The sequence below is a fragment of the Helianthus annuus genome, chromosome 5, assembly GCF_002127325.2.
Source record: "Helianthus annuus cultivar XRQ/B chromosome 5, HanXRQr2.0-SUNRISE, whole genome shotgun sequence".
In the NCBI taxonomy this organism is placed as follows: Eukaryota; Viridiplantae; Streptophyta; class Magnoliopsida; order Asterales; family Asteraceae; genus Helianthus; species Helianthus annuus.
The window spans coordinates 160,698,227-160,770,315 of NC_035437.2; the positions used below are offsets into that span (position 1 = coordinate 160,698,227).

A 72,089-nucleotide genomic window follows, 5' to 3' on the forward strand; every position below is an offset into this window, starting at 1 on the left:
TTTTCAAAAATTTTCATTTTTTTTACTTGTCTAAAGTTTAAGTTGGAATTCTAAGATTAACAAGGTTATATTTTTACAAATTTACAACCGATAGCGTCGTGATAAAAAGAACCAACATAAGAAAATTATGAAACGGCATGACAAGCCTAGTTAAAATTCGATTATATATACTTGATCACATAAAAAAAAAACCCATTCCCACAAAAAGTGAGTTTTGAGCCTTTATTGAGCATACAAATATACATCTTTACGCTAAATGCCCATTTTTCGTTTCTTGTGTGAATAGCCGCTTGGTTCTTACGACTCTAGAACTTGCCACGACAATTCATTCCCGGTCCTTACCAACTTAAACCCAAGTAAGTATATGATGGAGGCATTAGGACTAACCTTTTTTCTTTCAAAACCATTATTTTTATTTTTCTTTTCACTTACCCAAAAAAATCCCCCTAGTTAACCCCTTTGAGCCTAAACCTTTTCATTTCTTAACCCAAAACCCTTTTTACCCACCAAAAACCCTTTTTATTTTTACCCTTTATTTTAGTAACTAGCTCGGTTTTCGTGTGACAAAAAAAGAGAGAATTTTACAATGAAGTTAGAAATAAACAAACAAAGCTCATAAAACAAAAGCTTGTTTGAAGAAATACTTCATTAAGAATAAAAAAGTCACTAAAACAAAATGTTTTACGAAAACCGACGCTTTTTACGCTTTTCGCCCTTTTCTACTAACCACTAACCCAACTACCCACCTTTAGCCCAAGCCTTCACCCAAAAAAGTCCTCTTGATATTTACAAAGGTATAAAGTTAAAAAGGAGGAGGATTGATTGCTTGGCAAGCCTATGGTATGAATAAGTTCCATGCCGCTCTCGAGTGATTCACTAAAAAATACACCTTCGGCTGAGTGTGAGTGATTTCTCCTATGAGGTATGTGAACTTGTATATAAATGGAATTTTAAAAAAGGCATGTTATGCCCAAATAAGTAATTTCTCTTATGAAACGTTCTAAATAAATCATAACGAATAGGATTGTAAATAAATAAAAATAAAACCCAATAAAGATCTTGGATTCCCGACACTCTATGACAAGCCAAAACCTTCTCTTCTACCCATTCCATTTGGGAGTGTAAGCCACATATTAAAGAGTTTTGCTTGAGGACAAGCAAAAATTCAAGTGTGGGGATATTTGATGTGTGTAAAATGCAACATATAAATTACATCAAATGAGGCATAAAACTAACCCTTTTTAAGTACTAATGTTGGAAAAAGAGTGTTTTTGTCTTCCTTTTGTATTTTCAGGATTAAATGAGCTCAAATTAACAAAAGAAGCAAAAAGACAGCTAAATCTAACATAAATACAAGAAAAGGAACATAAGTGGATTGCCCGACCCCTCGACAACATCCTCCCAAGCAAAACAGAGAAGGCAGAAGACTGAACACGCCCCGTGCTCAGCGAGCACGGGGCCGTGCCCAAGAAGCAGCAGTTAAGACAAACCTATAGAAGCTTCTATTGCCCACCACGGGGCCGTGCCCAGTGAACACGGGGGCGTGGCGAAAGTACTGCAGGCGCATTAATTGTAATTGAGAATTACAATTAATGAGGAGAGAGATTGTCAGACAGGCACGGGGCCGTGCCCAGGCTTCTGTTCAGCCTATAAATAGGAGTGCTTGGTTTCATGGCAACTCGTCCCTTGGCACACCACCTCTCTCACACTTCATCCACCATCCACCACCATCACAACACCATCATCCACCACCATCATCCATTGTCCATCATAGAGTGTGTGAGTCGTCTCGGGATCCAAGATTAATCGTAAGAGTTCTTGACAATCAAGGCCATGTTTGCCTAAGTCTCTTACATCACTTGGTGAAGACAAGTGTTTAGTATAATACTTTTTATTTCTAATCTTTTGCACTTTTTATTTGGTTTTGTATTAATGACTTTAATAACTAGTTGCTTATGTTGAAGGTGACTTTTCCTTATCGTTTGTCCGTGGTGTCTTGGCATTATTTTACTGTCTATATAAAATAAAAGATTTTCACCATTCATATCTCCACGGTCTATATAGAGGTATGTTGGCTACCTGGTTGGGGGTTAAGGGAACGGTTTGGTAAGGGTCTTGCCCTTGTTCAGCGTTTAGAGGTCCTGCAAGGGACCTGGGTCAAATTTAGTAGGATCTCCTTCAATACCCAAAGGTATTGGATGGCGGGGATCCAAACTCTTTGACCCCCTCATAAGTTAACTACTATTAATACTATAACCCGGCTATTTAGGACTGTATCCCTGCTGACTCAGACTACTTAGTCGAGGGTAACGTCACCTCCAAAAGAGGGGCCTACCATAATTTGCATTAATAACTTAATTCATTATCTTTCAATAATCCGACCCTTTAGGATTGTATCCTTGCTGACTCAAACTACTGGGTTGAGGGTAACGTCGCCTTCAAAAGAGAGGCCTACTACAATAACTAAGATAATCTCTTAAACAAGTGCAAAAGTGCGAAAATAATCAAAGGTTATACTAATACACAAGTCGGATCCAAGTGATTTATCTTGTCTATCTGTTTTTATTTTTATTTTACTTTTTAGAATTTATTTAGTTTTATTTTCTTAGTTTAAAAATCTTTTCTAACATTTTGATTTGATTAGACGTTGAGGATAAACCGGTACTAAAAGCTCTTGTGTCCTTGGACGACCTCGGTATCTTACCAACACTATACTACGTCCACGATGGGTGCACTTGCCCATATGTGTGTTTAGTGTTAGTAAATATTGTGTTTTATAAATTTAAAACTTGGCTAAAAGTGTAAAAAGGGCTTAAAATATACATCTAAAACATATACACACTGACACGCATCCTGGCTCTTGGTACGTTGCTTAACCTGAGTACTGCATTCCATCCTCAAACTGACGGACAGACTGAAAGAACGATCCGTACTCTTGAAGACATGCTCCGAGCGTGTGTTATAGACTTCGGTGGTAGTTGGAACAAATACCTACCGTTAGTCGAATTCTCGTACAACAACAGCTATCATGCCAGCATACAAATGGCACCATTCGAGGCTTTATATGGAAGAAGATGTCGTTCGCCTATTGTATGGCACGAGATCGGTCATTCGCGATTTACCGGTCCCGAGTTACTACAAGAAACGACTGAAAAAATCCTCCAGATTCGAGACAACTTGTCGAAAGACAGGGATAGACAGAAAAGTTACGCTGATAGAAGACGCAAGCCCCTTGAATTTTACGTTGGCGACTACGTACTCCTAAAGGTATCACCGTGGAAGGGTGTGGTCAGATTCGGCAAGAAAGGGAAACTAGCGCCTCGATATGTTGGACCTTTTAAGATTCTGGAAAGGATCGGAAAAGTCGCCTACAAACTCGAACTACCGGAGGAACTTAGTAACGTCCACCCAACTTTCCATGTGTCGAACCTCCGAAAATGCCTAGCTGATCATGATCTGATTGTACCCCTCGACGATCTTCAGGTCAACGAAACGATACACTTCGTGGAAAAGCCTGTCGAAATCATGGATCGCCAAACCAAGCAACTCAGGCGCTCGCGCATCCCTATCGTGAAAGTCCGATGGGAAGGCAACGAGGCGCGGAGTTCACTTGGGAACTCGAAAGCGACATGAAGGCCAAGTACCCGTAGTGGTTCAAATAAAGATCTGGAGCGTCAACTTGGTAATTCACGGTGCTGTGCAGCTTTCGGCCTAATTTCAGGACGAAATTCCCTAAACAAGGGGAGGCTGTAACACCCCGTGTTACCGAATGTCAAAGTCAAAGTCAAAGTCCAAGTCAACTTTGACTTCTTTGACTGTAACTAGTCTATTTTATGTTTATTTGTATTATGTGGAGTAAGTGTTGTTAATCAGGATTAATCGAAGTAATCGAATGTTTAATCGATGCGAACCGATTTACGGCTGTGAATAGTAGGAAGTAACAATGCGATAAAGTTAACTAATCAGTAATCAAACCGATCTAACCATCATCAAACTCGAATCTCGAATTACGCGAACTTTGGTTGTTGTTTTACGTGTGTGTGTGCCTTATGTGTTACCTGTGCGTGTTTACTTTATGTTTTATGTGGTGATCAGTCGAATCAATCGAAACTCGAAACTCAAGTCAAATGCAATCGAAATCGAATTACGACGAATGGTAACGTAAGGATAGGGTGAAATATAGGTGATTTTATGTTAGATATAGTAGTTGGGACTGAAAGTAATTTGAATAGGAAACTCTATCGTACTCGTATCGTCTTCAATCGAAATCGAAATATCGAAAATCGTCGCACCGAACACTCGAACTAGGCTGTTGATCGATCAGGCTATCAGCCGATCGAACAGCCCAGCCGATCGGACGGACTGTCCGATCGAGCAGGCTGTCCGATCGGGATGCCTGGCCGATCGGCCAGCCCTTTCCTCTTTTGGAGCGTATAAATAGGGCTGTCATTGTCATTCTTTCCACTTTTGGAAACTCTCTGACCGACCAGCTCATGCTCCTCACCTTTTCTCAGATTTCTTCCGATTCCGGTAAGTTTTCATCCTAAACCTTGTACTTTCTTGATCAAAACATGCTCCTACACCTTTCTATCTTTCAAATCTTGATTTCTAACCGTGAAATCACCCAGATCTAAGCATTCTTGGATGATGTCATCATGGTGTTCTTCAAGAACATCATATTTTGGCCTCAATCCACCATGAATAGCTCGGATCTAACCGAATTCCACATAAACAAGCTAAGATCTATCAAAGATCTAAACATTACACAATGTGAAGGATTGAAAGAAGGATTTCCAACTTTCTTTCAACTCTTTTACACTCAATGCCTTCAAAACCGGTAGAAACAGAGCTTGAGCCAACTCACTAATCGTTCCAATGGTTGTGTGGCTCAAGATTCGGCTTCTACCTACGAGGTTCACCGACTTCGGGTTAAACATTAAACCACCGTTCTGAACCGTTCGCTGGCCGGATTTGGGTGATTCCTGTCCGAGCAGGGGAAACAAGTAAGAACGAAGGTTTCATGGTTCAGCTCGTTATCAAACTACCTCAATATAACGTCAAATAATCAGAACAGCCAAGTGTCAGACGAACAGGCCGACCAGGTCAGGATGCTGGCCGAACGGTTAGGCTGTTCCAACGAACAGCCCAACCGATCGGACACGCCAGCCGATTGACCAGGCCAGCCGATCGGCTAGCATAAGGCCCCACATTTTGATAATTTCATGAAGTATAGTATTGAACGAGGTGATGTTCGATCGAACGAGCTGTTTGATAACATTACTCATCGGATCATGAGATACTATGCTTCAACCCTTAATCGATTTTCAAATTCGTTGGATGTATTGGAATGCCACCCGATCGAGCATGCTGTTCGATCGAGTATGCTGTTCGATCAAGTGTCATTCTGCTGAGGACTACTACTGAAGTTCCTAACCGATCGGTTAAGCCGGCCGATCGAACAGACCGTTCGATCGATCGACCTGAAAGGTAAGAACACTTTAGTGTTCTCAAATACTACAACGAAAACTTCAAAAGGTCAAACCATCATACACAAACACATCCTACTCAAAGGAAGAAACAATCCACTCGAACAGTCCAGCCGATCGAGCCTACCGGCCGATCGAACAGACTGCCCGAACGGATCTTCCAGCCGAACGAACAGCCCGTTCAATCGAACCTGCTGTTCGACCCACTTACACTTGTTTTCATTTTATGCGTATTCATCGTTATGCTATCGAACGAGGCTAACCCACTCTCAAGCGCTCCCTTCAATCCATCAATCAATCGCTGTGAGTACACTCGATCCCTTTTTGCTTTTAGCACTTTTGGGTGTTACATACGTTACTTATCAAAAATCACAAATCGATCACACTACTCAATTACTTGAACACTAACCAATATGCATGTATTACGTGACTAAATGAATGCTTGTTGATTGTGTTTACACGTGGAATGTTGTCTACCTGCCTTAACGACGTAATACTATAGTTTGGACTCAGCACCCGTTCAGACGGGGGTTATTAAGGACAATTACTTGCATGGATTACAGTGGTAATCATGTATTGCGAACTGTCTCGTACAGTCAACCCGCAGTCACTGGTATCGATAGGTCCATGTCGATAATTAACATGCTTCGTTTTCCTCTGTGTACGTGCTGGTTATGCGTAAACTATTCGAACTCTATTATGCTATTATCAAACTTGTATGCTCACCTTTACATTATATGAATTGACTTATTTTAACGTATGTGACAGGTGTTTAAGATGTTTGCTTGCTAGGAAAGCGAGGCTAGAATAAAGCTCTAGAGGCCCCCAACAAATAGTTGTCTGTCAGGAAAGAGCAACTAGAGTATAGTTGTTTTTAGATCTTGTCAGGCTGGGTCTTTAGGAGCATTTGAACAATATTTATTTGTTTTATTTAAATCTGAGTTGTCGGAACAGAGTATTTGACTGGTTGTTATCTGTAATAATTTGTTTGTTATTTGGGACACGGTATGAGACGTGTTATTTAAACTGAATAGTGATAATAATTGTTATGGAAACTTCTGGACAATCTGTTTCACTCAGTGCCATGCCCCGATGATTCCGCCATCGGTTGGGGTGTGACAAGATTGTTGGTCCTATAAAAGAACAGATGATTACAAAAGCCAAAACATACTATTCTGATCAAGAAATAATCAACCTATGATATGCATCTCCTCCAAAGATAGTGAATTTTGAACCCTAACAGAACATTTGTTTGAAGACTTCAAATAACTGTTGAAGACATGGAACCACTATTGAAGAAGAAGTAAAGTAAGTTCAATGGCCAAAACCCTGTTGAAGACAAAGCACTTATATAGGAGGCCAAACATCTGTTTAGGCCAGAACAGATGTTTGGATTAAGCCAAAGAGGTTTAAAGAACAGTCGTTTCAATGTAATAGTGTATGTCTAAACATATGTTAGTAGATTTAGAACAATTGTTAAATTGTGGATTCTTTTCTGTTAGGAATGTTAGATGTTGCTATCAGGGTGATGTCAACCCTGATTGCCCCAACAGCTGTTAGTATATGTACGAACAGTAAAGTTGAGTGATCTGGCTGAGGAGGAGTGTATAATCATATCTGTAATTTTAATCTCTTTAATTATCAATAGAAAATAGTATGATATCTTTATAGGCTTGTGTTTGTTTTTAATTTCTGTTGCATTCATAATTATTATCCATAACATCTCTATTTTTACTAATATTTCATTGTTTCATCACATAGAACAAACACAAGTTAAAACTCAGATCCTAACATGTGTCTTAGATGTGCCTTAAATTTATATATAATTAAATTTTCTCTTGATAAACATATATTACTATAAGTGTCCACATAAATGTTTATATTGATAACATCATATAATTCCACAACATACATACACCCTAAAAGGGTAATTCCATGTACTTTGGATATAATTCTACGACATACATACACCTTAAATGGGTTATTCCACGTACTATCGAAATTGGTACACTTTCGATGAGCATAACTACATTATTCATAGCACTATTTTGGATCTTAACCATATAGAGAAGTCATATACGATTACATATAGAGGCTCACATCTTTCAACCTTTGAGATGGAATAGCAATGAGTGGTTTCCTTTTCTTCAGTGCAATGCTAAATATTTCGGTAAGGTCATGTTTTTCATCCTTGGGTATGCTCCAATCAAACGAGTGCAAGAGTGAAGCCAATATGAGCATTAACATTTTCTCGGCCAATGGAATACCTGGACACAATCTTCTTCCTGATCCAAATGGGAAAAACGTCAACTTGTTTCCCTTATAATCCCCTTTGTTTGTCAAGAACCTCTCGGGGTTGAATTTCAAAGGATCGTCCCAGTACCGCGGATCGTGATGGATTGACCAAACATTCAAGAAGATTGAACAACCTTTTGGAATGGTATATCCACCTACCACACATGCCTTGCTTGGTGATCGTGGGATTAAGAAAGGGACTATAGGATGCATACGTAAGGTTTCTTTAATTGTTGCGTCCATGTATTTTAGTTTTGGAAGATGATATTCTTCGACGGTGTTATTTAGTCCTACAATTTCTACCAGTTCTTCTTGAATCTTTTTCATTATGTTGTGATTTTGCATAATATTTGACATCGCCCATTCTACAGTTGTTGCACTTGTTTCTGTTCCAGCAATCATAATGTCCTGATACAATAAAGTCTTACCATGTTGTTAGTAAATCATATTAGTTATTTTCATATCTTCGTGCTTCGCGAAAATGTATAACAATAATCAATTTTGTAAAAATTGCTAATATGAGTGTTAGAAGCTAGTTAAGACTTTGTTTAAAAAGTGAGGAGATTAGACAATTTGTATATGCTTTAAGTTTTTACAGGTTTGTATATTTCTGTGGCTAAAGATTTAGGAGTGAAATTTAGGGAAATATTGATATATTATATAATATTTACATGATAGGGTTATATTAGAAAACTATAGTTTGTAATACATAAACTTTTATATATACCAATTAATATCATTTGTTTTACTCGCAAGAAGTTTACAAAATTTTGTTGGCTGGGTATAGACTTTTTGGAAGGGTACCCATCCAATGATGTCTCAATTTGGGTAACTAGAAACAAATCCCCGGGAGTTTCTTTTGAATATAAAAAGACAATGTTGATTGGCATTAGGTGTTTTGGTTAACAATTGGAGGACTACAAAACAAAACCATCATCGACTTATATCATGCATCCAAAGGCATATTGATGAATATTGGGTCAACTAGCCTAATCTACGTTGGGTATATGTAACTAGATGATCGACAAATGAAACAGACGTGAAGACTTGGATCAGCGGTACCCATTGGCGAAGTTCCCCCCCCCCCCCGAATTTTTCAGAAACCGGAGGGGGGGGACATATATACCTAAAAAATTTCTATACGAAAGTACTGTTCATAACACTACGCATCGAAAAGTTCGGGGGAGCGGGCGCCCCCCCGGACATACACTAAGTTGCGCCCCTGACGGTACCACCAATACTTCGAAGAATATGCTTCATGATAGAAAGGTTGTGATTACCATTAAACTTGGGTAAACTCGATGAGATATTGTATATCATACAAATAGCAGTTAAGTGTAGTTTCTAAATCATCCTTCATTTTGATGTGAGGTAATGGAATGAATGAGTAAATAGAATGGACGAGGTAAGATAATGAACAAAAAATGAAAAGAATAATTACATTTTGTTGTCTTGTTTGTTTATTATGTAAGAATAGAATAAATTATTATTATTATTATTATTATTATTATTATTATTATTATTATTATTATTATTATTATTATCGTCGTCGTCAATAATAATAGTAAGAATAATACAATAAGAATAATAAAATAACAACAATACTAATAATTTATAATATAATAATAAATATTTATAATATAATAAAGGTTATAAATATAATTATAATAGTATAAATAACAATGATAAGATAAAATAACATTATTATTATTATTCATACTAATAATAACAATAATTATATAACAATGAAAATACAATTATTATTATTGTTGTTCATTTTTCTTTTATTTCTTGAAGGAGTGGAAAAGAAAATACTCTCAAGCATTGAAAATACTATAAATGGAAGGAAATGGAATCACATTCTTTATGAAATGGTTTATTCCATTAGGCTATGAGTATATTTTTACGCCCTTTAACTATATGTAGGCATCATATCACTTATTTGACCCTTTTTCATTTCACCTCACAATAAAAAAATGGTTTAACCCCCTATTAATGCCCTTTAAAATAATTAATATATATATATATATATATATATATATAGCATGTTGTGCGTGTGTGTGTAAATTTTGCAATGCTTGATTCACTCCCTCTCTCTCCTAGTTAACTTCTTAACATGTGAGACTTTTAATGCCTCTTAACAGCCTTCAGGAGTGGTATAACAAGTGTTAACAGATGCCAACTAGGATTAACACCTATGAATGTTAGAGTATACCAAGTGGCCTTAGGGGATACGGAGTGGGGCGACAAACTGGTGCGGCAAAGGTGTTTGCCGCTCGGGAACACCGCCGCCAACCAAGTTTGCCGTGCGGTTTGGTTAATCCTTCGGCGTTTGCTCACCGATCGACAAAGGTCAAAAAATGACCGTTGGGCCCATGTGTAACAGCTTTATAGCCGTTTAAAATAAAAAAAAAAATTTTTTTCTTTAAAAGATTAAACTATAAATACCAAACCAAACCATACCCAAATACCTTCAAATTTATACCCCAACCAAACCAAAAAATACCAAACATTTACCCAATTATTACAAAACAAAATGGCGGATGAACTCTCGTTATGGTTCCCACCCATGAGTAGCGACGATTCATCCGATAGTAGCATTCTTTTTTTCCAAAATCTCATCAAAGACGACGAACTTCAAGACACGGGCACATCTAACCGAAGGAGATATATTGAACGTCAACGTGAGGTGGGGCATGAGACACTCATGGCAGATTATTTTGTCGAAGACCCGAAATACAACGAAGATATTTTTCGGCATAGGTTCCGTATGTCGAAACGTTTGTTTCTAAAAATTGTGAGCGACGTGGAAGAGAACGACTCGTGGTTTCAAGAGGCCCTCGATGCGCGAGGTAGGAAGGGCTTTACGCCATTGCAAAAGGTGACATCGGATATTAAACAGCTCGCAACTGATAACACTCCAGACGAGAACGACGAGTACTTGCATATGGCTGAAAGAACTTTCCGCGAGTGCCTAGAATATTTTTACGACACGGTTTGCAAAATATACGCTCCCGAGTTTTTACGTAGACCGACAAGCCACAACATGGCACTTTTATATGAAGCTCATGAGGAAAAACATCACCTTCCAGGTATGTTCGGTAGCTTTGATTGCACCCATTTCGTTTGGCGATTTTGTCCGATAGAGTATCGAGGCCAATATATGCGAGGAGATCACTAATACCTGACTGTTATGCTCGAAGCGGTTGCATCTCAAGACTTATGGTTTTGCCATGCTTTTTGCGGTCCACCGGGTTCACAAAACGATATCAATGTGCTACAACAATCTCCGTTATTTTTAACGGAACGAAATGGAACCGCACCAAAATGTCCATTTTACGTTAACAACCATTTATAAAAACGTGGTTATTTGCTCATGGATGGAATCTACCCTCCGTGGTCCGTGTTTGTGAAGTCAATCGCATACCCTCACGAATTAGACGAAAAGAAATTCAAGAGGCAACATGAGGCGGCAAGAAAAGACGTCGAACGGGCTTTTGGTGTTTTGAAGGGGAAATGGGGTGTATTGAGTCGGTCGATGCGAGTAAGAACCGTTAGAAAAATTAGGAGTGTTGTGTACACGTGTATTATTTTACACAACATGATTTTGAAAGACGACGGAAACGCGATAGCACCAGTGCACATTCGCGATCCTCCGGTCGAGCTCGCTCTAGACGATACGGTGTTAGGCGAGTTGATGGATGAAGACACGAATTGGAGACTAAAACACGATCTCATAAATCATCTCGCAAGTCAAGATTTACCCCACCTTTTGGTCGATTCCGATGAAGACTAGTTTAATTTATTTCAAGTTAATGTAATTTTATTGTTTTTTAATTTAATGTAATTTTAATGTTTTTAATTAATGTAATGTTATTGTTAATTTATTCTACATTTTTTAACTTAAATATTAAATATACTAGTTTACAAAAAATAAAAGAAAAGTTTACCACTTCAGCAAGTGTCTAACCATTACTAACACTTTTCAGCATATTTTAAACATTTTTCACTGATTGACGTGGCACACTTTGATTGATTGATTTTTTAGTTTATTATTCTCAAGTGATTAACCACTCCTTATACCCTTAGTGCATAACAATCAAACATATTTTATATTACACTAAAGTGATTCATTCCATGAAACACTAGCCAAGTGCATTTCTAAATTCCCTTCACATAGGAAATAAGTGTAATATGTAAATTTCCCTTCTGATGTAATTACTAAAATGTCCTTAAGAGTTTTGTTTTTTTTTAATTTACATAACTTTATATTATTTTTATTGTTGTAATATTTTTATCAACTTTTATTTTTCTTTTATAACTTTTAAGATACACGTTTTTAGGCTTAAAAAACAAAAATAAGTAAAAACATATCAAGCTAACCTATAAATTTATAAAATTTAACTTTTGAGTTTTTATCTAACATAGAGGCACTCCACAAAAGTTTTCAATTTTACACTTTTAAGCTTGTTAAGACGTCTCAAAAGTTTTTTTTTTTTTTTTGTTATTTTCCAATATTTTAGATATATTTAATTATAGGATGTGTCCATTTATTTTATTCTTCTCCAAATTTTTTTAGATATATTTATAAGAAAGGACATGAATGTAAAACCATTAAGAAATATCATATTGGCCTTTTAGTGACTTATATCATACGATAATAAATCTTACCAAGAGAATTAACTTTATTTCGTCCCTGCTAAGTGGTATTGCACCTTTTTCATCCTTGTAGTTTAATAACACTTGTAAAAAATCTTTCTTTTCTTCGTCTTCTGACTCTTTTAAGTTGGATTCGATTCGATCATCAATGATGGTTGTGAAAAGTTGATCCAACTTGTTACGTATCTTCTCGGAGTCCCTCGCAACTCCTTGTAGATCAAACCGTGCAAGAATAGGGAAGAAATCAGATAAATTCATCCTTCCAAGTAATTGAACAATCTTTGCACTCATCATATCTAACTCAGCTGCTAGATTGTTGTTTTTCACCCCTTTGCTTTCCCAAATTGTTCTTGTTAGCACACTTGTCTCTGTGGAGAAAGTAATCTCACGAATGTTAACTTTGGTACCAATTCTACCAAAAACATTCTTGATGGCATTTCTAACTTCGTCGCGTCTGACAGAACTACCTGCTTCAATATTCTTGTTGCTTAGCATTTCGTGAACACTTATCTTACGAAGCTTACGCCAGTTGGCATTATTGTCCGAAAATGCTATATCTTGGCCACCGTTAGTTATTACTGACGCGGCAATGGTTTTGGCACGGTTAGAAAATGCCTCGTCTTGGTCACGAACCACCTCCTTTGCTAACTCCGGTGTATTTATCACAACATGAAGTTTACTACCCAACTTTAGCTTAAAGATGGGGCCGTAGGTGTGAGCCATGTTGGTGAACTGTGTGTGCAAGTTGGGACTAAGAAATGGAAGGTACCCCACGATTGGGAGCATACGGGGACCTGGTGGCAATGGAGGTGCACTTATTGAGGGATTCGATAGTATGAATTTGTACCATAAAATAGCCAAGATCAGTAAAGTGGTGACAACTAACATGGTTAGCTCGTTGTCGTTGTTAATGGCTTCCCACCACCCTAACACATTATTATTTTGTTCTGCCATTTTGCAAATGATTGAACTTGAGTACAATGCTACAAGTCCATGGGTGCATTTATAAGCGCTACGGCTGGGCCATGCTCATGCATATATGGTAATCGTTACTTTTGAACGGATATATGGTATTTTTTTTATTTCTTTTTATCAATTCCTCTCTAAATTTGCAAATTATAGAAGTATAGTTGGTGGCGGAGCTTGATCAAAAGTTTCGAGGGGGCGTAAAGTGACGGGACCCAAATTTTTTTTTTCCTATCGTTATGTTTCAGGTCGGGTCGGCTATTCGATTCAGGTCGGGTCATATAATAATAGTTCCAAATAAAACAAAGTGTATATTTACCAAACAACCAATCATTAATTTATATACAAAGTTTATAAATATTTAGGATATACAATTTAGGAAAAATAATCAGGGGGCAATCATATATAATTTTAAAAGTTTCAGACGAAAAATCAAAACTTATACACTTCTAACCGAAACATTGGGGGGGGGGGGCGAGTGCACCCCCAGGCACCCACTATACTTCGCCTCTGAGTATAGTATATTAAGATATAAGGTAAACGGATAATAAGCTCCGTCACTAGCTTATTTTTTAATAGCAAAACCAAATATTTGAAAAACTATATTCATACATCAAAGTAAAACAAACACAAAGTAAAAGACACAAAGAAAATTACCGCTTATCTATAAATTTTCTTAATCTACCAGTTTTATATATTAAATCATTGAACAATGTACCGAACGAACGTTCTGATTGAGTGGTAGCCGCATGACTTTCTAAATAGAAGATCATGGATTGGAGTCTTGCTTAAAACAAAATTTGTTCTGGGATGAACCAGGGGCTTTCCTAGTTGTGGGCTTCCTCCTGTGCGGGTGGGCCGGTCACCAGGTTCTGTTCTTCGGGACGGAAAAGTATCCATATACCAAAGTGATTCCAGGTGTGCAGACTGTTGCTGTTAAAAAAAATCATTGAACAACGTAGTTTGAAACTTATACTAATCATTAACCGACCTCAAACAAAAATGGTCACTTTGTGTATTCAAAAATGATTTATGGATTTAATGATTATCATAAAAGGTAATAACCCCTTGAACATTTCGGTGAAAATGCTAATCACATATTCAAGGTTTCTTTTATGAAAAATGAAAAAAAAAAGGAATTAATTAAAGCAATAATAATGCGAACCGTCAACTCAAAGAAAAATAAACCGTGATATAACCATGCATTATACTACTCTTCCAACTCGTTTGGAGAACCATACATTAAAAACATTACGTACTCGTTTTGTTTTCGCTTCGCTTTCCTTTGTTGTATTCTAGTTGGGACTTTTCTTGTTGGGACTTTTAGCCACTGCCCACTAGCTGGCCAATTAGTTTTATTTGAATAAAATAGCAGCGATTCAAAAAAAAAAAAAAAAAAAAAAAAAAAAAAAAAAAAAAAATCAAAAACCATAAGAATCTCTAAAATTCTAAAATAAAAATGTTGAATAATTCATTTGCAAAAATGCGAATTGTCAACAGTCAACACAAAGAAAAACAACTGTGAGGTGGATCATGGAAATGTGGTTAACAATGAGGTTTTAAGTATTTAATCACGAGAAATGATTTACAGGTACTCGGAGCTTAATGGAGGGTTCCGGAAGCTAAACAAAGGTTTGGAAACAAGCGGATAGCATAAGATTTGAGAATACGAAGAAACAGGAAGAAATTGGGCAAGGCCGCACATTATGCCCTAGAGGGCGCAATGTGCTCCCTCAACAGTACAACACGGGCGCCCATAGGGACGGACATCAAAGGAAAAACACAAAGTTGTCATCAGGATAGGGGAGAAACTATGTCCATAAAGGAGACATTGCACCATATGCCGCCTAGCCTCATTTAAACCTAACCTACCAAAACGAATTTAATTCCACCCCCCCCCCCACCAACCAACAATTTTTAGGCATCCTAGAGGTAATTTCAAGGTGTTCCACTCCGTTCCAAGCACTCTAGATGATGAATTCAGGGCCGTCTTTGAGGGAGTGCGGGGTGGACGACGGCCCAGGGCCTAGTCTTTCCGACAGCCTGGATACATATTTTTATTAATATTTTATTACGTATATATATACTAAATGAATAAATAAACTAATAAGAATACCGTAAATGAGTGAAATGATATAAATAAAACAAGCTTTCTTATATGACTCCAGCCCAAATCCAACATAACATGTGGGCCTCAACCACATAAACAATCATATCATTTGATCTATGACAAAAAGCAATTCTATTATATGCATTAAATCTATTATAAATTACAAATTTCTTTTGAACTTGATATGATTAAATTATAACTTATTAATTTTTTTAAATGTTACTTCTTAATATTCGATGTTTTCTGAAAGAGCTGGTTGAACCTATATAAGAGACATTTTCATATCTATACATAGTATTTGTTTTGTCTTTGGGTTCATAACAATTATTATCGCATTATCGTCTATAGACTTTTTACATATGAGTTATATTCTAGAGGCCCGATTTTTTTCTCGCCGTGGGCCCAAAAATTTTTTTCTAGAATTTCGAAGACGGCCCTGGATGAATTCAAGATCTACAACAACAATCAGCGAAGATTCAGGTATGCCAATGAGTGACTAATACACTTGTGATCAGCCATGGGTGTAGGGTTTGTGATAAACAGTGTTGATACTTGTTGTATAATGTTTTTGGGATTGAGTTTGTTAACCCTTAAAGTTTTGGTCAGATTCCTTTGTGATTTGACATTTAAACAGTTTGGTTTTGTTTAAACATTACATTGATAATCTTACGACACTTATTGGTTTATGTTTTCGCTTATCGATCCCATTAAGTTTGGTTTTGTATTCTTACTTGTTAAATCATACACATAGTGACCCTTAATTAATGAGTTCACACTAGGTTAATAATATCAACTTGTTTTGTTAAACCTAAAACCCCAAGTAGATACTGTTTCTCATAACTATTTACAATAAAACTTGCTTGCATAATCATTCTTTCAATAAAATCAAACAACAATAGTTTTAATTTAGTTAAATAATGGAACACATGAACTTTAACATTTTCCACTAACTCCCCATTGTTCGACACTCTACTTACCCTTGCTAGTAAATGTACTAAGGAATTCATTTTATAATTGTTTTGAACGACCTTTTGACATCGATCAAATGGCGCGCAATGGTGTCATGCGCAATTTTGCAGCAAATTTTAAATTTTGACATGTTGTTTTTGCGATTTTTGGTGATTTTAACATGAAGATTTTGATCAATTTAGGTGTGTAATGATTTTAGGATTATAATACTTCGTTTTTTAGGCAATTTTAACGGTCAAATTATCCATTTTTTTAAAAAACGTCCAATATAGTCCAAATTTGTCCAAATCTTCGACAAACCCGTCCAAATTTACCAAATTTTACGTTTACCTTGTTAAAGTGCGGTATCCAATAACAAAGCTTGTAATCGTACAAAGACAAAGTTAAATAAATGTTTTGCGTATTATGTCTCTAATTGGACAAATTTCTCAACAATTGATCTCCAATCTAAAAGCTCCAAAAATGAATCACTACCTAAAATTGTGCATGGCAACACTCTTATATAGACTTGCCTAATGCGCTAGTCTACATTGCGAATGACACACGCGCTGCACATGAGTCATGCTCTACGATCACGTATCAACTCTCTAACTCTACGAAACTCACTGAAACTATGTCCTAACACATACTGACTCAAAACTGATTACCTATATTAGATTTCTAAGCTATGATCACACAGAAAATGCACTAATAAACCTAGCTGATCCATTTTCCTTTTTGCGATACCCATTTCAAATGACTTCAAAGTGTTAATGAGGACAGACAGATTTTTGGGATTTTTCATGATATCTTTGTTAATCATTAGGCACTGCACACAACGCTCCATTCCTTTGGAAGCAAATCTAGCAACTTCTTTATTTGAGCACTCTTGGTTATGGGAATTCCAGCAGTCTTCATTTTTGTTAACATATTCATGAACCTTGTAATGTGATCTGACAGACTTTCACCAACTTCCAAAAATGTTGTATTCCTTTTGAACTAGATCTTGATTATTTTGGATCCGTACTTCATTTCCCTCATAAAACTCATACAACGCATCCCATGGACTTTGTGAAGTAGTGTATTCTTCAAACGCGTGTCATTCATAGACCTTTGATTTGTATTTGTTTTTGTGTGATTTATGGACCGTGCTCTAGCTTAGTGTAAGGATCGATATAATTCATGTCTAAGTAGCCGTTTAAAAATTGTTATTACTAATTGAGTCTTGCACCTTAGTAACCAAACCTGAAACCGAAGCTGATTTTGTGTTCTTATCTTCGTAATCTTTCCACTCTCTTTTGTGTGTGTCTTATTTTTTTAATCTCATTGTAATTTTGTTTAGCATAGTTTAATTCAATTAATCTTTAACCAACTTATACAATTTGCTTTTATAATCAAACAAAAAGTGTACTACTGACCACCAGGGGTGAGCAAAAGGGTCTGACCCGCCGGAACCGGACTGGAGTCGATCCGACCTGAGAACCGATTAATGCATATTTCAAGAACCGGAACCTACCCTTTTTAATACATGGTGGGTTCGGTTCCACAAGGTTTGATTCCAACATTTGACCCACAGGGACCGTTTAGGCGTTTAATGCATATTAATTGTTGGGGTTGGACCAAATCATTATTATGGATTGTAATGTAAATGTGATGCATAGGACCGTTTATTATGCAAGAAATAAATAATTAACTTGCAACGGTAGCTAAATATTGCAACATATTAAGTTTCAAACCATATAGTATACACAACAAATTCATATATGATAAATGTGTGTACGGGGAGGTTCATTTGAGAAGAATCTTCTTAAAAGAAGAAAAAATGAATTAATCTAGACCCTATATTTTTTTATTAATGGTTGTGAATCAAGATATCATTTTTGTCCACTTTTAATAAATGCTTTAATTACTAAGGGTAGTATAGATATTTTGATGTACAATATTAATAAATATTTTAAGGAGTTACCCAAGTCTTATTAATGCAACCATAAATTACTCCTTCACCATCATTAATGTATTGACTCCTACACAATTTTTTTTAGAAATGACAATTATTTAAAAATTTTGTGTCCTATACATATTTTATTATGAGTTGCAAAATTATTTAAAAGTGTTTGAGTTCTACACATTCTGTATCCTACACCAAAATATTGTTTTAATGGTGTAAGAAACGTTGAAAATGTAAGATCATGTCCAAGATTGTTTTTATTGTGTAAGGTGCACAACTATTTTATAAAATAGACTCATTTAATGATTTGAGTAGTAAAAATAAATAATAGACTCATTTAATGATTAGAGTTCATAAGATAGACTCATTTAATGATTTGAATAGCAAAAATAAATAATAGACTCATTTAATGATTAGAGTTCATTAATTTGAATAACAAAAATAAATAATAGACTCATTTAATGATTTGTTCAAATTACAATTATATCTTTTATTCTTTTTATTCTTAATTTTTAATTTTTCTTATTTGAACTCTCCACTATGTGTGTATATATATTAAAGGGTTTCAAATCGGATTATATATACAAGAGTAAACTTCTGTTTTGCTCCCTGTGGTTTGCTCACTTTAACGGTTTTGCCCCAATCCTTTAAAAATAGCCAGTTTACTCCCTGATGTTTTGATTTTATCGCCAGTTTGCTCCACGTGCTTAACTCCATCCATAATGTATGTTAACTTAAAGGACATTTTGGTAATTTTAAAATAAAAGAAGGGCATTTTGGTAATTTGCATTTAATTTGTATTTAAATATACTACAAAAGACAACTATATCATCTCCCCAAACCACCTGCAACTCAATCTTCTCTCTCCTCACTCTTCTCTCTCTCTCTCTCTCTCTCTCAAGATACAGATTCATCTTCATTCTCATCACCATAAACACCACCTCCACAACAATCATGCACCATCACTACCGTAACCATTATGCACCATCACCACCATAAACCACCTCCACACATTCCAAAGCCTACCACCACTACGGCTCCGCCCCGTCACCTCTGAGCACCACCATTACATCACCTCTGCCACCCATAAAAGTCCAACACTGCAAAATCGAAATCACCTACACCAAACCCCATCTACTTCGAACCAACCACTCAACTGTCGATAAGAACCTTCATCGCCATCGTGTTTGAAACCCTAATCGAACGGCTATAGTTTGAACATTTAGATCCGAACGTTTACATCAGAGAATCGCCGGAGCCACCGGAGTTCTTACTCGTCCCGTCGGAAAAACAGTTAAATCTCACACCGGTAATGTTTCAATACATCATTGAGTTTGGTTTCCTCAGGGGATCAAAACCCCTCTCATAATTTCATTGAATATCAACTGTGGTTTTTGAATTTATTGATTAAAGGGATAGGGTTTCCAGTTTGGGTTTGTTTGAGGAAGATGAATATTTGGGTTGATAAGAAACATAAATTTAAATGGTGGGGAATGGTTGTGATGGCAGGTGGTGGCGGCAGGATGGTGATGGTGGTCGATTAGCAGCAGCCGGAGGTGGGAGTGGTGGTAGTTGATGGTAAAAGTTAGGGTTTGATGTTGATGACTATGAACAGATGTTGGGATGATGATGAACAACAGCCAGAGGTGGTTGTGGTGATGTTAGGAATAGCAGCCGGAGGTGGTTTTGGTTGTGGTGGCATGTGTTTAGATGATGATGACTATGAACAGTCAAACAGATGTTAGGAATGATGATGATGATGACTATGAACTGAACAGATGTTAGGAATATCTATATTAATAAATAGATTTTAGAAATCAATTAAATACATACATATATATATATATATATATGTATATAGAATTGCCATAGTACCCTTACATTTAACAAACATTTTAGACAGAGTTAGAGGCGGGGTGTGAAACGAAGATAAGTTAAATAGATCAGGGAGCAAACTGGCTATTTTTAAAGGTTTGAAGCAAAACCATTAAAGTGACCAAACCACAGGGAGCAAAACGGAAGTTTACTCAATTACTCTATATACAAACATCCATACACAAACACACACATGCATACACTTTGCAATCATATACTAAGGGGTTCAAATTAAGTTTTGTACAACCCAATAGTTCAGATCATGTAATACAACGAAACAAAATTTCAACTATTTCTTTTATTAGTACTATATCTTTATTTTTTTCTAATTGTTCAATTAACTAAAGTTACAAACGGATGATAATATATAAAAGTGACTTACTGAATTAATAAAATTATCATTTTAACCACTTTTCTTCTAAATCTACCAAACCATAATAACAAATTATTATTATTATTTGGAAGTCCGTTCTTGTGGTTTTATTTCAATACTCACAGGTTTTAGAAACCATTTTTTTAGAACTCTGAAGCCCGCGGACCGACCCTTCCCAATCAAAAGGTTCGGGTTCATGTTGTGTTTCTGGCCCGGGTTCACGGTTCCGTGGTTCTAGAATCGTAACTTGCCCACACTTGCTGACCATGTGTTACTCTTAGATGTGATACCCTACTTACCGTAGATAACTAGCTTATATACCCACTCACCCTAGATAACTAGCTTATTTAGGTTTTTGCATAACTTTACGACGGTCATCAAATGATAAGAACTAACTTTCTCCTTATTTAGGTTTCTGTTAAAATGGAAATTGATGTCTTTAAGTTTGGTTTGATTAGGAAACTGTAACATTCGACTTCTCATGCCACCAACATTGTGTGCTTTGTGGAATTCTAATGAGCTCTATAGCTAATACACCTAAAATGGGGTTAGTGATATTTGAATAACACTTTAACCTAAGCACACTTAATTATGAAATTTTGATGAGATCTACAGTCAATACACTCAAAACACAGTAATGTATTTGGGGGGCATGTATTATGAACCCAACATCTCTCATGTCAATGGTCGATATGGGATTTGCCTAGAGTGTTACATGAACGTCTAGTTTTTTTTTTTTTTTTTTTTTTTTTTTTTTTTTTTTTGAGTTAAATGCTTGGTTGGGGATTTATTGTTTGACATGCAGCATGATTGACAAGAATATATTCTTTCCTAGTGAAGCAACCTACGACACAGCTCCACAAGCAATCAAATACACATTCGCTAGGATGTTTTTCCAACCATCAATTGAAGCTACTCTTGAAGGTAACCGATAACTATCGACAGTTTTAAATGTTAACTAACACATTCTTTATAAATAATTGTGTCGTTTCAACTTAAACGATGTGTTGGTTCCCTACTTATAAAAGGAAAGGCTTTGATCTATTTACATGGTATAGGATCATATACAAAGAGGTATCTTTATGTAGGAAACAACAGTTTAATGACATGTGTCCTCAATTAAAAAATGATTTAAGGGTATTTTAGACTTTTTCTACCATTTTATTTATATCTAATTAAAACGATAATTAAATTATCCCTAAATTCATGCAAGATTAATTCAAATCCTAATCTCCTGATCTATTCTTTATCGTCGAATCAGCACCGTAATCAACATCATCATCAGCACTGTTATCAGCGTCATCAGCAGCACCGTAATCAGGATCATCGCCAACACCGTAATCAACACATCGTCAACATCAGCACATCAATCAGCACAGTAACACCAGCGTAAGCACATCCGACAGTAACATCCCACACCACCACCGTCAGCCCCATCCCATAATCAGCATAACATTGTAATCAACACCGTAATCAGCAAAATTTCATGTTTTTTTTTTAATTTTATAAACAACAGATACTAACATAACTATCACAATTTCATTTTTTTATAAACAATACATACGGTTACATATTAGCACAATTTCATGTTTTTGTTTTAATTTTGTAACACATACTATTACATAACTAGTAGAAAGCAAGTTTATTCCAAATAGGCTCTCAATAACAACACAAAAGGATAAAATAGCAACACATAAGAATTACACAACAAAAGAAGAACTTACGTATAGATTTAAAATCAACACAATACATTTTTTATATTAGCACGTTCCAACTACATAACTAGCACAATTATAAAATATAAAACACTTTTTTTTTAACTTTTTTAAAGATAAAAAATACTTCATTTTTATTAATAAGAAAAAGTATAACAATATGATGCTCATATTAAAGATAAAAAAATACTTGATTTTACGGTATAATTTATTTCACAAAATTGATATTTTCGTTATGCAAACATCCATTTTTCCAACTTGTCATACAGGTTCAAAGATATGGACTCTTTGGGGTTTTACTTGGACTTTGGTGGTTCTCAATATTAGAGAAGGAAAATTTTAGATGAAACAAAAATTGAGTATTTGAGTTTGACACTAATTGCATGTTGCCCACTCATTTTTTTTCAAGGGGTGATCCTATTTGTGTCCACATAAATTGGGTTTAAACATGTAGTTAAGTTGAATCGGAGACTTTGTTCCATCAGTTTACTAGATTTTTCGGAGTTTAACTATCGGAAGAAGAAAGGTATTGTTTTACATATACGTTTCTGAAAAACAATATATTCATTCTGATTCTTTTGAACTATTCGGTTAAGATTTCGTACTCACAAAATGTTATAATATGACATCCAGAGACCAACATACTTAGGGGCGTAGCTTCCTTGGGGCGGGAGGGGGCGCCCGCCCCCCCCCCCACCCCAACTTTTCAACGCGTAGTGATATAAACAGTACCTTCGTATAGAAATTTTTAGGTATATACATTTTCGCCCCCCCCCCCCGGGAATTGGGAAAAATCAACCCCCAAGCTTCGCCAATGTACATACTATGGTGGTAGGTGGAGATTTGGGTGGAGAGGAAGATGAAGGAATCAAGGGAATGGTTGGAGATTTGAAAGGATGCAAAGGTTAGCAAGGGACGAAGGAGATGAGACAAAATTCGCATCACATTCCTTAGGCCACTCGGGGTGGTGCTTTTTTTGCCCGTGATACTTTTCTTCAACGCGTGGAGAATTGTAAAACACCACCGCCACCATCATTTATCACGCGCCAGTTTTTATAACGCGTGATTTTTTGACGCGTGATGTTTTATTGTTGTGAGGGAAATTATTGGTTGAGGGAAAATTGTTGAGTGTGGTGGTGAGTGATGGGCATTCTCACTAAAAAAGGTTGTGAGTGATGGAATAATGATTGATGACATGGCGAAACTTGATTGGATGTTGTGAGTGATAAATGAGTGGTGAGTGATAACAACCCCTACTCCCCTTATACTCACTTAAACCTTAAAATTTAACAAAGCTAACTAAAAACCCTACTTCATTCTATTCCTTCTCCTTATACCTTATCCATATATTTTTAAGAAAATTTAAAATGAGTACTCATATTTAAGGAAAACTAAAGCAAAACCTTATATTTTTATGGATAAGGTATGAGATGTGGGAGGGTGTTAAAAATGAGAGATAAATTTATGGAGTGATGATTTCTAGTTAAACTATATAAATAAAGATAAAGAATGGGATCTTGAGTGCTCTTAAGGTGTTGACAAAGATTTTGGGCTTATTAAATTTTAGGTAAATTGCCAAAATCGTCTATGAGTTTTAGGCATGTTTGTCAGTTTCATTCAAAACAACTTTTTTGTATCATATTGTCTTTCACTTTTGGGATTTTTTTGTCATTTTCGTCCAAACATCTAATTTGCTTTATTTTCTGTTAGACATTTGTAGTATGAAAATGGCAAAATATCCCAAATCTCAGGGACAATTTTAGCAAAATGAAGGTGAATAAGTAAGACGTTTGGATGAAAATGGCAAAAAATCTCAAAAGTGAAAAATAACATGGTACAAAAAAAAATAGTTTTTGATGAAACTGGTAATACATCATACCACATTACATGGTACATCGTACCGGAGCGATCCGAAATGAGCCTACCCCGACAGTACCGAATTTTAGAGACCTAGCAAATTGCGATCCCGTTCCACGTTCCTGTACCTGAGCATACCTCAAACTATGTGACTATAGTTTGTTCGTTTATGGTTTTCAATACACATCGAAATTTATTTCATATAGACGCTAAAACGCTTATAACACAAAACAAACAATATACATGCAATCAACATAAGAAAGAAGTCCTAGGAGATTACATATAGAGACCTGCATCTGGCAACCTTTGGTATGGGATAGCAACGAGTCGTTTTCTTTTCTTTAATACAATGCCAAATGTTTCACTAAGGTCATGCTCTTTACCATTAGGCAAGCTCCAATCAAATGAGTGTAAGAGTGAAGCTAAGATATGCATTACCATTTTCTCGGCCAATGCAACACCTGCACACAATCTTCTCCCTGATCCAAATGGGAAAAACCTCAAATTGTTTCCCTTATGATCCAATTCGTTTGCCAAGAACCTTTGGGGGTTGAATTCCAAGGGATTGTCCCAATACCGAGGATCCCGATGGATTGACCAAACATTGAGAAAGATAGTACAACCCTTTGGGATTGTATATCCACCTACCGTACACGCCTTGCTTGACGATCGTGGGACTAGGAAAGGGACTATAGGATATAACCGTAATGTTTCCTTGAATGTTGCATGTAGGTAACGTAGATTTGGGAGATGAGATTCTTCGACCATGTTATTTAGTCCTACAATCTCTACTAATTCTTCTTGAACCCTTTTCATTATGTTGTCATCTTGCATAATAGCTGCCATTGCAAATTCTACGGTTGTTGCAGTTGTGTCAGTTCCTGCAGTAAGAGCGTTCTAATACAACAAGGAATTATATGTAAGTTTAATGTTGATGTGGCAGCTGAGCTGGAAAATATGATATTGAAATTAATTAACTAGTTTTTGGTGGACCGAGTAAACAGCGTCGGTTGCGAGATCGAGGGATGATATCTGTGCATGATCTCCACGTTCACATTCATGGTTAAAATAGGGTTTATTTTCAGTATTTATTATTAGTCGTACACCTCTAGTTTTGTCAGTTTTCCTTTCATTTATTCAAGCATTGTACTGTGTTTTGTTTTGAGTAATATAAACCCTTAGAAAATTGCCCCACATACTTGTTTTTCCTTCATCGATTTTTCTTTTGTTTCTATATCTGATTACCAACATTTGGTATCAGAGCTTGCAAGATCCATACCCTTTTGATGCCCAAGATCATTCGTTACGAACCCATGTCTTCATCTTCAGCCCTTACCAATCCCTCCAAGGATGGAGGTTTGATGTCTTTGCAATGTCCCGTTTTGACGCCTCAAAACTACACTACATGGTCCATCAAGATGGAAGCGATTCTGGATGCACAAGGCCTGTGGGAGGCCGTTGAACCAGCCGAAGGAGAGGCTGCGGATGAAAAGAAATCGAAGCTAGCACGCGCGTTTCTATTTCAAGCGATTCCAGAGGATGTGTTGTTACAGGTGGCGAAGAAACGAACAGCAAAGGAGGTTTGGGAGTGTCTAAAGATGAGGTTTCTCGGTGCTGAGCGGGTTCAGAAAGCACGGGTTCATACGCTTCAAAGTGAGTTTGACGGGATGCGTATGAAAGACGGAGAAAGTATTGATGAATATGCCGGTAAGTTGTCTGGTATGATCTCCAAATTCAGTAGTCTTGGGGTCACGTTGGAGGATAACAAAGTGGTTAGAAAATTGCTTGATACGGTCCCAGAAAAGTTTTTGCAACTAGTGGCTTCTATTGAGCAATATGCGGATCTTGATACGATGCCGTTTGAAGAGGCAATTGGTCGTCTAAAGGCCTATGAAGACCGGTTGAAGGTGAGACAAAACAATTCAGTCGGTGAAAATACGTTGTTACTATCGAAAGGAGACGGAAGGAACAACTACAAGGGTTCAAGTTCATCACGTTACGGATCATCTCGAGGCCGGGGCAGAGGTTATTCGGGTGACCGCGGTGGACGGGCAGGTTCACGAGGTCGTGGTAACGGTAGAGGACGTGGTGGTCGTTGGAATAACGGTCAATCTCAGAATGATTCGGGTAACAACCGCAAACCGAGAGATAAGAAGGATGTCAAGTGCTATAAGTGTGAGACTTTTGGCCATTATGCTTCGGAGTGTGATAAGGGCAAGCAGCCGGAGCAAGAGTCTAACTTGGCGGAAAAACAACAAGATGAACCCAGCTTGTTACTCACAGTGCATGGTGAAGAGGAGGATTCAATGGTTTTGCTAAATGAAGAAAGTGTCTACCCATGCAAATTCCAACAGGAAGATAGCAAAGAAGAGATGTGGTATCTTGATAATGGGGCAAGCAACCACATGACAGGTCACCAAGAGATGTTTGCGGAGTTGAACGAGACGGTGACGGGACTTGTTCGGTTTGGTGACGGGTCCAAAGTTGAGATAAAAGGTAAAGGCACTATCTTATTTGATTGTAAAAATGGTGATCAATTCATAGTGTCTAATGTGTATTACATACCCTCTCTTAAAAGTAATGTGATTAGTTTGGGTCAAATGACTGAGAATGGTTATGAAGTTGTCATGAAAGATGAGTTTTTGAGGATGATTGATGAGAAGGGTAGGTTGGTTATGAAAGTGAAAAGGTCAGTGAATAGGTTGTATAAGATTGCTTTAAAAGTGGGAAGACATACATGTTTGGCTATGAAGTTGAGTGAAGAAGCTTGGTTATGGCATGCACGTATGGGCCATGCAAACTTTAGCTTGATAGAAGAAATGGGTAAGAAAAATATGGCAGAGGGTTTGCCTATTATTAAACACCCAGAAAAGATTTGTGAAGGGTGTCTACTTGCCAAACAAACAAGACAACCATTTCCACAAGAAGCTAGTTGGAGAGCTTCTAAACCCTTGGAGCTTGTTCATGCGGATATATGCGGGCCAATATCCCCACCAACGAAAGGAGGTAATAGTCGATATTTCATCTTGTTTGTTGATGATCATTCAAGGTTTATGTGGGTTTCTTTGTTGAAAACAAAAGACCAAGCATTTGGTGTTTTTAAAAGATTTAAAGCTCTAGTAGAAAAACAGAAATCGATCTCATTAAAGGCGTTGAGAACAGACCGAGGAGGTGAGTTTACTTCATCCGAATTCACTGTTTTTTGTCGAGATGAAGGGATTGTTAGACAACTTACAACGCCCTATACACCGCAACAAAACGGTGTAGTAGAGCGTCGTAACCGAACTGTTATGGGGATGACAAGAGCCTTGTTAAAAACATTAAACGTACCTGATCCGTATTGGGGCGAAGCGGTGCGACATTCGGTGTATCTCTTGAATCGAATTGGAACTAAGGCAATTAAAAATATGACTCCTTTTGAGGTTTGGAAAGGATATAAACCAACACTTGAGTATGCTAAAGTGTTTGGATGTATGGCGTTTGAAAAAGTAGTGAAACCCGGTATTCAAAAGCTTGCAGACAGGAGTAATCCAATGGTGTATTTTGGAAGAGAAGAGGGGAGTAAAGGATACAGACTCTTTAATCCAAAGACTCAAAAAATAGTGATTTCACGTGATGTTGCATTTGATGAAGATATAGGGTGGAAATGGAACCAGTTTGATGACGTTAATCCCCTGCATGCAGAAACGAGCCGTTATCCGACCGTTGTTACTACTGGTCCATCGATGTTGAGGTCTGAGTCAACAGTTCCTACTACTGTACAAAAGGAACAAATGATGTTGATGGTTCTATGAATGTTGGACATGAGGTTAATGATAGTGACAAGTCTTCACATGGAGGAACACCTTTTTATGCCCATAATTTAAGTGATGGTGACCTAGCATCTAGACAAAATTTGTCTAATAGTAGCAGCTCGTACAAAAGTCATGGAAGGAGTTCAAACTCAATTAATGCTCAAGATTATTATTCATGTGGTGGGGGCCACATTACATTTCAATCACCATCTCAAAGTCCAACACTTATTTCGAAGTCGACATCTTCATCAGAAAGTGCTCCTTTTCTTGGGTATCGTCCAATTCAAGAGGTGTATAATCAATCTTCTCCAATGAATTTAAATGAGAAGTGGTTTGAAGAAAATTATTTTTTGGAGAAGCTTTTATTACTTGATAATGAACCTGTCTCCTATGAAGATGCATGTAAAGATCCAAAGTGGAAGATTGCAATGAATCAAGAGATTGAAGCCATTGTGAAGAACAAAACATGGTCTTTAGTGCAATTACCATGTGATAAAAAGGTGGTTGGTTTAAGGTGGATCTTCAAAGTTAAAAGAGATGCAGAGGGTAAAGTTACAAAACACAAGGCAAGGCTTGTTGCAAGAGGTTTTGTTCAGAAAAAAGGTGAAGATTTTGAAGACGGGTTTGCTCCTGTTGCGCGACTAGAAACGATCCGGTTGATTCTCGCATTGGCAGCAAAGAACGGTTGGCTCGTGCATCACCTTGATGTCAAGTCGGCTTTCCTAAATGGTGATCTTGTGGAAGAAGTTTATGTGGCTCAACCAACCGGGTATGAAGTTAAAGGCAAAGAACACATGGTGTATCGTTTGAACAAGGCGTTGTATGGTCTTCGACAAGCGCCTCGAGCATGGAATGCTAAGTTGGATGCGGTCTTGAAAGGAATGGGGTTCACTAGATGTCTTCAAGAGCATGCGGTTTATCAAGCAAAGAAAGGTGATAAACTAATTATTGTGGGCACTTATGTTGATGACTTGATTGTAACAGGAAGTGAAGAAAGCATTCTCTTGAAGTTTAAACAGAGAATGAAGGAAGTTTTTGAGATGAGTGACCTTGGCAAGTTGTCATTCTACTTGGGTATTGAAGTTGATCAAGTGGGTGATTCTATATTGCTAAAACAGTCCGGGTATGCAAAGAAGATCTTAGAGTCAGTTGGTATGGCTAAATGTAACTCAGCCAAGTTTCCTATGGAACCCAAGCCTCAGTTGACCAAAGAAGGTGAGGGGAAGGACGTGAATCCAACATTGTATCGAAGACTTATTGGTAGCTTGCGGTATCTTCTTCATACTCGTCCCGATCTTGGTTATTCGGTAGGTCTTTTGAGCAGGTACATGGAGAAACCTAAAGAGAATCACATGGCAGCCATCAAGCAAGTGTTGAGGTATGTCAAAGGAACCATTCAGTTTGGTTTGAAGTATCACAAAGGAGGAGACGGTGAGATAGTCGGGTATAGCGACAGTAGTTTCGGGACTGATTTGGATGATAGGAGAGGCACAACGGGTACTATGTTCTTTTACTCGGGCAACTTGGTGTCTTGGACGTCCCAAAAGCAAAGAATCGTGGTTCTTTCGTCTTGTGAAGCGGAGTTTATGGCAGCCACCGAAGCGGCTTGTCAAGGTTTGTGGCTTAGAAGTTTGGTTAGTGAACTTACGGGTGATGACCCGAAGGTTGTGAAGTTGTTGGTTGACAACGAGTCGGCTATTGCGCTTACGAAGAATCCGGTGTTTCATGGTAGAAGTAAACACATTGACACGAGATTTCATTTCATTCGTGAATGTGTCGAGAGGCGAGAAATCAAAGTTGAACACGTGAGTGGTGATCAACAAAAGGCAGATTCATTGACAAAGGCATTGCCTCGGGTCAAGTTTGAAGAGATGCGAAACTTGACGGGTATCAAAGATCATGGTGACAAAGTTCAACATTAAGGGGGTGAATGTAAGTTTAATGTTGATGTGGCAGCTGAGCTGGAAAATATGATATTGAAATTAATTAACTAGTTTTTGGTGGACCGAGTAAACAGCGTCGGTTGCGAGATCGAGGGATGATATCTGTGCATGATCTCCACGTTCACATTCATGGTTAAAATAGGGTTTATTTTCAGTATTTATTATTAGTCGTACACCTCTAGTTTTGTCAGTTTTCCTTTCATTTATTCAAGCATTGTACTGTGTTTTGTTTTGAGTAATATAAACCCTTAGAAAATTGCCCCACATACTTGTTTTTCCTTCATCGATTTTTCTTTTGTTTCTATATCTGATTACCAACATTATACTCATTTCATTTTGTTGGGTCTATTTATAGAAGAGATTATCAAGTAAACCAAATGAGTGTCAAGAATATCTGTTGATCCTAATCACTAAAAATTATTGGATTTTTATCTATAAAGCCTTATATTTATAAAGGTTAGAGAACTCGTTAGTCGCTAGTCGGTCGGTGAGGTGGGGACTAGCGACTATTTGGGATTACTCTGGATTAATCAGATCGGGTTTTTTATATGTAATTTTCAGTTTTATGTATACATATACACATTCTTATAGGTAAATATTTAAATATTTTAAGTAGTTAGGTTTTAACTCTTACTCAACTCATTTTTTTAAGTATACAAGATAAATTCTTGGAATTTACATGGGTTGGTTGGAATTTGGCCGGAATTTAGAGGTTTTGGCCGGAAAATACAGGTTTTTTCCGGAATCACTGATTTTTTGCCGGCCAACTAGGTCTGACCAGGCCAACTAGCGAGTAATTGACTGATTAACGAAAAATTACTCAGTTACAGTCCGACTAGCAATTAATCACCAACTAATCACGATTTTTACAACACTGATGTTTATATTGAAAAAAATATGAGTTGGATCCCCTACTCTAACGATAGACAAAAGAACCTTATGATAACCCCTGACTAAAATTTTTTTGTTCCGACACTGAAAGCGATTCATCTTACCATGAGAAGTGCCTTCATTTGGGTCATGCTAAGCAATGTTCCACTTGCATCTTTTTCGTCCCGGTGGTCTAGTAACATCTGTACAAAATCTTTATTTCCATCATGCTCAACTTCATGTTGTGGCCTTTTCAAGTTGGATTCCATTCGATCTTCAATGATGCTAGTGAAAATCTCATCCAACTTGTTAAGTTGCATCTTCATGTCCCGCTCAACACCTTGTAGATCAAACCGGGCAAGACTTGGGAAGAAATCAGACAAATTCACTCGTCCAAGAATCTTAACGATATTTGAAGCTACGGTATATATCTCACCTCCAAGATTGGTTTTTTTCGCCTTGTAATCCGTTGTGTTTTCCCAAATCATTCTTGTTATGACATTCGCTTCGGTATCAAAAGCCATCTCACGAATGTCAATAGCGGTACCCACGTTACCAAAAACATTCTTGATAGTTTTTCTAACCTCGTCTCTTCGAAAAGAAGCAGATGCTTTAAGATTCATGCCGCTTTGTATCTCATGGACAAATATCTTCCTAAGCTTACGCCAGTTGGCGTTATTTTTGGAAAATATTATATCTTGGCCTCCATAAGATATTGATAACGCGGCGATTGGTTGGTCACGGTTAGAAAATACCTCATCTTGGTCGCGAACCACTACTTTCGCTAACTCAGGGGTGTTTATGACAACGTGAAGTTTGCTTCCAACCTTGAACTTGAAGATGGGACCATAGGTGTGAGCCATGTTGGTGAACTGTGTGTGCAACTCAGGAGTAAGAAATGGAAGGTACCCAATGATTGGGAAAGAACGGGGACCAGGTGGTAGTGGTGGTGCATCATTTGTGTAGTGTGAAACTCTCAACTTATACCATAAAATAGCCGAGACTAGTAATGAAATGGTGACAACTAACACATATAGCCCACTGTTGGTGCTCTCTTGCCACAACCATGACACCAAATTGTTTAGTTGTTTCATGATGTGATGATGGAATGTGAGCAAATCCATGGGTGCATTTATACCCCATGCACATGTGGTGCTACTATTAGTTTTTACATATATAGTTTATATAACTAAGATGCCTACTTTTGTACACAATTTATCGTTGTGTCAGCATGCTTACCTGCTGATAAATAAGGGTGTAGACGAGCCAAAACATGTTAGAAGTTAAACGAGCAAGCTATCTGTGTGGCTTGTTTATCTTAATTAGCTGAAATGCCGAGCTCAAACTCGTTTATTTTAAAAATCCACTTTTTATACATATTAATAAATGTAAAAATAAAAAATAGTATTTTTAACATTCACCTAATGCTAAGTTTTTAATTTATATATACTAAAGTCTGGACTTTAATTTAAACGAGCCACGAGCGAGTTTACCTTGGCTCGAGCTAAGCACGTCTACAAACAAGCCCATTTTGAGCGAGCATTTTTCAAGCGACAAATGAGTTTGTTGAACAACAAGAATGGTTGTAACTTATTTTTTATTAAAATAAAATTTATTACACTGAAACAAAATTAAAAATTTGAATGGCTAATCGAATAAGAAAACTATTCAACACGATAATATGGTGTGCTCATGCCATAACAACTAAACTAGGGATGACAATTTGTGACACGTCTGAAATACAACACAAAAATAATCAAGATTAGTCTAATTAATAGGTTCAATTCAATTTTCAAAACGTGGTTTATAAGAAATACCCTCTTCATTAGTATACGGAAGACTAACTGTCACAAAAACAATGAGTAATTGAAAAAGGCACGTAATCATATATTATTTGTCACGGTTAAATCTTAGTAATTGACTTGGTAACTAATTATATAGCCTATGACATACGTTTTCAACCAATGCCAACCTCTATTTAATTAATGATAATAGAACTGTAACATGTTGGAATATTTGGAGATCGAGAAACGAGTTTATCTTCAAACAAAGACCCCCTAATCTAGCAAAATCGATCGGCGACATTAAGACATTATCATACTTATGGATGAAAACCAGGGCTAGACTCCCGAACTTAAGTTGGGAGAATTGGAGAGGTTTTAAGGTTACGGACTTCCCCTTTTAATTTTATAGTCTTGTTTTCTGTTTCTTTATGTACTGTTATGCCTTGAGCTTCTTGCTTAAGCCTCTTTTTAATAAAATCGCCTTCTTTCAAAAAAAAAAAAAAATGGTGATGCATATGGTGTAATAACAATCGGAATTTGTGAGTGGGTAAAGCAGAAATACAAGACAAAAAAAAAACAATTACTTGTATAGAAAACTATAAGATCTCGGCAGGTGAGATACGATGGTGTTGCTTTATATTCACGCTAACATATTTTTATTTTGATGTAAAAAACAATAGACACGTTTTTGTGTTGTATTTAAATTAAATAAAAGTAAATTACATGGATCGTCTGTGATATATAGTTGCTTTTTGTTAATTCACTAGGAATTGGACCCTCGCGTGTTGCGGCGTGGATACATTGCAACTATGGATTGGGTAATCTAATAGGTGATAATCGATTACAATAACATTCAACTACATATAGAGGTCATGGGTTACAATAAGGAGGATTTATACTACAACTTTGATAAGAGTAATAGTCTTATAAATAGTTTTTTGTTAAGGTTTTTTTCTTCAAAAGTCGGTGTCCTTGCTAGTTACCTTCCCAGTTTTGTCACGTTGTCGCTGGAGCCAAAATGTCTTCCGTTACTTCAAATGTTGACGTTGTGTTGTTGCATATGGAGGCAAAGCCTTTCCTGTTGGCTTTTTTCCCCTAGAAAATCAACATGGATTTGGGTTTTTCTGGCTTGTCAAAAACGTTACCTTCCGCATTATCCTTTTACTTCCTTGCTTGCTTTCCCGTTGTTTCATTGTCTGTGTAATGGATAGGGGATGTTAATTGTCCCTTTTACATTGAAAATTTAAATAAATTTGCAACCTGGCGAATGTGGTCTTCTTCTTTTGGTAGTTGTTTTAGGATCCGGGTTGCTAGGACGGGTAGTACCCCAACTTTGTTCACCCCCCCCCCCCCCAACAACTTTTTTCCAGCATTTGTTCCAACGCTTCGTTGAAGAAAACAACTTTTGCATCGTCACTCTCTTCTTCTATAGTAGTGTTTACACAGTACCTAATGATTGGAATTAAAAAAAAATTCAGAGCCATCTTTTTAAATCATCCACAAAAGAGGTGATAGAATGTGTTTTTTTTATATAGGAAGATTCAAAGAGACTTACATGAAAGCTGGGTTGGGAACATGCACACCCTTTTTTAGGGATGTCATAAATCTGAATCGCTTCAACCCAAAGGCTATTTTATATTAAATCATAATAAGCATACCATAATATTGCAATGTCTCGTTTCAAACCGAAGCCAGTTTTGACCTGTTATCCAACTCGACTACCTACATTGAAAAGAAAAGACTAAATGAGTTGAAGTTGGTCTAAGTAATATGTTGATCTGTATTGCGTTTAATATCTAAGGGGTCAAATATGTAAAATAAAATATTATCTTATAATAAATAAAATTGGTTAAATAGGTAAAATTGTCTAGTAGTAGATTAAAACAAAATGTGGCATACCCATTGTTGATGTAAAACAATATCAAGAGTGTAGTTGGGTCATCACAACTTGAATATTACATAGTCAATGTATTTATAACTGGACTATATCATGTAGTCCAACATAATGATGTACTGTAACATGGAACTAAGTGCTTGAAATTTTTTACCCAAAGAAAATTATTACCTATTAGCATATAATTAAATGATTCAAAGATGACTAAACAAATTGTTTACTGTAGACTTCCCACTTCTAACTAACACTAATAGGCTGGGGAAGTACTATGATATGGCAATTTAGGCACAGACTGCACACTTATCTCATTTTTATAGACATCAAATTTACTTTTGAATAGACGTAGAGAAAAATAACTAAAAAACCGTGTATTTACACATTATTATTTATATTTAGAAACAACAGACATTTACTTTTCTTTTATACTGCCTCATTCGGGATTAGTGTCGTGTTTCTTACTCCTGGGATATACATCGCTTTCTAGTATCTACTATATAATGAAACTAACATGAGCACCAGATACAGAGCTCTGTACATATATATAGCTCAACCTTTAATGGTTTTGCATACGGATGCGAAGGATTAGTTAACAACTAAAATACATAACAATGACAAAATATATTAATGAAAGAACGCATACCAATCTTTATTCGTCCTTATATCATCTGGTTTCTTATCCCCAATCTTCAAAGGGCACAAAACTTTAACTCTCGTTGGAAAATGAAAAGAATAAGAGGAAATATACTCACACAATTAGAATAAAGAATAAATGACTTGGTAATAGGACATACTCACCTCCGCCTACAAAGAAAGGGAGGCTTCTTCAACTGATTATGTATCTTTTATCACTCAAGAATGATGTAGCCCTCCTGTAGTAAGTTTGAGAATAAGGTGATCTAAGCATAGTGATATCTAACGTAATCAGTATATTTTATTGGAATCTATATAGCATCAACAAAACCAAATGGACCTCAAATTCAAATGTAAATCTGAAATGAGCATTTAAGCGAACACATGGTGTGCAGAGCTTCAATTTCTTGTAGAACATCAATTTATGTTTACTTTTCATTTAATTAGAGGGCAAATTTAAATTACAACATGGTAACAACGGAAGACTAAATATATGGAGATTAAATTCAATAAAGTTCAAGCAACAATGAAGATTAACCCTAAATTACAGCTCATAAAACTCATTTTCCAATATAAAGATGCAGGAACGGGAACCTACAGTATTACAATTACAAACCTTGGAAAAGCAAAAACTGAAAAACCATAAGAATTCGTCAATAAAGCTACAATCTAACATGTCGAGGGTGGCCTAAGAGTCATCAATCTTCGATTAAAAAATCATAGCGGTTCGCCGGAGATCATGGTTGTAAAAACGGAACCCATCGGAGCCGCCGCATCCGCCTCCAGAAACGATGGCATCGCCATCGTCGCCGTCTGCCTTGACGGTGAACCACCGTGGAGGTCCGGCTTCGTATTTTTTCCTTTTTATGGATTGAGAATGAGTTTGTATGCATTTTGATTTCGTCAATCTTGTGTTCTGTAATTTCGATTGTTGGTAGTGATAACTTAGAGGAAAAATAGAAGAAGGGTCATGAGATGAAAAATTGAAGAGGGGTCGGTGGAATAGCCACCGACTTTCTCTTTTAAGATAGTAGAGAGTGGTGGCTGTGGTGGTTGTGGTGGTTTGGAGGAGTCGTTCATCCTAAAGAAACACAGAGAGAGACAAGAGACAGAAGATAAAGAAAGAGAAGGAACCATGGTAGTTTTGTAATTTGGTTGGTTGGGTGAGGACAGATATAGTCATTTGGTCTAGGCACCGATATTCATCTTTAAAATTATATATTATATAAACTATATGATAAAAAACAAATGGAATGAACAGTCATGAATGAATATTGGTATTTATTTATTTATTTATTTATTTATTTAATTTTTTAAATTAAAATTAGAATGGAATGAATAGTAACATCATTAAGAGATGAGCAAATGGTATCGGGTATAGGTACTGGTCTCAAATTTACCAAACCGGTGTATTTTCGGTACCGGTTCTGCACAGGTATTCACCGGTTTTTACCCTAAACATCGGTGCCATACCAGTACCGAACCGTACCATACTAGGTATATTCGGTACCGGTACCCACTTTTGGGGATTTCGGTAACGGTATTTTCGGTACCGGTTGGTAACAAGCTCATCAAATCCTGTAGCAACGCAACAATGCAAGTAATTTATTTATTTATTTAAATTAAAATTAGAATGGAATGAATAGTAACATCATTAAGAGATGAGCAAATGGTATCGGGTATAGGTATCGGTACCAAATTTACTATACCAAATCATTTTCGGTACCAATTTCGTACCCACCTTTTGGCTTTTCAGAATCGTTACTTTCGGTTCGACACCGGTCTAGCACCATACCTGTATTTATTGATTTTTACCTTCAAATACCATACCGTATTGTACCGAGCATTTTCGGTGCCGGTACCTAATTTCGATGATTTTCCGGATCGGTACTTTCGCTGCCATTACCGGTACCGAGCTCATCCATATTTTAACATGTTAGCACCGTAATAACTGAACTGAAAACAACCGAATTTCCAACGTGTAGGACGTGTGGGTCCTATTATTATATTTTAGGTTATTTAAAATCGTTTTATTATGACGGAGTGACTATCCTTACCACGTCATTTTATTTATGTTTTGATATTCAATATCTGATTACCGTTGTTGACACACCTTTTGTAGTCATTGGGTCCCACCGCAACGCGCGGGATGAAAATAACTAGTTTTTAAAAAAATGATAACACCACCTCTTAGGGGAGGGGGGGTTCACTAGTGATAGAATTTATCACTCACAAGCACCAATCAAGTTCCGCCATGTAATCGACCATTTTTCCATCACTCACAACCTTTTTTAGTGGGGGTGGTCATCACTCACCACCACACCCAACAATTTCCCCCCAACCAACAATTACACTCACAAAAAAAAAAATAACGGCGTGATAGAAATAACGAAAATGGAATGCGTGATGCTATAACGCGTTATAGTTTTGACCGGCGGTGGGATTTTAGAAAGTTCCACGCGTTAATCACATTTCCGTTATATTATCACGGGACCAGCCCGTGTCCCCTTAGTTAAAGAAAAGTTAAAAATATTTCATATGGGGGTATAGACTATAGAGTTTGAATTTAGACAAATCTCCAACCATGGCCGTCCAAAAGCATATGTAACATGGGCCATCACACATGGCCCATGATGTAGAGGGGCCCCAAAAAATTTGGTGCAACTATCGTGGGTCGATTGATTGCAGGTTCTAGAGTGTGCTCAATAAGTAACTAATCATTTAACCCAAATACCTTCTTAAACACTTACAAAATATATTAAAATAACCCAAATACACTTCTAATCGTCAATTGGCAATCAAATTGTGGTAGTTAATAATCAGCAATCGCGTGGTGGTGATCGACTGTTGCAATCGCCAATCACTCGACTGTGCCAATCACCAACTATGGTAAACGAGTTTATATTGTAAGGAGTCAAATTTGATATGTCACACATGACCTCCCAAACTCAGAGACGGCCCTATCTCCAACAACCACCATCTCATGTGGATCTAAAGCTACAAAAATCTTCATAGATTTTAAGTGGAGATCGATGTGTTAAATTTTCCCGTGCTAAAAAAATTAGTTTTTCACGATAGCCGAACTAAGTAAACCCCCGTGCTCTACCAGGCACACACCCATGTGCATGCATTCTCAGAAAAGAAAAATTAGAATACAAGACACGGGGTCGTGTCCCTAAAAGCACCACCTAGTGCTTACATCTTTGATGAAAAAGACAAAGAAGATATCAAGGCACGACGTGATGCTTAATCATATACGCCCCTGTGCCCAAGATCCCAAGTGAAGACAAAAAAGATGTGGACCCTACAAATTTAACCACGGTCTGGTCTCTCCTAGACACAGCCTGTGTCTCATGCCCAAAGTCAACTTTCCAACTATCATAAACGGACAAAATTGCTAAAGTCAACGACACGGATCGTGCGTCACTAGGCACAGGTTGTACCCACCCTCTGTCTAGCCTATAAATTAAACCTCAAGCTCACCATTTGAACCATCCCTACCCACTTCCATACCACACCTCCACACCCTTCTACCATACACACCCTTCTACCATACATACATCCACCCACCATTCCACCACGGTTTTTATCATTTCTGTTTTTAATAGTCCAATATTGTAAGAACTCCTTTTAACAATTATTCTTGTATATTTATCTTTAATCAATCATGTTTGATGATTTTTACGGTATAGCCATGAGTGGTTAAGTTCTTGCATCACTTAGGGGAAATGAACCCATAGTTAATGACTTATTGGCTCTTTAACCCCCATTTTATGGATAACCTTAAGGTGTGTGTTAATGACTTTAGGTAACTAATCACTATATTAAAAGTGAATTTTACTAAACTCTTAATAAACAAATCATTAACCTTGTGTTTGTTGAGCCAAACATTCACGTTTTCTATGTCTATGCAGTTAATAATGTGTTAATTTCTTGAAAGAGGATTAGTGGTTTTGGTTCAGGACATTAGGTTTGATAATTCTTGCCTCAACATGATCGCAAAATCTAAGCGTCGAGTACTTGGTCTAGTTCATCTCCATCCGTCTTATATAGGCAAAACCGAGCAAGTGGTCCATAATATTGGTTGGGCTAAAATCCCTTATAAATGGTTTCTATATAATATTTAACCCCTATAATGGGTAGGCGTTGTGTTGATGGTTCCTCAATACCTATCACAATTTTTGTAGGTTTAATACCTATCACAATTTTTGTGGGTTTGATCCCAACATTGCGGATAATCGTCTTGCGGCTTTTTTCCAATATGGCTGAGGGTAGTGATGCTTCGAAAAATTGGGGTCCTACCACCTTACGACATTAACACACACATATTTGTTTCCTTCAAAGAACGAATCTAGGTGGTTTTCATGTGACGAGTGATCATGGAAACTTTCCAAAGAGGCGTATGATTTGGTATCCAGACCAGGAGCCATTTCTGTTTTCGTATAATGATCTTTTGGAAATCCATAATTAAGGGGGGTTAATCTTGTAACTAAGAGAAAATTAAACCCAAGTGATTCTTTCTTATGATTTTTTTCTATCCTCTATCCATTGCTTTCTTTATTTTAAGATTTCTAAAATTAAAACTTTCAAAAACAATTCTATACTTTTGGTTTGACTAGACATTGATTGCATCCCGATACTCAGAGTCCTTGTGTCCATGGACGAGCTAGGTATCTTACCATCGCTATAATACGCCAACGATGGGTGAACTTGCCCTAAAGTGCCGTAGTGCGTGATTGTATCTTATCGTGTTTTATAAATTTAAAGCTTGAAATTGTGTCCAAAAGTGGACAAAATTGATAAATATTTTATATACACTAAAACAAACGTTAAGGAAGAAGTTAAAAGTTCACCAAAATTATAGTGGGGATGAAGTCTTTGACGTCACATATGTAACAAACTAGGTATGAGTAGTGAAGGCTTAACGATTTGTCTATTAGGTCTGATCAATACTCGGTTAAGGATTTATAAACTTGTTACCTAGTTGCTATCACATTTTAGGGTTTTAATTCCCCGTTATTTATTTGATGTTAATGATGATTTAAGTAACAAAATTTGCATACATTCTCACATGTTCTATTCAACAGTTTTACATGAACAAAAAAAAAAAAAAGATAACCAACTTGAAGTTCCCAATCGAACACCCTTTCCTTATCACATACCTCTCCACTCATTGACTTTGCTCCTAAGTCGTCTATGTACATCTTCACTATCTCCCTAGAGTAAATTGACAATCACCGATAAAGATGGGTCGGGGTGTTTTCTAAAGCTTATGTAACACCCCAAATCTGAATCGTTTTAATTATTGTGTTTATTATTTAAATTGCATGAAGTAAAAAAAATTAACCAAGTTAGTTTTCTAGCTAAAATGTGTTTATAAAGTTCATAAAGAGAAAAGGCTTTAAGTAAGAGAGGTAAATAACAAACTTGGAGGGCTGACCACAAAGTTGAATATCACTTAGTCGGGGTAGGCTGGAAATTGAGATGTGTGTGTGTCGACTTCTTAGAGGATGGAAAACCCCTCTCAAGAACAAAGAGTGCAACTTAGCCAAATCCAAGATAAACTGAGAGTGGAAACCTTGCATGATCAAAGAATTCTCATCATCGAGGCTTAATAAACCTAAGGTAAATTGTAGCATGTAGTTTGTTGATGATTCTTATGTTAGAGAAATCTTAAACATTGGAAGTCTTGAATAAACTCCATCAAATCAACATAAATTGATGTAGTGAGTGTTTTTGGAATCACTAAATGAATAAGTATGTGTGTAGAAATTGTATAAATTAATGTTGTGGGTGGAGGCTTGTATATCGATTGAAGTGGGTTCTCACAAGACTCTTTTTGGTTAAATTGATTATGTTAACTTAAATAACTCAAAGTTATGATAATTAGATGTTAAAGAATACATGAAACATGTTGAATAATAAGAATATGGTGATTATGCAAGTAAATTAAGCACTTGTGATGTATGTAAAAGTGATGTCCACCAACTGTTTGATCACATGCCTAAATATCACTAGAAGATGAATTGTTGCACAACCATTTGCTAAATGTGATTTGGATGTATGATACATGTGTTTTGATGATAAGAATGCAAAATTGAATGTAAAGCTTAATAGTTGATGGAATTGTGGATATTAAATATGAATTCCTCAAGTGTAGATGTGAAAGAAGAAGGAAAAAGCAATTCTAGGAAACAAGAAGCTCAAGATCGCTGTAAGTTCTTCTAGCTTATACTTAATTTACATTGTAGTCTTAATGGAGTCACAATGTTTCGTGGAATGAATGAAAATCTGAATGTTATATTATGTATAAATGGCATGTAGTCGACTTGTTGAAACGGGTCAATTTGGGTAAATGGTTGGAAACAAACATGAAATCTTGGATTTTTCTATGGTACTACATGAGGTGAAATTCATAACAACAACCACATTCGCTAACCACCTTGAATACTTGACCTCTCTTATCTTATCTGCTCGGAGTAGCTTATCTACCTCCTCCTGGATAATGGCATTCCTCTCAGGTGCAAACTTTCTCCTTTTTCGATGTATGGGCTTGAATGACCTGTCAATGCCAAGCTTATGAGTAATTATATCTCTATAATTACTAGTATGTGAAATAGCATGGAAAGGATGAACTTGGATGGAAGCATAAAAAGAAATTATATCAAGAATGGATTAGTAGCATGGAGAATGCGTAGTTGAATAGATAACCAGTTGTCACAAAGATAACGAAGTAGTATGGAACTTGTTTGATTATTTATTGTTTGTAACTTGTTGTGGACTCCTTGGAGGTAAATCATCAATCTAGGATCAAGTCAAGCCCATAGACGAATATACACACGCTCTTTTTGTTTGATGTATCAACTTTCAAATGGGTCAAATCTTAGTTTTTGTATGTATATGGTTTTCAATCCTTGGTTAGTATAATGAATGCAAACCTAACTTTTGTATTTTGGAAACTAGATATCGTATGTTTAAGTACGTATGTAAGAAAAGTATGAATTTAAAGACATTTGAGGCCTCGTCCCAAGCATAACCAAAAGCACCGCGTTCTTTTGCAACGTCTCGGATGTGGTTAAAAATAGGATCTTGCAATTTGTTCCTTTCGAAGAAGGCAAGCTGCCTATTAAATACTTGGGTGTGCCACTGCTGGCATCGAGATTAATGAAGAAGGATTGCAAGCCGCTTGTCGAAAGAATGAACAATAAAATCACTAACTGGAAAAATAAGTTTTTGTCTTTTGCAGGTAGGTTGCAATTAATCAGATCGGTCTTGTCTTCTATTCATGTGTACTGGGCATCTGTTTTTGTCCTCCCGGCGGCCATCATGAAAAAGCTTGAAACCAAAATGAAATGGTTCATTTGGGGTCAAGGTATGGTCTCTAAAGGCAAGGCAAAAGTTGCCTGGAAGGAAGTCTGTTTACCGCGAAACGAGGGAGGGTTGGGTATAAAGAAGATAGCCGATACCACCTTTATAGTATTATCTCGAGAAGGGATTCTATATGGACTAAATGGGTGCTTGATTACCGATTGAGACAACGTAGTCTTTGGGATGTTCCGCTGAAATCTAGTGCTCCGTGGGGTTGGAAGAAACTTCTCAGATGTAGAGAGATAGTTCGTCACAAGTTCTGGAATAAAGTGGGAAATGGTAAGAGTATTTTTTATGGCATGATAAATGGTCTGATGATACGCCGCTGGGAACCATGGTAACTCCGAGACATATGTCTCAACATGGCCTTTCTCTAGCGTCTAAGTTGGCGGATATCGTTGAGAATGGTACGTGGAGATGGCCTGATGAATGGAGGTTAGTATATCCGGCTCTTTTTCAGCTAGCTCCGGTTGTTCTAGACCCGAATCGGGAAGATGTAGTTATGATTAGAAATCCGGATGGGAGGCTTGATGAGTATTCTACTAAACAAATATGGGAAGCCATCAGAACTAGAGGTGCCGATGTACCTTGGGTGGACTTTGTTTGGTCAGCATTCAACATCCCTAAACATTCTTTCCTATGTTGGTTGATTTTAAAGAAGAAACTATGGACTCAGGATCGAATGCTAACTTGGAACCACAACATTACTCGATCAATGAACATGATATGTTGTTTACTTTGTTATAGTGGGGTAGATTCTCATGCCCATCTATTCTTTGAATGTAAGTATTCTAGTCAAGTTTGGACCGCTATTAGAGCAAAAGGGAGCATGCAGGCAGTATCGGAGAAGTGGGAGGACATATGTCAATGGATGGTGCCGAAAGCTAGATCAAAATCGGTGCAGGTGGTGTCGAACAAACTGCTTATTTCGGCTACGGCATACTACGTTTGGCAGGAGCGTAACAACAGATTTTTTAGAAATCAGTTACGTCCTCCGGAAAAGCTGTTGGAGATCATAGTTCAAACTGTTAGACTGAAGCTGATGTCGTTCAAGTTTAAGAGGAGTGCGCGAGTACAAGCGTTCTTAGAAGATTGGAAGTTGGAAGAGGCTGATAGATTTGGAAATGACTAGTGTCTAGATTGTCTTTTGGGTCTAGTTGTTGTTTTTTGGCTGTTTTCGTGTCTACTTATTTGTGGCCTGTCACATTTAAGAACTAGGGGGTATCACGACCTCCCTACTTGTGCGTTTTGATGTTTTGTTTATAATAGAATCACCGGGGTAACCCTTTACCCAAAAAAACTATGAATGGTCATGTGAAAAAGAAAGTCGTTTTGAAGTTGTTCATGTATGTGTTGTTTAATTTGAAGTTTTAATTTGAACCTATTTTCATAAGATTACTATTGTGATTTGACTACTTAAAATAGACAAGTGTTACTGAACATCACCGCTCTGATAGCACAATCAAGTCTATGCCTGTCTTATTTTGATATTTATATTTCTTTGTTTTTTATATTATAGATGTAAAAAAGTACTTTTACACTCACTTAACATAACTATTTAACATGCATTCGTAGCAGGCAGATACTCATAATTTTGTATAATTAGCGGCGAAATATGAATTTTGATATACCACAGTAAAAGTCCATTTAATTTACTTTATAGTTAAAGATTCACCTTATTGTGGGCATGTTTGGCTTAACTTATTTTCAACTTTTGGAAAAGTCCTTTTGGAAAAAAAAAAGTCAGGAAAACATGACTTTTGCCTTTGGAAAAGGACTTTTGGGCTAAAAAAGGAAAGGCAAACACCCAAAAAAAGGACTTTTGGGCATGTAAAAGGACTTTTTTCTTCAAAATAAGGAACCCCAAACATGCACTGTGTTTACTTTTAAGCCCTTTTCACTTCCTTTCATTTGAGATAAATCTAAGACCATGTGTAGTAATTTAGTTAAAAACTGATTAAGTTCATGTCACGTCACATCACTGTCATGTAGATAGTGACGCTTTAACTAACTAAACTGTATAAAAATAAAATAAAGATAGGTGATGTGACAGCATGTGATTGACTGAAAATAAAAAAACAAAGTGTCTTTCTCTCTCTCTCTCTCTCTCTTAACTGAGCAACGACCCCTCTAATGGCGCCCATGTGATATGCATGCTCTAAGTCCATATGTAGTGGTCAGGCCCCATAACAGGGGGTTATATGACAAGTGATAAAATGTGTAAGAGAAAGTTATATAACTTGATTGTGTAGTGGAAATGGGGGGTTATATATCATGTATGTATATATATGTGAGAGAAATTATAGATATATATATGTACGTATATATATATGTGTGTGCATGAGAGAGAGAGAGAGAGAGAAACAAAAATAATAACCCCCCTTCTTCCCCTTATAGATATCATTGCTGACCACATAACACTCCCATAACATCGGGGGCGGTGTTTCGGGACACCATGGGGTGTTATAACCCAATATAACCCCCCTTCTTCCCCTTATAGATATCACTGCTGACCACATAACACTCCCATAACATCGGGGGCGGTGTTTCGGGACACCATGGGGTGTTATAACCCAATATAACATTATATAACCCCTTACTATACACATGGCTTAATACCCGAGAAACGATAGGCATTTTAATCTGGTAATAGTTATTATTACTTTGCATTATCGATAGAAGCAGGGGCGGATCCAAGTTATAGGGTGGGTGGGCGACCATACCCCTTGAAAAAAAATATTTTAGTGGTATTTTTCGCGAAAAATCCAGACAGCACCCCTTGGAAATTTTCGTCCGCACCCCTTGGAAATTTTCGTCCGCACCCCTTCGAAAAAAATGTTAGAAATTTATGTAAAAAAATTGTGAACACGGATTGAAACCTGATCAGATTATGTAAACAAGTTAGCCTACTAACCCCTTTAATAAAACTTAATACCCATCAAGCCCAATAACTTAATACCCATTCAAGCCGAACCCAACTACTAGTTTTGTTAAACAAACCGGTCCACATAATAAAAAAAAAAAAAAAAAAAAAAAAAAACCCAAATCGCTGCCACTTGCCAGCGACTCCCACCCTCCCTCTGACTCACTTCAGCGCCCAGCGACAGCATAATTCCGGCCGACGACTATAAAATTTTGGCTGCAAACTGCTTAATTCAGGCCGCCCCTGACAGGTACATGTTTTTTACTAGGGCTTGAAATTCAAAATTTTGGTTGGCAAACATGTTTGTTGATTATATGATTGTTGGTTGGCAAATAATAATTACTAGTGCTTGAAATTCAAAATTTTAAATTGAAAATTAAGGAATATGGGCTATGGTTGAACACTTGAAGATCCTTGTTTATTTTGTATGTGTTAGGATTAGGAATGAACAATGAGTAGGGAAGTTATGCCGCGATTTCTCAAGAGAAAAGGGGTTGAACCACTTTTTTTCACCGGATTATTCTAATTAAAGACCAAGGTATGTTATAGATAAGTTTTTTTTTTTTTGTTCTTTTATTGAATGATTAAGAGAAATAAAAGTAGGGATGGTTTGAACTTTGATTTTTTTTTTTTGTTGTTTGTTAATGTGATAGGAAGTTAGGAACTAGGGTTTGATTGTTTGAGAATTGAAATGGACCCGACCCGATCTGATTCGACCCGCTATGAAACTTTGTTTGTTTGTTTTTACTTGTTTTACATGACCCGACCCGCTATGAACCGATTTTTTTATATAGCTAAGGGTCTAAAATCTTTAAAAAATTCCCACACCCCCAGGAAAAAAATTCTGGATCCGCCACTGGATAGAAGAGTTGAATACGTGGAAGGATCTCCACACCACATAGATGGGTTCCTCCTACATGTGTTGTCTCGTGATATGGATTATAAGACTACAAGGTATGGTGATGGACCATCCTTGGAGGATGATCCGCCACATAGGCGACACGTCATAGTCCTCCCAAGGATGGATCATCCTCCAAAACTAGAGGGCATGGGAGGATGGTCCTAGTCATAGTCCTCCACCACTTTTATGTTTTTTTTTTTAATCTTCAACTTTTTTTTAACATTTAACAAATAAAGTAACAAAATATTTTCATTGATATTAAAAAACATTACATAAACTTAAAAAAAAATTTAACTTAAAAAAAATAAATTAAAAAAAAAACATAAACTTAAAAAAATAAAGTTAAAAAGAAAAAACTTAAAAATATCCTAATATATTAAAATAAGCTACTAGTCTTCGTCTTCCATGTCGTGACCGGGTTCGTTGGGGGCGTTGTTCCAAATGTACTCCACCAAGTCCGCTTGTAGGTTGTGATGTGTCTACTCGTTACGTAGAGCGAAGGCGTTCAAATCTTGTTGTTCCTCACTAACTGGAACAGAATTTCCAGTAGACGCGTTTTCGTCGTACTCGCATATCGCTCTCCCTTCGTCTTCAATGATCATGTTATGAAGGATGATACAAGCGTACATAATGTGTCGTAACCTCCTTGGTGTTTGCGAACGTGCTGGATGTGAAATGATGTGCCTTTTTTTTGTAGAACACCAAAAGCCCGTTCAATATCTTTTCTTGCACCCTCTTGAAACTTCGCAAACTTTTTTCTTTTATCGTCGGTCGGGTGCAGGATAGTTTTATCGATTGTCAAGTACGTTGGGTAAATCCCATCTGCTAGGTAGTAACCTCGCCTGTACTCCACCCCTGAAACCGTAAAGCTTGTGTCTGGACCTGTACCCGCCACTACATCATCAAAAATCTGTGACTGGTATATGATGTTAAGGTCATTGAGCGAACCAGGTAGACCAAAAAAAGCATGCCATATCCAGAGATCCTGTGACGCAACAGCCTCTAGAATGATAGTCGGATGTCCCTGATCTCCCCTAGTATACTGACCTTGCCATGCAACTGGGCAGTTCTGCCACTGCCAGTGCATGCAATCAATGCTCCCGAGCATTCCTGGGAAACCATGTCTCTGTTCGTGTGCTTGATATAATTTTTGAACGTCGTTTGCGTTCGGTTTCCGCAGGTATCGCTTGCTATACAATTTGACAACCCATTGGCAAAACTTGTGCAAACATCGACGTGCGGTTCTTTCAGGCATCCTAATGTACTCGTCTAATGCATCGGGTGCGTAACCGTACGCAAGTTGGCGAATGGCCGACGTACATTTTTGTAAATTACTGAAACCCCTTTGCCCCCTAACGTCGTTTCGCAATGTAAAAAACGGATCAGACTGGGTCATGTCGCCTGCAATACGTAAAAACAGTGGACGACTCATGCGGAAACGACGTCGAAAAATCTCGGCTGGGTACACGGGTTCGTCGGCAAAATAATCGGCTACTAGTTTATCGTGGCCGGCTATAAATTTAAAACAAAACATAAATGAAATTAATTATAAACTATATTTTCAAATCTATATAAAACATAAGGAAAAAAAGTAAAATACCTTCTTGGCCTCGGTTATATTTTGCTCATCTAGTTAGCCGTTGGGACGACCCTTCATCAGCCGCCATGAACACCTGAGCCGCGTTCATAATCATGTTGTGCATAATAGCATCCTCTTCCGAAGATGATGAATACCATGTGGACGAAGACGATGAAGACATAGAAGAAATGGAAGAAATGGAAGAAATGGGTGAAGCCATGATAATTTTTTAGCGAGAGATGGGGTGGTAGCGGGTAAAAAATGGTACAAAATATGAAGAGTTTTTATAAAAAGGGAAGAGTGGTAATAAAATGTGAGAGAGAATGGGTTGGTAGAGAGTGAAAAGTTATGAAAAAAATGGTTAAATAGGTGAGTATTTATAAAAATGGAAGTGAAATGGGGTGTTTTTTGAATTATGACCGTTTGTTTTTAAATAATTTAAATTCTGGATTTAATTTTTTTTAAACGGTCAAAAGCACATCGGTCCCCACACTTTTTTGTCATTTTGCGCGCGTCCTAAACGTCGGAAGTCGGACGTTGGCGACGGGACCGGGGGGGGGGGGCACGGTGTGCTCTTCGGCGCCGGACCAAGACGTCCCGGGGACGTCCCCCGTACCGAGTAGCCTAATGGATTGTGTATAAGATGAGTTTTGGTACTTTATCTCATGTAATATAATATTGTTTCATATTCGGATTTATATCCGTCTGTTACCCATTATTTTTAATGAGTTAATAGCCAAAATGGTCCCTGAGGTTTGCTCACTTTAGTCCAAAATCCAAAATTTTTAAATCTGGGTCCCTGAGGTTTGCATTTTGTTGCCATTTTAGTCCAAATTTCAAAAACCCCTTTTTTGACTGTTGCAGCCAGCCTATTTTGTCCTTTTGCGCAGGAGTATTCTGGGTTCTTGATCTGAGTTTGTTATAATAACTCATAAAAATGACCGAAATACTCCTGCACAAAAGGACAAAATAGACTGGTTGCAACAGTCAAAAAAGGGAGTTTTTGAAATTTGGACTAAAATGGCAACAAAATGCAAACCTCAGGGACCCAGATTTAAAAATTTTGGATTTTGGACTAAAGTGGCAGAAGTGAGCAAACCTCAGGGACCATTTTGGCTATTAACTTATTTTTAATTTATGAGATTCGTGGGTATCTTGTGTGCTCATTCGTAGTTAAAAGTTACCTCTTAGAATGTTGTTAGAAGCCGATTTAAGATGGCTAACCTTTTAAAAGACTCGTAGAATGGGTTAGGCTCCAAAAAATTATAGAACCAAACATGAACAGCCTTTTTATAGGCTTAGAACCAAACATAAGAAATACGTAATAGAAGGAAACAATAAACCCACTACTTAAGGAAAATAACTAACAATTAATGGAATCAAAATAACTTGCACTAACACTAAACCCATGATGAGCATGCATGAGTAGAGATGAGTATGACGTTGTATCACATGCTCATTATACGAAAACCATTATTGGACTATCCTAAAAAACCTAATTGAAATATCAAATACTTAGTTATATTTAGAAAAAAAATAATCTATAATTTTACTAATGTAAGTTTATAACAACGTCAACATACAATTTATAATACACTTTAAGATTATATACTATATTAATACATTGTCGACTATCATTTAAGCATGTTAAATGAAGTGAAATTACGACTAAACAACAAGATGAATACAAATAGAATCGGCTATGTTTCTATTGATTTGATCGATTACAATTAAGAAAAGGGGGGATGGGAAGAACAGGTATCAGATTTGGGGATGAGAAGAAGAAGCTAAACAACCTTTACAATATTCATTCATAATCCCTACGCTATCTCTGATAGGATTCGATTGTATGTAACCTAGGCTTTACCCTAGCGGCACCACCCTTGGCCAACCAAGACGATGATGATGGTTTTGTGATCCGGCCAACCGGAATTCACCAAGAACGCACGTACGTTCCCAAAGAGAAGAAACAATTTTCAAAAGTCAAGAAATCATCCATTCCAACCAATTCTCCAAGTTTTTAAACAAACCACAAGATAAGGATAAAACTAAAAATTCAAACTTAACCAAATAAATAAAAAAAACAACCCGGAAATAAAATAACCGAAAATAATTAAAAGTAAATAACCGAGACTCTTGGTTGGAACTTCGAACAAATCCGGACCGATTCTAGCCACTTCCCGTGTTAACGTCGTGTTGGTCCGCATCATCCTCCCCCTCTAAAAATTGACTCGTCCCCGAGTCAACCATATCATCATCTTCCGGCGTGTAGGGTGACAGATCAGCAACATTAAAAGTAGCGGACACGTTATAATGACCCGGTAAATCCAACTTATACGCATTATCATTAATTCTTTGAATCAGCCGAAACGGCCCATCCGCCCTTGGACGAAGCTTAGCGAATCTACCCGGAGGAAATCGCTCAGGACAAAGATAAATCCAAACCAAATCACCGACTTCAAAAACAACCCGTTTTCGATGCTTATTCACAGTGGACTGATACTTGAGATTATGCTCAACAATTTTTCCCTCACTTTTGCATGCATGCGTTTGATATAATCGGCCCTAGCATTCCCATCTTCGCTAACCGGGTGGCCATCAACTTGCGGTGTTAAATCCAACGGGGTGAATGGATTTCTCCCATAAACTACCAGAAACGGACTCCGACCCGTAGCCGAATGTGAAGATCTATTATACGCAAATTCTGCTTGTGGCAACACTAGATCCCACTGTTTCGGGTTATCACCAATCAACGAACGTAGCAAATTTCCAAGACTTCGATTCGTTACCTCCGTCTGTCCGTCGGTTTGGGGGTGATGCGAACTGCTGAACTGTAGCTTAGCCCCCAACTTTTTCCAAAGAGTCCTCCAAAAATGGCTAATGAATTTCACATCTCGGTCTGACATGATCGCTTTCGGAACCCCATGTAAACGTACCACCTCAGAAAAATATAATCTTGCAACCTGTGAAGTATCGAACGTTTTTGCACATGGTATAAAATGGGCCATTTTCGAAAACCTGTCCACCACAACCATAATAGAATCCTTTTTCCGCTGTGTTATCGGTAACCCAAGTACGAAATCAAGCGAAACATCTTCCCATGGAGCATTCGGAGTCGGTAATGGCGTGTACAACCCTTGATTCGTATGGTGAGTCTTGGCGATGTGGCACACCTTACAACGATCAACAACTTTGGCCACGTCCCTCATAAGTTTCGGCCAAAAAAAACGTTCCTGGACGGCGATCGCTGTTTTGTTTCGTCCGAAATGACCCGACAAAGCTCCCCGGTGGCACTCGATGATTATGGCTTCACGGACCGAAGAGACCGGCAAACACATCCTGCCGGCTTTATATAGCCGACCGTTGCGCAAAAAAAATCCCGGTACGGTGCCGATAAACATGCTGTCCAGATCTGTTTAAAATCCGGGTCTTCGGATACAAGTGTTCGAAAGTCGGTAGCCCCGTAACGTGCGCAACAGTAGTTAAAAAACTGGGCGGTCGGCGACTTAAAGCATCCGCAACGGAATTGGACGTACCTGGTTTATGTCGAATAACAAAGGAAAAATCTTGAAGCATTTCAACCCACTTTGCATGTCGCGGGTTTAAGTTGGCTTGGCCCTGAATGTACTGTAATGCTTGGTGGTCTGAATAAAGAATAAACTCACTCGGTAGCAAATAGTGTCGCCAATATTCGAGACTCCTAACAATTGCATAAAACTTCTTGTCATAAGTGCTATACCGACGTCTCGTTTCATTAAATTTTTCGCTAAAAAAGCAATGGGACGGGCACCCTGACTTAAAACGGCTCCAATACCCAACCCGGATGCATCACATTCAACTAGAAAAACTTGTTCAAAACTGGGTAGTGCTAAAACGGGAGCTTTTGTGACCGGTTCTTTCAACCGTAAAAAAGATTTATGTGCCCTTTCCGTCCACTCAAACTTTGACTTCTTCAAACATTCAATTATAGGTGCCACAATCGTACTGAAATCTTTAATAAATCGATGATAAAAAGAAGCCAAACCATGAAAACTACGTACCTCATGAAATGATTTTGGTGCTGGCCAAGCCTTGATGGATTCGGTTTTAGCCGGGTCCATCTGAATATCCTCTTTCAAAACCAAGTAACCCAAAAACTTAACTTCATCCGCAAAAAAATGGCATTTTTTGTATTTGCAAAAAGTTTTTGGTCACGAAGAATTGTGAACACGTCCCGTAAGTGGCCCAAATGTTGTTTTATTGAACGACTATAAACCAAAATATCATCAAAATAAACAACAACGAATTTACCCATATACGGCTTGAAAATGTGATTCATTAAACGCATAAAGGTGCTTGGTGCGTTCGATAAACCGAAAGGCATAACGAGCCACTCGTACAATCCATCCCGCGTTTTAAATGCCGTCTTCCATTCATCTCCCGGGCGCATGCGAATCTGATGATACCCGCTCCTCAAATCGAGTTTGGAAAAAACGGTTGATCCATGTAAATGATCTAACATATCATCGAACCTCGGAATCGGAAATCTGTACTTTATAGTGATCTTATTCACGGCACGGCTATCAACACACATTCGAAACGTACCACCCGGTTTTGGAACCAATAAAGCCGGGACCGCGCAAGGACTCATACTCTCCCGTATCAAACCTTTATCCAAAAGCTCCTTAACCTGTTTGTGAAGCTCTTCGAATTCCTTCGGGTTCATGCGATAGGCCGGTTTGTTTGGGATGGTGGAACCCGAAAAGAAGTCGATACAGTGCTGAATATCCCGCATAAGAGGTAAGCTGTGTGGAATGTCTTCAGGGAAAAACATCGGTGAATTCTTCAATCAATGGTGCGACCGAGGGCAGTGGAACATTAACCGGTGGGTTCACCTCGGTGACAACAAGCCCGAAGACGACCGAAGTCGGCAAAACTCTAGTTAGGCCGACGAATTCCAACTTCGAAGCTATGGGTGGCGGCGGTTCATCTTTCGGATTTAACGGAGCTAGTGTAATGTGAAGACCATCTTTTTTAAACGTGTACGTGTTTCTGAACCCGTCATGTTTAACTCTGCGATCGTATAACCAGGGTCTACCCAACAATAAGTGACATGCGTCCATCGGTATAACCTCACACCAAAGTTCATCCGCGTACTTATTACCAATCGTAAAAGACACCAAACATTTTTTTGTAACCTTGACAACACTACCTTTACGAAGCTATGATAACTGGTACGGATCTGGATGGTCATGTGTAGGAAGGTTCAGTTTTTCCACCATGGTTGTAGAAACCATATTCTCACAGCTTCCCCCATCAACAATAACAGAACACACTTTCCCTTTTGTCGTACACTGAGTTCGAAAAATATTATGTCGCAGCCACGTGGTATCATCCGGATCGTCAACGGTCGTGTGAAGTAAACGACGTGTGACGAGTAATTCGCCACGGTCCGGAAGAAGGACCTCCGATTGGGCCTGTTCATGTTCAGAAAGCTGCTCCGGGTCATCGATTAAGGCTAAGAGCTGTTTGTTCGGACAATCACGCTTGAGATGACCGAATCCCTGACATTTGTAACACCGTAACGCGGTAGAACCAGAACCCGTAGCTGGAACAGTGGCATTGGGCGGCTGCTGTGAATCGGGGTTGGCTATGGGTGTAACACCTCGAAAAAATTTCGTCCAATAATGTCTTGACACGTGTCATAAGGTTCCGGTATGTGAAAACAAACTTTAGAGGGACTAAAAGTGACAAGCGGTGAAAACTATGGAACGTAAGGGTCCAAAGTGTCAACAATGGATAAATAGACTCTATGATAACCCTACATAATGTTTATAACCTTAAACGGATGGTTCATGGATCATACGACGCGGAAATTGCACAAAAGTGAGGAATTGCAAACTATAGGGGCCAAAAGTGTCAACATGTTTAATTTATACCTCTGAGTGAACTTTTGGCAGACCCGAAGCTTTGAGAAGCAAAAATATACTCACTAGAATATGTGGTTAAAATTTCGTGAAGTTTCGTCAACGTATGAGAAAGTTATGGCCAAAACCGTACTTGAGGGGTTAAAAGCGTCAACGTCGAATTTCATGGCTTTTCGGTTGAGCGCAAAGTTATCCGAGGACATTACCATGTTGGTAAATGTCCTAAGGTTCTTAAAGACCAAGTTTGGGGGTTTACGAGTCGAGAAAAGTAGCCGAAACATCGCGTGCAAGTTCAGGGGCCAAAGCTGTCAATGTTTGAAAGTTGTTGGCTGAACAGCAGGTCAGGCGACCCGCCTGGACAGACCCAGGCGGGCCGCGTGGGACTACCAGGTACAGAAAATCACGAAATGGGCATTTTGAGTCCGAATTGGAAGTGTATAACAGCTCATAGCACCTCCATTTTGCTCCAATAAGTGCCCATGCATGCCTAGAACTACAGTGACCTATTCCCAACCTCTGATTACACCATAAATCAGATCAAAAGTCCATTTCTTTGGCAATTTCATAGTAACCAAGAAGCTCTCAACTTGCAAGAACTTCACAAGCAATTTCTGGAGCATTTCTGGACATCAAGGCCGACTCCTAGAGTTAACTAAGCATCAATAGGACCTTTGTAAGCTTCTAATTCAGTCCTTAATTCGTTCTTGCATCGATTATTAGTAAAAGTCAAACTGATTGTTCATACACTTTGACTTTCTGATTAAACGAGTTTCACTCAGTCATTTCTCAAATTGAAACCAGATATATGTTGGTATTTATGTGGGAAACAAACCCTCAAAAGGGTAATCTCTGATTCCCACTTATTGCATGCTAATTGTCGAGTCAAAGGCGTTCTTAAAAAGTCAACAGAATTGGTTTTTGTGAAAGATAGCTTAAATGGTAATGTAAATGACATGCAATCTGTTTGATCATCATAGATAGCTTTATAATGAATATAAGAATGTGTTTTACCACGATCAACTCGACAATCTTTAGTATAAATACGAATCGGAACCGAAAGTCTTGTAAAACGACTATTTCGTAGACTATCGATTCGGATTCGTACATGCATGTTTGATATCTGTATTTGAGAGTATTTTTGACCACTTTTCTTTTGGTAAAACTCTCTGGAATTTTTGTTGCTTGAGTCTATACTTAGCCGATTCATTTGCATGTTTCCGATTATGCTTAAAAGTTGACTATTTTGCCCTTTTTGATATAAAACGTGATTTTTGGAAAAGTGAAAGAGTAGAAATCTTTATTTCTAATATATAAACTTGCACCGAAAATTTCGGATCAGTTGGTGGTCCAGATTTTGAGTTATGGCCATTAGCGTAAAACTATGTTCTTAAGTTACATAAACGGCCCTTTTCGCGTATAACCCATTTCTGGCCACGTTTTGATACAAAACTTTTTACCCACTGATGTTATATAATATTTTGGGATTTTAGATGATTTTTATTTAATTTTTGGCTGATCGTATCTTAGATCGCTTAGTTATTTCGGTTTATGTCGGTTTTGACCATTTAAGCCATAAAATGAGTTTTATGCACTCTTTTGACCCGAAACCTTTTCCTACTGATTTTATATGTTGAATAAATTATTTTAAGTATTCTGGAAATATAAAAATCCCAGATTTATTTTGAAAACCCGGAAACGTCTTTAAATCGTATTTTAAGCGTTTTTAGCGCATAGTAAGCGTACTACTCATTTTTAACATATAAGACTTATACCTATTGATGTAATTAGTATATTTTCATATAATAACAGTAAGTATAAGTATATGAACTCAGATTTCCAGTTTTGGCAGTTTTAGCCCTTGTGAAATTACTAAAATACCCCTACGGTGCATAGTTTGATTTTTAAATGTTAAGTTTGGTATATGGGTCATACCCTACTGATATAATATGTTAAATGGAGTATATTTACTGTATAAACCAGACCCGAAACTCAGATTTCTAATTCGACTCTTTTATAATCTTTTAAATGACCAAAATGCCCTTATAAGGCATAAATTGAGTTTAAAATTATTCCGGGCAATATAGAACATAACTTACTGATGTTATATCATATTTAAAGCATATTATCTCAGGAAACTTGCATTTGACTCTTTTGGCTACCCGTAACGCCCTTTTTGCGTTCGGTTCGATTTACGTAACTAGTTTGCGTAAATTGACCGAAACGGGTCAAACGTTATCATTTTTATCTCAAAATCCAGAATGTATTTAGTATACCCATATTATACAAGTATTCAAACTTGTCGGGTCTAAATCACATTCTATCCGGTCTTTCGCTTAATCTTGCGCTTGTACCGTATCATCCTTAAAACTAACCGGTCAAAGCTAAGGCTTAAATAAAAGACCCGTTAGAAATCTAATAGGTTATTATAAACCTTTGTTCCAGATTAGGAGGCCCAGTAAAAGCTACCAACACTTATCATTTGTGTTACATACTTGCTCAGGTAAATACATTTTGACTTATTTTCCCTATACGGGCTTGGGGTACGGTATTTAAAATACCGCTTGATCGGGCGCACAAGTCCTGCACCTTATGGGTGTACAGTCTTGAATAGCTTGTGCGACTCGTTTAAACAGTCTTGTCTTACTTTAGGCTTTGGGGGGTTATTGACCGTGTCCCGGATATCCTTGGCATTATCTTACGAGATGGCCACGACCAGAGCACGGGGTGTAGGCGTACACTCGGCGTGTATAACTCTTTAATGTGGTGTGTCATTTAATCTTTAGCCCGGACAGTAGATCCTGGGCCACCAAAGATACGAGTGCATGTAATTCGTTCACAAGTTTATATTGCATAAATATCCCAAGTTAATAAAAATATTTATGCCTTGTGCATTTAAATCAATTTTCAATCATTTTCAAAATGAGTCAGTCGATTTGTATTTACCAGTGTAAACTGACGTATTTTTCCCAAAAGGTTAAGTGCAGGTACTATACGAACTAGGCTGGATGTTTCCTAAGAGCGTCCACTATAGTCTCGCAAGCTCGGACGACAAATAAACTGTTGAACAAATTTTATCTTATTTTTATTTGATCCGCCTGTGGATCCGTTTCAACTACTGTGATATTTATTATTGCAATTTATTTAAAAGTTGAAATGTATCTATTCTGCTTCCGCTGTGCATTATTATATTGTGTTGATTGTCTATGACGATGCCAACTACGTCACTGTACCCCACACCGGGCCCACCGGTGAAACGTGGAAATTGGGGGGTGACAATGGGCTTGACAGCCGAGGATTGGGCCGGCACAGGGTTTTGGGACGAGGCCGTGGGCTTGTTGGAGACAGTAAATCGGGGGGTGGGTTTGTGTAACAACTCTCATTAAAATTAATAATTAGAATGGTAATTAGCTATTAAGAAAACCCTAATTGAGACACCCAAGTAATTCTGCACTAAACCTAAAATTTTCATAACAATCGGAATCAGGATCAGGGCCCCTAAAACTCAGGGGGGTTAAACCCTAGTGGATAATTATCATCTAAATTTGCTGTAGAATTGAAATTAATTCGTTCAAAATTACTCAGCAAAGCTACTGGACACGAAACAACCTAGGCTAGAAACTAGACCCGTCGCGCCACGCGACGGGTGCACCTATTTCTTTCGCGTGGCGCGAGGGAGAGCAAAATCCAGGTGTAAATAGGGGGCAGTGGCACTTGAATTCTGCTGAAGATTCGACGTTAAAATTCGAATTATACACTGAGTTATAATAGAAATCGTTCACACACACACTAATATCGAATCGCTGCCGCAGAACAGGGTAATTACTCGATCGCTATTACGATTCAGTTTCCGGGATCAATATACCCAAAGAATGTCTAAGTGCCGCCCACATTGGGCTATGCTTTGTCGTTTGTCGATAATCCGATAAATGAGTTGAAGCATTGTACTTTGTCGTTGTCAATAATTCGATAATGAGTTGAAGTACTATACTTTGTCGTTTGTCATTTTGATAAATGAGTTGAAGTATTGCACTTGGTCATTCATTGCGAGTATTTGATCTCGGGAAATTATCGTAACTGCTGTATTGATCACTAACTCTGTTTTGTGTGCATTATTGTGAAATTAGGTTAACAGGGATAAAATCATATTCTGTCAGTACTAAATCTGCAATGTGAGTTATTCTTCTTTTCTAAACTTTTTCTCACCGTTTGTGAGCTGTTAAATGTTTTACAATACTCCAAACCATTTTTCAAAGTTATAATTACAGTGATTAAGTTTATGTAATCACCAAATTACAGCCGGTATGTGGGGTATTGTGCACAGTATTGTTATTATTGTTTCCTTCACATTAGGTGGGCGAGCCTAATTGTGACATACGTCACTCATTGGGACAGCCAATGGTGATATGACCACAGTCACAGAGCCGGTCTGTGACAAATACCTATTCTTGAATGTTGGTTGATAATAAACATATGTAAAAACTCTTAATACTGTGAATTATAACAAATGTGTCGTTTTCAGTAAAATGAATGATTCACTCAGTATTTCCCCGCTGACAAAATCTTTTTCAAACATGTTTCAGGTGATCTGCTGTAAATCAGGAAAAGTGCTGAGGAGCATTTCAAGCTTAAAATAGTGGCTCAATATAAAATGAATAAAGATGTTTTAAAATAAGAATTTATCACTAAACTTATGTATTGTAAATTATCGGGGTTTTATCCTGAATTGTGAAATAAAAATAATCGGGAAAAATTTAGCTTTACAACGATCCTGATGTTCAAAATTTTCCGCTGCGAAACTCAATTAAATAAATATCACGGGGTTTCTGTCCCGCGGCTCCGGAAACGGGTCAAACCGGGTCGGGGCCGTGACAGAAACAAGGTGGTATCAGAGCCACTGAGTTAAGCTAATTAAGTATTTAACCGATACTTAATTTTTCCTGATTACTATTATGTGATTATGTGATTATGTGCTTTTAACTGATTATTTGTTAGTTACAGTATGGGTAAACAAAAGTTGCAAGATATCTATCTTAAATTAGATAGATCAATTTACGAGAAAGGAAGTTCGTCTAAAACTAAAATTTCAAAGCTCCCTACGATTCCTGAGGAAGGAATATTTGTGCAAAAAGCAAATTATGAAAATCCGCTTTCTCCTAGAAAATGGAGTATGATTATTAAGAAAAGTAAGGAGCAAATCAGAGAAAAGAAAATTAAAAAGGAAACCTTGGAGTTACTTAAGAAATCCCCTTGGGAAGATAAACTCGATGAAAAATGGGCAAATTTATATATGCTAGCCACTGTGGCAGAACATGCAAATCTTTAAAGATGCCCTAAAATTTGCAAGCAGTACTTCCCAATAAGTAAATAAATAAAAGTGAAATAAATTTGAGTGTGTTTTCCTGTATTTTGTACAAATAGTGTGCAATAAAACTTCCATGTTATTTGTTAAACTTTGTTCCAAAGTTTTAACTTGATATTTTATGCATTTTGCATATATGCTACACAGCATGAACGAGATATCTGAAGCTTTTCAGAACCTCAATCTGTACCCAGTGAACATAGAAGTTTCTCATGAATTCACGGGATATCTTGCTGATGTGGACCAACCTGTAAAACTCCCTACTCCACCAGTAACCAAACCAAAAAGGAGGCCAAAGAAAAATTATGTATGGGGAAGCCGTATACGTAAGAAAAAATCAGTTACAAAAACCCCTAAAACTAGTAAACCTTTAGACAAAGGAAAAGCGATTGTAATCCAGGAAAACCCTAATCCGCAAGAACAAGAAACTGAAGCTAATAATGAGGTTAGGCAAATAGAGGAGCAGTTCGATCAGTATTCTCAGGAAATAGAAATAGAAATAGGGCAAGGTTCTAACCCAACCCAGGTAGAAGTTGGAGAAAGTTCTAATCAAACCAAAAGAGTTACTTTTCAGGATCAGATAGATATTTTACTAGAAAAATGTGAGACTATGCAACCTGCCAGTCCGAGTATTTTTACTTATCCTATCGAAAACCCAATTCCTATGAATTTTGCACCAACCATCACTGAACCAATAGTCCATAACCAACCTGTAGAAATGGAAGAATGGTGGACCAACGATTGGCAATTTCAAAATATTGTCAATAACGCTTACTCATTTCTTCCACAGTTCGACCCAGAACCCCTACCCAATCCACCAATGAGCAATGAGAATTTGGCTGAACTTCGCCATTTCGGTGAAGAGTTGATGGATGCAGGGAATAGAATTAGGGAAATAGGGGGACAGATTGCCTGGAAATATGACGAGAGGGAATTACGTTTCTAGAATAACAACTAGGAGGGTGGTAAAGTTATCTTTGTATAATAGTAAAAGTAAATAGTGAAACCAGTTGTAACATAACGAATAAAACGTTGTAAAATATCGGTGTGTATTGATGCATACTATACTGATATGAAATGCAATCGAGAAATCGATAATTTTGGCTTTATGTGTTATAACTTGTTTAATGATTTGTATAAATTGTTAATTGCTAATTATTCATAATAACTTATCATCAGATGGCAAATAACGATAACGAACCAGTAAATGAAGTTAATCAATCGGAGCAACACCCAGAAGATCAATATATGACCAAACAAGATATTGAAAATATGGTTGCCCAAGGAATAGCCAACGCAATTCCAATGTTCGTTGCTGCTATGAAAAATCCAAACGATCCGCAACATATCATACCTAGAAAACATACTATCGAAGATAATTTCAGTAATAGTATAAACGGGGGCAATGATCATATAAAGCATGACAATGAATCTCAGCACACGCAGCGCCCTAAGAAACGAAAGGCTGCAACACCTGGTTGCACTTTCAAAGAATTTCTTGCCTGTAAACCCGCTGAATTTGCAGGCAACGAAGGAGCAACTGCAACACTGCGATGGTTAGAGAAAACCGAAGCAGTAATTGCAATAAGTAAATGTGCTGACGAAGATCAAGTCATGTATGCCTCAAATCTGTTTAAGGAAGGAGCACTAGAATGGTGGAACACAGTGCTACAAGCAAAAGGAAGACGAGAGGCTTATGCTATGACTTGGGAAGAATTTAAGAATCTTGTCGAAAGAAAATTCTGTCCTGAGTATGAAAAGGAACAAATGGCAAATAAATTCCTAAATCATCGAATGACCGGAGTAGATTGTCGTGGTTATACTTCGACATTCTTCGAATATGCGAGAGTGGTACCTAACCTGGCTTCGCCAGAACCAGTACTCATTTCTCGATATATTTGGGGATTAATTAGTGAAATTCGCAATATCGTTAAAGCTGCGAGACCTCGCACTATTGACGAAGCAGTGGAATTAGCTAATACCTTAACGATGAACTAATCCGTACAAGAGATGAAGATAGGAAGAAAGAATTGGCTCAGAAAATTACCCAAGGATTTAGGGTAGGTAATAGTAGTAATTTCAAAAAAAGAGGAACAGGGCAATCTTCAAATGTGCCATTATGCAAATTTTGCAAAAAGAGACATTTTGGAAAGTGTAATAGAATTTGCAATTTTTGCAAAACAACCGGACATCGGGAAGAAAACTGCAGAAAGAAATCCATAATTTGTTACAATTGTGGAGAAGCTGGACATATCAAACCAGAGTGTCCTAAGTTAATCAACCCAGAAGACAACAAACCCAAGGCAGCTGAAGGAACTACTAAGAAGAATGTTAGAGCATTTCAGCTGACTACTCAAGAAGCAGAACTCATTCCGGATGTGATCGCCGGTACGTTTTTAGTCCACAACGTCTATGCAAAAGTATTATTTGACTCTGGTGCGAACCAAAGTTTTATAAATACTTCATTTTGTCAAGCTCTTAAGTTACCATTAACTACAGTTAGGCAGATCTTTACAGTCGAAACTGCAGATGGGAATTCCATAGAAATTAATCAGGTTTTGCAAAAAATAGAAATAGAACTTTCAGGTCATAAGTTTGTTGCAAACCTATTGCCTATGAAATTAGCTGAGTTTGATGTTGTGTTAGGAATGGATTGGTTAATAGCCAACCATGCTCAAATCATATGTGATAGAAATTCTATAGAAATTCAAGCACCTACTGGAGAGGTAATTAAGATTTCAGGAGATAAACCTCGGAAACCATTGAAGTTCATATCAGTAATGAAAATTGCTAATTATGAACGGAACTAAGGAATAGTATATATGATTTCAGTAATCATTTGTACTAAAAGCAAAGAACTCAAGGAAATTCCGGTAGTCTCAGAATACCCAGATGTATTTCCAGAAGATTTACCTGGGTTACCACCAGACAGAGAAGTAGAATTTAGGATTCATCTAATTCCAGGAACTACACCGATAGCCAAGGCACCTTATCGATTAGCTCCTACCGAAATGCTAGAATTGAAAAAGCAATTAGATGAATTACTAAGCAAAGGATTTATACAACCTAGTTCATCCCCTTGGGGTGCGCCAGTGTTGTTTGTGAAAAAGAAAGATGGATCAATGAGAATGTGTATTGATTATAGAGAATTAAATAAAGTTACAATTAAGAATCGATACCCATTACCTAGGATTGATGATCTTTTCGATCAATTACAAGGAGCTAGGTATTTCTCTAAGATAGATTTAAGATCCGGATATCATCAGTTGAAAGTTCAAGAAGAAGACATACCTAAAACTGCTTTCAGAACTAGGTATGGTCATTATGAGTTTACAGTCATGCCCTTTGGATTAACAAATGCCCCAGCTGCATTCATGGACATGATGAACAGAATCTGTAAACCATATTTGGATAAATTTGTGATCGTGTTTATTGATGATATACTTATTTATTCCAAAAGTCAAGCCGAGCATTGTCAGCATTTACATGCACTCTTAACTTTGTTAAGAAAAGAAAAGTTGTACGCTAAATTCTCAAAGTGTGAATTTTGGTTACAAGAAGTACAATTCTTAGGCCACATGGTGAATCACGAAGGTATTCACGTAGATCCTGCTAAAATCGAAGCAATTACCAATTGGAAGGTTCCACAAACTGCAATAGAAATTAGAAGTTTTATAGGTTTAGCCGGGTATTATAGACGGTTTATTAAGGATTTCTCCAAGATAGCTGTACCATTAACTAAGCTAACCTGTAAAGCCACTAAGTTTGAATGGGGGCCAAAGCAAGAAGAAGCCTTTAGAATCTTAAAGCAGAAATTAACCAATGCGCCAATCTTAGCCTTACCAGAAGGAACGGAAGATTTTGAAGTATACTGTGATGCTTCAAAACTAGGATACGGATGTGTGTTAATGCAACGCAAGAAGGTAATTGCATATGCTTCCAGACAATTGAAAAAGCATGAAGAAAATTATACGACTCATGATTTAGAATTAGGAGCCATAGTTTTTGCCCTTAAGATTTGGAGACATTATCTGTATGGAAGTAAATTTACTGTCTATACAGATCATAAGAGTTTAAGGTATATATTCGGGCAAAAAGAGTTAAACATGAGGCAAAGAAGATGGATGGAAGTCCTGAGTGATTACGACTGTGATATTCAATATCACGAAGGAAAAGCAAACGTAGTCGCTGACGCCTTAAGTCGTAAATATCATGAAAAACAAAAGCGAGTCCGTGCTCTTAGAATAAATCTACAAGTAGATTTACGGGAACAAGTGAAAGAAATCCAGAAAACGGCAATCAAGGACGATGCCGAAGGAATGAAAGGTTACCTAAAAGAATTAGAACAAGGAAATGATAGAATTTGGAAATTTCACCAAAGCAGAATTTGGGTACCTAAGCAAGGAGATTTAAGATCAAAAATTTTCGAGGAAGCTCATAAATCTAGGTATACTGTACACCCAGGAAACAATAAGATGTACCAAGATTTAAGAAAGAACTTCTGGTGGATAGGAATGAAAAAGGATATAGCCGAATATGTATCTAAGTGTTTAACCTGTTCACAAGTTAAAGCCGAACACCAGAAACCCTCAGGCTTACTACAACAGTTAGAAATGCCTGTATGGAAATGGGAACTCATAACAATGGACTTTGTTACTAAGTTACCCAAAACCAGAAAAGGTAATGATGCAATTTGGGTAATCGTGGACCGATTAACCAAATCAGCTCATTTTCTACCAATAAAGGAAACCTTTAGCATGGAAAGATTAGCCAAGCTATATGTGGATGAAATAGTATCCTTACATGGAGTTCCGCTCTCCATTGTATCGGATAGAGATAGTCGTTTTACCTCTCGATTTTGGACAAGTTTCCAAGAATCAATGGGAACTCGACTCAATTTAAGTACTGCATATCATCCACAAACAGACGGACAAAGTGAAAGAACGATCCAAACTCTGGAAGACATGCTCAGAGCATGTGTAATTGACTTTGGAGGTAATTGGGATAACCATTTACCATTGATTGAATTCTCCTATAACAATAGTTATCATTCAAGTATTGAAGCCGCTCCATTCGAGGCACTATATGGACGCAAGTGCAGAACACCCGTATGTTGGGCAGAAATAGGAGAAAGTCAATTATCAGGTCCAGAAATCGTGCAAGAAACCACAGACAAGATAACACAAATCAAGGAAAGATTGAAAACAGCCAGAGATCGCCAGAAGAGCTATGCCGAAAATCGTCGCAAACCACTTGAATTCCAAATAGGAGACAAAGTACTACTAAAAGTATCTCCTTGGAAAGGTGTTGTAAGATTCGGTAAGAAAGGGAAACTGAGTCCCCGATATGTTGGACCATTTCCAGTGATTCAACGAATTGGACCAGTTGCTTATCGCTTACAACTACCAGAAGAACTAGCTGGAGTACATGATGTATTTCATGTATCCAACCTTAAGAAATGTTTATCCGATGAATCTCTGGTAGTACCTCTTCAAGACATAGAGGTGAATGAAAAACTGAAATTCATAGAAAAACCTTTACAAATAGAAGACCGGAAAGTCAAATTCCTCAAACACAAGCGACTTGTGTTGGTAAAAGTCAAATGGAATTCCAAGAGAGGACCGGAATACACTTGGGAATTAGAGTCAGAAATGAAGCGCAAATATCCTTATCTATTCCAGTGAATCTCGAGGACGAGATTTTTCCTAAGGTGGGGAGGATGTAACAACTCTCATTAAAATTAATAATTAGAATGGTAATTAGCTATTAAGAAAACCCTAATTGAGACACCCAAGTAATTCTGCACTAAACCTAAAATTTTCATAACAATCGGAATCAGGATCAGGGCCCCTAAAACTCAGGGGGGTTAAACCCTAGTGGATAATTATCATCTATATTTGCTGTAGAATTGAAATTAATTCGTTCAAAATTACTCAGCAAAGCTACTGGACACGAAACAACCTAGGCTAGAAACTAGACCCGTCGCGCCACGCGACGGGTGCACCTATTTCTTTCGCGTGGCGCGAGGGAGAGCAAAATCCAGGTATAAATAGGGGGCAGTGGCACTTGAATTCTGCTGAAGATTCGACGTTAAAATTCGAATTATACACTGAGTTATAATAGAAATCGTTCACACACACACTAATATCGAATCGCTGCCGCAGAACAGGGTAATTACTCGATCGCTATTACGATTCAGTTTCCGGGATCAATATACCCAAAGAATGTCTAAGTGCCGCCCACATTGGGCTATGCTTTGTCGTTTGTCGATAATCCGATAAATGAGTTGAAGCATTGTACTTTGTCGTTGTCAATAATTCGATAATGAGTTGAAGTACTATACTTTTTCGTTTGTCATTTTGATAAATGAGTTGAAGTATTGCACTTGGTCATTCATTGCGAGTATTTGATCTCGGGAAATTATCGTAACTGCTGTATTGATCACTAACTCTGTTTTGTGTGCATTATTGTGAAATTAGGTTAACAGGGATAAAATCATATTCTGTCAGTACTAAATCTGCAATGTGAGTTATTCTTCTTTTCTAAACTTTTTCTCACCGTTTGTGAGCTGTTAAATGTTTTACAATACTCCAAACCATTTTTCAAAGTTATAATTACAGTGATTAAGTTTATGTAATCACCAAATTACAGCCGGTATGTGGGGTATTGTGCACAGTATTGTTATTATTGTTTCCTTCACATTAGGTGGGCGAGCCTAATTGTGACATACGTCACTCATTGGGACAGCCAATGGTGATATGACCACAGTCACAGAGCTGGTCTGTGACAAATACCTATTCTTGAATGTTGGTTGATAATAAACATATGTAAAAACTCTTAATACTGTGAATTATAACAAATGTGTCGTTTTCAGTAAAATGAATGATTCACTCAGTATTTCCCCGCTGACAAAATCTTTTTCAAACATGTTTCAGGTGATCTGCTGTAAATCAGGAAAAGTGCTGAGGAGCATTTCAAGCTTAAAATAGTGGCTCAATATAAAATGAATAAAGATGTTTTAAAATAAGAATTTATCACTAAACTTATGTATTGTAAATTATCGGGGTTTTATCCCGAATTGTGAAATAAAAATAATCGGGAAAAATTTAGCTTTACAACGATCCTGATGTTCAAAATTTTCCGCTGCGAAACTCAATTAAATAAATATCACGGGGTTTCTGTCCCGCGGCTCCGGAAACGGGTCAAACCGGGTCGGGGGCCGTGACAGTTTGGGCTTCACTAACAACTGCTTTTCGACTCGTAAAGCCAACCGACACACATCGTTAAAACTGAAATATTGTTGTAGGTACACGACATCCGAAATCTCAGTTCACAACCCGCCCAAAAACCGGGCAATAAGTTGTTCTTCGTCCTCTTCCATGTCACACCTCAACCTCATTCGTTCAAATTCCCCAATAAATTCCTCCACGGACAGCGAACCTTGACGAAAATTATGATACTCCAAGTATGTGTCTTGCTTGTGCGTAACCGGTAAGAATTTTTTTTTCAACAAACTACGCATCTTATCCCACGAACGAACTTTTCGTTTCCCTTCCCGTCTACGTTTTGCCTGCACATGTTCCTACCGTAACGAAGCATGTTTACGAAATTTTAGGGCTACGAGTTTTACCTTTAATTCTTCCGGGACGTCTCGAATATCAAAAACTCGTTCCACCGTTTGTAGCCACTCAAGAAAATCATCTCGTTGCACCTTACCTTCGAATTCTGGGACTTCCAAACGAAATCCAAGGGCCCTTAGCGGGTCCACCTGCTGACCGTGAACCGGAGGAGCCGGCGGTGTTCGGTAGCGGCGGCAGGGAGGTGATTGACGATAACGTTGGTCAGCAAAGACGTTGTGGTCGTATTCTTCGTATTCAGAATCAGTAATCGTGGTGTCATCATGATCACCCAACCGATCAACCTGACGAACCTCCAAATCCCGAATCCTCTGTCTCAATCGCTCGATCTCAGCATCACGCGGATCAACAGGGTGCTCATTCTCTGGTGGTCTGCGATTTGGTTGGGGCCGAAACACTGGTCCTTGGCCTAACATGCTGAGAATACCTGGTCTCTGATTACTGATGTGTGTCGGTGTGTATATAATTTAGATATATTTTTAAGCCCTTTTTACACTTTTAGCCAAGTTTTAAATTTATAAAACACGATATTTACTAACACTAAACACACATATGGGCAAGTGCACCCATCGTGGACGTAGTATAGTGTTGGTAAGATACCGAGTCGTCCAAGGACACAAGAGCTTTTAATACCGGTTTATCCTCAACGTCTAATCAAATCAAAAAGTTAGAAAAATGTTTTAAACTAAGAAAAATAAAACTAACTAAATGCTGAAAAATAAAATAAAATAAAAACAGATAGACAAGATGAATCACTTGGATCCGACAAGTGTATTAGTATAACCTTTGATTATTTTCGCACTTTTGCACTTGTTTAAGAGATTATCTTAGTTATTGTAGTAGGCCCCTTTTTCGGAGGTGACGTTACCCTCAACCCAGTAGTTTGAGTCAGCAAGGATACAATCCTAAAGGGTTGGATTATTGAAAGATAATGAATTAAGTTATTAATGCAAATTATGGTAGGCCCCGCTTTTGGCGGTGACGTTACCCTCGGCTAAGTAGTCTGAGTCAGCAGGGATACAGTCCTAAATAGCCGGGTTATAGTATTAATAGTAGTTAGCTTATGAGGGGGTCAAAGAGTTTGGATCCCCGCCATCCAATACCTATGGGCATTGAAGGAGATCCTACTAAATTTGACCCAGGTCCCAAGCAGGACCTCTAAACGCTGAACAAGGGCAAGACCTTTACCAAACCGTTCCCTTAACCCCCGACCAGGTAGCCAACATACCTCCATATAGACCGTGGAGATATGAATGGTGAAAATCTTTTATTTTATATAGACAGTAAAATAATGCCAAGACACCACGGACAAACGATAAGGAAAGATCACCTTCAACATAAGTAACTAGTTATTAAAGTCATTAATACAAAACCAAATAAAAAGTGCAAAAGATTAAAAATAAAAAGTATTATACTAAACACTTGTCTTCACCAAGTGATGTAAGAGACTTAGGCAAACATGGCCTTGATTGTCAAGAACTCTTACGATCAATCTTGGATCCCGAGACGACTCACACACTCTATGATGGACAATGGATGATGGTGGTGGATGATGGTGTTATGGTGGTGGTGGGTGGTGGATGAAGTGTGAGAGAGGTGGTGTGCCAAGGGATGAGAGAGAATGAAGCCAAGCTCCTCTATTTATAGGCTGAACAGAACGCTGGACACGGCCCCGTGTTCGCTGAACACGGCCCCGTGCCCGTCTGACATTCTCTCTCTTCATTAATTGTAATTGCGAATTACAATTAATGCGCCTGCTGTACTTTCAACACGCCCCCGTGTCCGCTGGGCACGGCCCCGTGGTGAGCAATGGAAGCTTCTACTGGTTTGTCTTTTCTGCTGCTTCCTGGGCACGCCCCCGTGTTCACTGGACACGGGGCGTGTTCAGGCTCTGTTTCTCTTCTCTTTGTCTTGGGAGGTGCCGTTGAGGGTCCGGGCAGTTCACTTTTGTTCCTTTTCTTGTATTTATGGTAGATTTAGTAGTCTTTTTGCTTCTTTTGTGATTTTGAGCTCATTTCATCCTGAAAATACAAAAGGAAGACAAAAACACTCTTTTTCCAACATTAGTACTTAAAAAGGGTTAGTTTTATGCCTTAATTGATGTGTTTTATATGTTGCATTTTACACACATCAAATACCCCCACACTTGAACTTTTGCTTGTCCTCAAGCAAAACTCTTTTAATGTGGCTTACACTCCCAAATGGAATAGGTAGAAGAGAAGTTTTTTTTTTTTTTTTTTTTTTTTTTTTTTTTTTAACTTGTCCTAGAGTGTCGGGAATCCAAGGTTTGTATAGGTTCTATTTTTATTTTATTTACAATCTTATTCGTCATGGTTTATTTTGAACTTTACATAAGATAAATTACTAAATTTGGCATAGCATGCCTTATTAAAATTCCATTTATATACAAGTTCACATACCTCACGGGAGATCACTCAATCACTCGGCCGAAGGTGTATATTTAAGTGAATCGCTCGAGAGCGGCACGGATTTACATTTTCCATATGCTTGCCAAGCGATCAATCCTCCTCCTTTTTAACTTTTTACCTTTGTAAATATCAAGAGGTCTTTTGGGGTGAAGGCTTGGGTTTAAAGGTGGGTGGTTGGTTAGTGGTTAGTAAAAAGGGCGAAAATCGTAACAAGTGTCGGTTTTCGTAAAATACCTTATTTTTGGTGACATTTATTTTTGAAGTATTTCTCCAAACAAGCTTTTTGTAGCTTATGTTTGTTTTTGACTTCATCATTTTTTTTTTTTTTTTTTCGTCACGTAAAGGGTATGTTTATGAAAAACCGAGTTTGTCACTAAAATAAAGGTGAAAAAAATGAAAAAGGTTTTTGGTGGGTAGAAAATTGTTTTGGGGGTAATGAAATGAAAGGTTTAGGCTCAAAGGGGTTTTCTAGGGGGATTTTGGGTAGGTAAAAAAAATGAAAAATAATGGTTTTGAAAGAAAAATAGTTAGTCCTAATGCCTCCATCATTTACTTACTTGGGTTTAAGTTGGTAAGGACCGGGAATGTATCGTCGTGGCAAGTTCTAGATTTGTAAAGACCGAGCGGCTATTCACACAAGAAACGAAAAATGAGCATTTAATCTAAGTATGTGTATTTTTATGCTCAATAAAGGCTCAAAACTCACTTTTTGTGGGAATGGGTTTTTAATGTGACCAAGCATATATAATCGAATTTTAGCTAGACTTGTTATACCGTTTCATAATTTTCTTATGTTAGTTCTTTTTATCACGACGCTATCGGTTGTAAGTTTGTAAAAATATAACCCTTTTATAACTTGTTATTCCCAACTTAAACTAAGACAAGTAAATAAAAAAAAATTGAAAAAGTTTTTGAAAAAAATTTGGGGTGTTTAGCGGTTCCAATAGAGTTTTGTGTAAGGCTTGTTTTAGGATTTTGCAAAATTCCAAGGTTTTAGCATCCCCCCCACACTTAAATTACACATTGTCCTCAATGTGTCCAAAAATAGAGTTTTTGGTTGATTAGAATATGTAAAAGTGTGTTTAAAAACAAAGATTTGTGTTACTGGCACTCTGGACACGGCCCCGTGTTGACCGGGCACGGCCCCGTGGTCAAGTGCCAGTAACAAAAATTATAGAATTGAAACAGAAGCATGGACACGGGGGCGTGTTCGCTGAACACGGCCCGTGTCCAGTTACCTGAACTGGGTGATTTCCTGCAGGGGGCTCAGCACGGGGCCGTGTTGGTTGGGCACGGCCCGTGTGGAGCCTTCTGTTATGGAGATTTTTGTCGGTTTGTTCTGTTCTTCTGCATGGTTCCATTTTTTCTCGTTCCCTTTTTCATCCATTACCACCATGAGTCCATAAATCATAAAAACCATCATAACATTGCTAATAGAGAGATAATACATAAAGATAAAAGTTACATAGATAGTAAGCTTATGGAGTTCTAGCCCTATGTTTTATTTTAATTTTAGCAAAATTTCCAAGAATCTACTGATCCTGGTTAGACAAGGCTTTGTAGAGCTCCAACTTTCGGATGCGTTTTTCCTCATATGTCGGCAAGCCACTCCTCTACCTCCCTTGGAAGGAGGAAGGAAGGCTCGTTCGCATTTGTTTGAGGAGTTTCAACTTCCGCCGGGACTTCTTGTGGGATTTCCATAGGAGGTTCCGCGGGGATGTCTCCCCACCCGGTAGGGTTGTTAATACCGAGTGCTAAGTTCCAGTCTTGTTGTGGAAGGACTGGTTCCATAGGAGGTGCCACCAAAATGTTTAACCTTTGGTGCAAAAGGTTAATCTCTTGGAAGCTGCTTTCCAATCCCATTGTAAGATCGTTGATACGGTCAATGAGGACCTCCTCTACGGACGTCATTTCGTCGAGAGCCTCTCTTAGTGCTATCACGTAGTGCACAAGTGTGGCTTCAACGGAGGGTCTCCTTCCCCTTCGGCTGTTTGAGGAATGCACGGATGATGTTTCGCTGTTTTCACTCGCCATTCTACGAAAAATAAACCAAAAATAGTTTATAAGACGAAACAGTTTCTGGACACGGCCCCGTGCTCACTGAGCACGGCCCCGTGTTCATCTTTCTGCAGAATTTTGGAGCAAGGAACCTTGGGGTTTCGAGTTATTTTCTGTGTTTGTGCAAGCTTTTTGACAGTAAATAACTCTAAACAATGTTACATAACATGTTTTTACCAAGATTCCATGATCAAAACTCCTTGCTTCCTACCATAAAGATTGAAATTTCAAACTTTTCATGGTGGCTTTTGAAGAAAGATGAAGAAGAAGGAAATGTCTAGAAGAGGAAAGGACAAGATGAGTTGTTGGAAACTTCTTTTAGACTTACCTAGGATTGTTTGAGAGAAGATTCCTTCAAATCTCTGTCCCCAAGTTGGTCCAAATGTGCAGGATTTTTGGCTGCATTTATAGAAAATGACAGCCTGCTGGACACGGCCCCGTGTTCGCTGAACACGGCCCCGTGTGCAGAGAAAATTCTGACACAGTTTGTCCGTATTCTGACGTCATGATCAGAAGGGAATCTTTTGATGGACACGGGGGCGTGTTGGCCGAGCACGGCCCCGTGTCGGAAAGCTGATTTATGAAGTTTGTCTTTATTAAGGAGCTAATTCTTATCGGGTGGCTCCTGACTTGTTGGAACAACCCCATAGTGCCTAAGATACCTTAATTGTCCTATACTAAGGCGAGAACGCAAGAGGTTGTCGGTGAGGGTAATTCCTATTTTCATTCTAGGTGGACAAGTCCAACCCTTTCCCGGGCTCTCGTTAAAGAAGGTGTATGCC

At 37.7% G+C, this 72,089-nt stretch overlaps 3 protein-coding genes and 2 long non-coding RNA genes across 12 annotated transcripts; 2 read left to right on the plus strand and 3 right to left on the minus strand.

Moving 5' to 3' along the window:
• Nucleotides 1–7,348: 7,348 nt before the first annotated feature.
• LOC110941556 (labd-13Z-ene-9,15,16-triol synthase, chloroplastic) lies at nt 7,349–13,437 on the minus strand. Of its 2 annotated transcripts, none has more exons than XM_035990338.1 (2): nt 12,453–13,437; nt 7,349–8,204 (listed from the first exon to the last, which is right to left on the minus strand). In XM_035990338.1, exons 1-2 carry the CDS (start codon nt 13,392–13,394, stop codon nt 7,569–7,571), a joined length of 1,578 nt encoding a protein of 525 aa, XP_035846231.1. In that variant the 5' UTR covers nt 13,395–13,437; the 3' UTR covers nt 7,349–7,568. The 2 variants fall into 2 exon arrangements, with proteins under 2 accessions (XP_035846231.1, XP_022038887.1); XM_022183195.2 differs by having other exon boundaries at nt 7,349–8,189; nt 12,453–13,435.
• A 10,785-nt stretch (nt 13,438–24,222) lies between these two features.
• LOC110941555 (flavonoid 3',5'-hydroxylase) lies at nt 24,223–31,925 on the minus strand. The gene is made up of 2 exons (XM_022183194.2): nt 30,965–31,925; nt 24,223–25,129 (listed from the first exon to the last, which is right to left on the minus strand). Exons 1-2 carry the CDS (start codon nt 31,700–31,702, stop codon nt 24,509–24,511), a joined length of 1,359 nt encoding a protein of 452 aa, XP_022038886.1. The 5' UTR covers nt 31,703–31,925; the 3' UTR covers nt 24,223–24,508.
• A 1,512-nt stretch (nt 31,926–33,437) lies between these two features.
• On the minus strand, nt 33,438–36,299 carry LOC110941554. Of its 7 annotated transcripts, none has more exons than XR_004893475.1 (6): nt 35,488–36,299; nt 35,313–35,386; nt 35,158–35,201; nt 34,179–34,345; nt 33,884–34,072; nt 33,438–33,819 (listed from the first exon to the last, which is right to left on the minus strand). It is a non-coding gene; the product is annotated as an uncharacterized LOC110941554 (long non-coding RNA). The 7 variants fall into 7 exon arrangements; XR_002594164.2 differs by having other exon boundaries at nt 35,158–35,218; XR_002594166.2 differs by having other exon boundaries at nt 35,158–35,224.
• A 2,358-nt stretch (nt 36,300–38,657) lies between these two features.
• LOC118492377 lies at nt 38,658–42,097 on the plus strand. Its single transcript, XR_004893476.1, has 2 exons — nt 38,658–38,764; nt 41,308–42,097. It is a non-coding gene; the product is annotated as an uncharacterized LOC118492377 (long non-coding RNA).
• Nucleotides 42,098–42,849: 752 nt separating this feature from the next.
• On the plus strand, nt 42,850–43,647 carry LOC110943777. The gene has a single exon (XM_022185511.1). It carries the CDS (start codon nt 42,850–42,852, stop codon nt 43,645–43,647), a length of 798 nt encoding a protein of 265 aa, XP_022041203.1.
• Nucleotides 43,648–72,089: the final 28,442 nt, after the last annotated feature.

Excerpts from the sequence above, each read along its gene's own strand:
- LOC110941556 (XM_035990338.1), bottom strand. The coding sequence starts at position 13,394 with ATGGCAGAACAAAATAATAATGTGTTAGGGTGGTGGGAAGCCATTAAC. Across the intron at positions 8,205-12,452 it reads AAATAAAGTTAATTCTCTTG|ACTTTATTGTATCAGGACAT; the intron begins GTAAGATTTATT and ends CAACATGGTAAG.
- LOC110941555 (XM_022183194.2), bottom strand. The coding sequence starts at position 31,702 with ATGGCTCACACCTATGGTCCCATCTTCAAGTTCAAGGTTGGAAGCAAA. Across the intron at positions 25,130-30,964 it reads AAATGAAGGCACTTCTCATG|AACGCTCTTACTGCAGGAAC; the intron begins GTAAGATGAATC and ends TTGTTGTATTAG.
- LOC110943777 (XM_022185511.1), top strand. The coding sequence starts at position 42,850 with ATGGTAACTCCGAGACATATGTCTCAACATGGCCTTTCTCTAGCGTCT.